The following is a 72,089-nucleotide window of genomic DNA, read 5'->3' as shown; positions in this document are numbered from 1 at the left end:
TCACAATATGATGGTAGTGTTGACAAGTTATCAGTGTAAACTTTGTGGGTCACAAGTGCTATGATTGGGCCACAACAACAATGTTACATGGAAAAAACGAGGTGAGATCACGGCTCAACGATACACCACACTGGGTTGAGCTTTATTTGTTGTATTAATTAATTGTGGTATGAACTATTTGTTGTCGGAACTAATTTTTGTTACGCAATATTGTGGTACATGAAAGGGTGCACAATATACATTGAAAACACTTCATCACTCCATATTTGAAACACAACATGATAGGAATCAACCACATTATTGCAATCGCTTGCAAAATTAAAAACATTACATCACTGCATAAAATAAAATTACATTGCTTATAGGCTACTGTTGCACATCAATTTATTGAGGCCTAGATGCAGTTTTTACTTCCATGAACCAAACTATTGCATATTGTAGTTTTTTCATTTGATGTTCATGTGTTCCAAGAGTTGTTTTTCAAACAAGGCAAAATACTTGCATTTTCACTGATTAAGGAAGAAGGTTTAGACAAACCCATCAAACGGGGAAACAAAACAAGTACTCTCGCAGCATTACAGTACTCAAGTGTGTAGGCCCTGCCAAGGCCCAAAACATGGCGTCCTCCTTGATCTTTGAGATAATCACCATCGTTGGGGCACTGAGGTTGCGAAGGACTCTGGCATTCTGCTCTTTCCAAACTTCGCACATAACAAGCATCATCTAGGAGGAGATGGCCTTCCTGTGTTGGCCCCTGATCGTAACCATATCGACCCACCGGTCCTTCACCGAGGCCAGCAGGCGCCAATCCAAACTAATGATGTGTTAGAGCCCAAGCCAAGTAGTGACCTCCGACCAAATCTGTCGCGTGTATCTTCAGTGACAAACGAGGTGCACCGCAGACTCCTATACTTGCTTACATAGGGATCACAACCCGTAGTTTGGCCATTCCACCGGGAAGCAACCTATCGATCGTCCATACCCTATCCTAGATGACAAGCCAGGCGAGGAACTTGCACTTGGGGGGAGCCTCCACACCGTGGGAACCATGGTCGTGGAGGTCAGCCCAAAAAGTTGTGCCTTGTCCGTCGAGTACTCCCCATTGGTAGTGAATATCCATGTAATGGTGTCCTGAATTCCTTGGGTGAGATTAATATGAGTAAGCTTTTCCCAAAGGGTGACAAAGTCCTGGATGTGATCCATTGACAAGCCATGATGAGTCTCGATCTGGTGGACCCATGAGTTATCCAACATAGCCATGCTAACCGAGCGGTTCTTCTTGCGAGATCTTGGAGGCGATGTCTCTCGGCTTAATGCCCTATAGACAAGGAAAATCCCGAAATTTAGCATTGTTCCCATCTCCCACAGTAACTTTGGTAGTCGCCGCGAAAATATCACGATCATTGTTATTACAAGGTGATCCAAGACCAAAGCTAAGTCTTAGGGGGGTCACCCATTCATACCAGAACCAACGGATAGGAAGCGCAATGGCAAACTTCTCTGGGTTAAGAATACCCAGTCCACCGCAAGATTTTTGGCTTACAAACTAGCTCCCAATTGACTTTGCACTTGCCTTCAGACACCTTTTCACAACCTGCCCAAAGATAGGTGTGTCGCAAAGAATTTGTCTTCAGTTTAACCTTGACAAGCACGAGCGGCTTAAAATGATAAATTGCAATGGCTGTCAACGCCGCCTTGACAAGGACAATCCGGTCGGGGTGGCCACATGCTTGCCACACCAAGGTGCAAGCTTACCCGCAGCCTTGTCCTCAAGGTGCTAGAAATGAATGTGCTTCTATCTTTTAATCGACAGAGACACTACTAGAAAAAGGCTTACTAGTGGCGCACCAGTTTTGCCTACTAATGGCGCACTACTGGTGCGCCACTAGCACCACGCCACTAGTATTTTTTACTAATGGTGCACCGCTGGTGCGTCATTAGTATCTGGTATACTAATGGCGCACCAGGCAGTGCGCCATTAGTATAGGCCACGGTGCGCCATTAGTATGCCTCCCAGGGGGCCATATATACCCATGTGCTTTGCCATACTAATGGCGCACTGCGGGGTGATGCGCCATTAGTATCCTTTGGCATACTAATGGCGCACTGCTGGGTGATGCGCCATTAGTATCCTCTGGCATACTAATGGCGCATTGCGGTGTGATGCGCCATTAGTATCCTTTGGCATACTAATGGCGCACGTTGGTGTGATGCGCCATTAGTATGTATATTAGGGATTATTATTATTATTTTTTCTGATTTTTGCACAGATTACAAAATATATTATTGGACAGAATATAAGCAGCACCACACAGCAACAGCAGATTCATCGAATACAATAGAAGATTAGTCTCCGGATACAATTCATCATATTAGTCTCCGAATTCAAAAGACCGAACAAAGATAGAACATTACAAGTCTCGAGACCGCGAGTAGCGAGTTTGTCTTCACATTACAAGTCGATATCGATCATCTAAACTACCATCACATAGAAGAGAGCTGCGGTCATCACGATGAGCATCATCGCGATGAAACTGGTCTTCATCCGGTTCCTCCAACGCTCCCTCCTCTCTCCCGCTAGATAGCGCGCGTATCTAGATTCCGCCTCCGCCCTAGTGGTGTACCCTTTGTAACTGTTACCGCTGAAACGGTGAACCTATCTCCGACACTCCTCCCAGTCGTCGTAGACTCCGGGAACCTTACCCTTGTACACGACATACGACGGCATCTCTATGCACTAGCCAAACAACAGACAATACATAAGCAATATATAAGTATGCAACAAAAGGATCGGAAGAGAAAAGCAAGACATTAATAGCACGATTCATGGTCCTACTAATAAATAGCATCGATTACATCTAAGTTGAACGACTGTCCAAACCAAAGAGGCATACAAGTTCATTAAAGTTTAATTACAACATGAGCTAATCAATGTTTCAGAACTACACATAGCATCACTACTTTCGACTCGACTCATGGGACCGGAGCGTGGATGAAGCCGCCGTCTGTCGTGATGGTCATGAAGTCGCGGGCGTTGTCAGCCTGCATTTGTAGCGTTGTGTCTATCTCACTGTTGGACGGTTGAAATTTGAGGTAGAACTGCCCCGAGGTACGAAGGACATCTTGATGGATGATTTCTGCAAACTCTGACTGGATGCGAAAGAATTATTGTCGGATGTCCGCGTCCTGGATTGCCGCCAAGCTTGAGGCCCAATCTTTGAGATTATTTGGTAGCAGAAGGTGATTATGGTCCCGTACGATCGCCCGCATGTGATGGAGGGCGTAGTAGGCATCCTTCTGACCGCCAGGCGGCTGCTTGACGCAGGGGAACGTCGTATTGTGGGTGAACACGTGCCTGCCGTACCTACGAGATGGCCTTTTAAAGGTGCCTCCAGATGCGGTGTAGCCGGGGAGAGCATCATCAAGAACTTTCTTGATATTTGTGTAGTCTATCTTGGAGTCACGGTCCGGGTCGAAATACGTGGCCATGGAATATTTCGGGCTTAAGAGGATGAGTGTGCAATGTGTGTCACTGCACAGAACACAGAATGTTAGAAAAAAAAGAACGATCAAAATCTAAGAAATCATATGTTACGGGGCGGTTAGAAGATGACTTACTCGGGAAAGTAAGGCACGAGGAAGTTATCCTTATCTGGGTTTGCTAGAATGACGCCTTCGAGGTGTGAACTCGCGACTTGCCGGTCCCCAGCGCTGCCCAAGATCTTGGCACGCATGTAGAAGGGGTCGACTATCACAATGTCCGGGGTCTTGTCTCTAATGATCCGCATCTCCATACTCAGCGAAAACAGCCGAACGAAGGTGTAGTGCAGCGGATGAAGGTTAAGCATAGCAAAGATGTCATCAAACCGCAGGACGATCGTACCCCCGACGGCGCTATCCACAAAGCCCTTGCCCTCTGGCACCTTGGCCACGAAAACCGGGTATGCCACATCATTCTCTCTGAGACGCCGCTTCTCCAAAGAAAGAACACTGTCATGGAGACTCCGCATAGCACTGGTTGCAGCATTGAGCATATTTGTCGGTAGTATCGGCCTACCCGCCACATGCACCCTCCTCGAGATATCCTTAGGTGAAGGTGGCCCGTCCTGAGCACGGATCGTACTCGGTGCCGGCTGGCTCGCACTGGCGCCCTTGTTAGTCTTTCGTTTCCGTCCCTTCTTCCTGATCTGCTGTAATGGGATTGAGTTCTGCTCACAGACCGCCTTCTTGAGGGTGTTGGGGCTGATAATATTTGACACCTCAGCTATCTGAGGCTCGATGAAGGCGGCAGCTGGAGGCGTCTCCTGAGAACTGAACGCCAGACGACGCCTGTTGCAATTGGGTTTCTCCGCCGTACCAGCTAGATCGCGGTCATCTTTTTCAGGGTTGGGTTCTTGAGAAGGAGGCCCGCAGAACTCGTCACCGTACCCATGTTCGGCAAAGTACTTATCGACGTTGGAAAATGTACCGCCGTCGTTGTCGTCGTCGTCCGGATCCTGTGCCATATGCATGTCCGGATCCTGTGCCATAGGGATGTCCGGCATGTCCGGTAGCATTGCGGCGTTCTTGCCATGGCTTGGCGCTGGCACGACTGGCGGTCTTGTCTGTGGGGTGGTGTCCCCCGCCCCCAAACGAATCTGGCTCTTCGGCCAAAGCAGGGGCCAGCTTACACAGGCGTTGAGGGTCATCACATCATCTTCGTCGGCCCCAGCGGGTCGAATCGGAGGTAACAACTCGTCGCATTCTGGCAGCACCCGAACCAGTTCAACCCTATACAAGGTGGGTGGCATCGGATTACCGTGGAACACGCGGTTGCCCGGTTGAACGATTCTGCCCTTGGCGACATCGACCAACTCGCCGCCCATGAAGTGCAGGAGAGTGCAAGGAACATCGGTGGCGCCCTGCGAAAACATGTAGGGCGTCAAGGATGCCCAGTCAAAGGCAAGGAGATGAAGTCATCGGCCGAGAGGCTTAGTTACCGTGATGCCGTCGAGCTCGGCTAATGTCGAGGCACCGCCAATGGCGGGCGTGCGCGTGCAACTAACGGAGGGGCCGCTTGCTGGCGAGGTGCCGGCCGGCGTACACCCAGGTGCATTAAGCTCCAATGCCCGTGCCGGCGCCGGAGACACGAATACCGCCTCCGCCGGAGACACCAATGGCGCCGCCTGCGCGTTGTGCGAGTTGCTGGCCGTGAAGCTGGGAACCAGGGGAGGCCCCTGTTGGCCGCCCGCAATCCACGTCGTCAGCCCCTGAATCAAGGTAGGCACAATGGCGGTGAGCGTCGTTCCCAGTTGTTGTTGCACTTGCTCTTGGACAATCTCCGGAATCCGCGCCACTTGTGCCTTGAGTTCTTGAACCTCGCGCGACTGGCTTTCGGAGCTGGTCTTTTTCTCCTTTCGCCCACCAGCGGTATAGTATGACGACCATTTTGTGGACAAGCCTTTGCCGGCCACACGACCAGCTGACGACGACTTACTGAGCTTATCCTTGTTTTTCATTACGTTCAACGCCCTATTTAAAGGGGTGTCAAAAGGGGAGCTCTGAGACGACCCCGCGCTACTGCTTTCAGCCTCCTGCGGAAGGAATGTGAACCATTTAGAAATTTGGCTTCATTAATTAGAATGCAACCATATGGAGCTAATTACGCGGGGGTGTATTCCTTACCAGAACAAGCTCAAGCGCCCTGGTCTTCGGATCCATGGTAAGCTCCTTTGTTACCGGGTCCTCCTTGTACCAGGCCCTGACAAAGTTCCTGGTCTGCTTGTCACGTAATTTCTCGAAGCGGGGCGGTAGGCCTTGCTCGGCACGCTCCGCGTCCTCCTTGTCCCATATAGGCTCTGCCACTCTGTAACCGCCGGGACCGAGTTGGTGGACCCCTAAGTTCAACTCCCGCATTTCTTTCCCCCACTGACTTGATTCGGAGGTTGCACTGCTCTCGCACTTGATCTTGAACTCCTTGTAGTCATCTTCGCTCATCAAAGGATATTTCGCCTTGATCTTCTCATAACTATCACCTTTTTCAATCATTGCCTTCACCGTGCTTCTCCATGTAGACAGGGCCGTGCTCATCCTCGTGAGGGCGGCACTGTTCACTTTATTCCCTGAGAGGCGTGTGTTTGCAAACTCAGCGGGGAACTTGTATCGTTCGTGGAGCTTTGTGAAGAGGAGGCTGCGCAAATTCCCTCGGTCCTTATGCCTTAGATTCTCGGTGTTGATCGAGTCGGTGCTCCGGAGAATGCACCCGAGCTGAACCGAGTACCCCTTGACTACATGTTTGGGCGCCGTTGGATGCCCGTCGGAGTTCACTTCAGTAAATTCCCCCTTAACGGTGCCGAGCACGTTCGGGCGCCGGTCCTTCCATTGCCTCTTCGGTTGGCTGCCATCTGTGCGTGTGCCGCCATCATCAGTGGTGGCATCCTCGGCGGCACCATCAGTGGTGTCATCCCCGACGCCACTAGGGGTTGTGTAGTCAGGATCGGTGTCTTCCGCGGCGGCGTCCTCATAGCAGTGAGGTTCTTCCTCCATCTCCTGGGACAGCTCCCAGAATTGCTTGCCGCCCGAACCGCCGACCTCATCGTTGTGGGCCATGTTTCGCTCTAAATAGGAAAAAAGTTTGGTCAAAAAGTTGGTTATTGTCAAGGAACAAGATCATGGTCTCATCATTTAGGGTTTGTCGACACCGAGGCATCCTAAAAGCTAAGCTTTTATCATTTAGGGTTTGTCGACGCCGAGGCACCCTAAAAGCCTAAGCGTACATCATTTAGGTTCTCATCGACACCGAGGGACCCTAAAAGCTAAGCTGGGAAGGAGAATTCTAAGTTGGGCTTAATCACTTGGCTCTATTGCCACCTATGGTTTAATGCAGCAAGAATAAAGGGGCAGTTGATCCTACTTAATTAAGTACTAAGATACCCCGGCCCATGCATTAGTCGCAAGTACCCCATATGTCCTATTTTTAGCAAAGTCATGCTAAAATTCACGAAAAATTTCAGCATGACCTTTGCTGAAAATAGGACATATGGAGTGCTCGAATTTGCCGGAACGGAAGTTAATCGACATTCCGGCAAACTCAAGGGCCTCTCGGGATACAGTTTTCACATACATGAAGTTCTCAGCATAAGCATAATTATTCTGGAGATTGCACATACAGTTTTTGACAGCAAAAATTCAGAAAATGCATTTTTGTCAGTAACACAGAAAACAAAAACCATCAAAAAAATTGGGCACATATTTGGGTACCTCTATACAAGGTGGTGTATACAAGGTGGTACATATTTGGGTACACAGAAAACAAATACAATTTGGGTACATAAGTGTTATACATTTCTCTGAATAGTATCCAAGGTGGTGTAGATCTCTAAGGAGCTGCATTAAAAGGGAAGGGCGTGCGGCAAGATGCCATCAAGCTCCCAGCAGCAATGGTCACAAGTGACAGGAGCTGTGCCTGCCACTAGAATGAGCACTTTTAATTTTTTGCTTCTTCTTTTTATGAGATAGAAGCACTTTCAGTCTCAGAAACAAAGATCACACATCTTTATAAAATCAACTTTACAGGAAGTATTCGTGTAAGGAAACATTAATAAGTATCTAAGTGTTTTCAGTTCATTTTATACAAAAGACAAACAACAGCCCTTTTCTTTTGCACCGGAAGAAAATGCTAGTACTATGTGATAAGCTTTAGAAAATGGAGTACTTACAGCAACTGTGCAGGCAATCAATCCAGGCTTCTCCTGGTGATCCAAAGCAACAAAGAATAGAAGAAAAGCACCAATATACCAGGGAATTGCAGCCAAGAAGAACCCTAGTAAGAACCTTCAAAACAAAACCAACCTAAAGTCTTTAATATGGATTGATTGTGCTTTCATTTTAAATTTGCAGGTAAGAACAATGAACTTATAGAAACTCCTTAATATGAATATTATACCGATGATAAAAGAAGTGAGACAAGAAGTGTCTGCAGCCTTGAGTAGATTCCCGGGACAAGGTTGTTCACCCTGCTCATATCAAATATTATGTTGTATTAGCAGCAAGTAGACAAGCCTCCATACATCAAGCCCTAGTTATCTTATGCCAGTAAATATAAAATAAACAAACTTAATAGGTGGTTTATTTTTACTCTGCTCTCACCCTTCCTATTGCGTAGTTACTATGTTCCCAATGTCAGTGAATTTGCAGTCTTCAAAGATCAGAAAGTTGATATCGTACGCAAATCACCAAGAGCTCTACTAGTTTCAGACTAGATTTACAGAAACTAACTGCCTTAAGATTGATAACAACAGAACCCACTAGCTGCCTTAAGCATCTCATCAAAAAAATAATAGGAGGGGATCCCGAACTACAAGTATGCTGATAACTAAAATCAAGCAGAAAACCTTGGATGGCTGCGGCGGCGGTTGCGGTCTGGCGGCAGGTGGGAGGAGACGGGGCGAAGGCGAGGGAGGGGGTGGGTGGGTGCGGCGAAGGCGAGGGAGGGGTGGGTGGGGGCGGCGGAGCCCGGGAGCTAGGTCGGCGTCGGTGCAGCGTCGTGCTCGCCGGAGGTAGCCATGGTGGGAGGAGGCAAGAAAACCTAGGGGGAAGGGGGGAGGGGAGGAGAGGGGAGGAATCACCTATGGGAGAACGGCAGGCTGCCGTAGGAGAACACCGACGTCGAGGAGGCTGCGGGTAGCGGCGCGTCGAGGAGGCGGCGCAGTGGGTCGAGGGATGGGGGGCGGCGGCGCGGGGGAGCTGCAGTGGTGGGGGGGCGGGGGTGGAGTCCGGCGGGGGTCGGGGCGGCGGGGTCGTGGGTCGGGGCAGCGCGCGGGTGGATCTTGGCGAGGGAGAGGGACAAAGGGGAACTGGCGAGGGAGAGGGAGGAATTAGCTATAGGGGGGAAACTTACTAATGGCGCACCACGAAGCGGTGCACCATTAGAATGTTTTTTTATATAGCAATGGCGCACCCACGATGGGTGCGCCATTAGTAAACTTTTTTTTATATAGCAATGGTGCACCAGCCAGAGGTGCGCCATTAGTAAACCTTTTTTATTATTATTTTTTATGAATATGAAACAGTAATAATTTTTTATAAAAACAGTAATAATATTTATGAATATGAAAAAATCATCAAATTTATTATTTGAAAATATAATCAAATATTTGGGGAGGGTGCGGGGGGTCGGCGGCGGCGGTGGAGCGGGGGGGAGGGTGCGGGGGGTCGGCGACGGCGGACGGTGGAGCGGGGTAGAGGGTGCGGGGGGTGCTCGGCGGCGAGGGGGACCGGATCTGGCGAGGTGGGATAGCGATCGAGATGGAGGGGGATCGAGATCGAGTGTCCATGAAATTTAAAAATATTCATGAGTTCAAAAAGTGCCCATGAAATACAATCGAGAAATGAAGGCTACAATTTAAATACAATCGATCTTAGCTAGCTATCTGTTCACAATCTTCTTGCCCTTATTTTTCGTAAATGGAGTTCTTCTCTTGAACGGACGTCCTTTAGGTAGGGTGGTCCTGCTTCTTCTTGTGGTGTATGCTGATACTTCATCGTCGTCGTCATGTTCCATCTTCGGGTCGCCGTACTTGTCGAAGTCTTGCTCATTGGCGACTCCATCCATTCCGATGATCTTTCTTTTGCCTCTCCTCACGACAACACGACTGGGCTTTGACGGGTCGGTAATGAAGAAGCATTGGTCCACTTGGGAAGCCAGTACCCATGGCTCATTTTTCGCGGTGACGTTCGCGCCTGCGGTCTTGGATTTGGCTTCGGGTATAACCATGGTGGTGAAATGCCGGTCTTCTTTTATGACGCTCTTGGCCCATCTGACACGGAACATCAGGACCTTCTCTCCAGCGTAGCTCAGCTCCCAGATCTCCTCGATCCTTCCGTAGTATCTGTCCTTGTCGATACCGGTGTAGGATTCCATCGTTACCCCGGAGTTCTGATAACCATCGCTCTTCATGTCCTTGTCCTCGGTGTAGAATGTGTAGCCGTTGATATCGTACGCCTCATACGTCATCAGGTTGTGCTCGGCGCCCTATGACAAGGCGAATATGAGTTGTTCTTCCGCAGAAGAATCCTCATGTAAAGGGTACGACAGAAGCTTCTGCTTGAACCAATGCGTGAAACATGAGTTGTGCTCTTTGATTATATCTCCGTCCGTCCTCTGTTGGCCTCGGTCATTGTACGTCTTCTCAATAAACGTTTTGTGCTCTACCACCCAAGGATCGACCACGTCTATGTGTTGTAGCGCGACTAGGTTTGCTCTTTCAAAGTCGGCGAGTCGACCATCGAAGTCGACATGCATTTCGCGGCGACCCTCACGGTGACCCCATCCAGCGAGCCTGCCGAGGTACCTGTTGATGGGCAGACCAACGGGGTTCTCGATGCCTAGATAATTCGTGCAGTAGGAGATGCACTCTTCGGTCAGAAAGCCCCTGGCTATGCTTTCCTCTGGACGTGACATGTTGCGAACGTATCCTTTGATGACACCATTCATCCTTTCGAACGGCATCATGCTGTGCAGGAACGTCGGCCCGAGTTGGATGATATCCTCCACGATATGGACCAGCAGATGCACCATAACGTCGAAGAATGCGGGCGGGAAGTACATCTCAAGCTCGCATAGTATCACCACGATCTCTTCCTGTAGCCTTCTGAGTTGCCTCACGCCAACCGACTTCCGAGAGATGACGTCGAAAAAGTTGCATAGGCCAAATAGCGTTTCACGGACGTGCGCGTCCATGATCCCACGGATTGCAACTGGAAGTATCTGCGTCATCAGCACGTGACAGTCGTGAGACTTCATCCCGCTGAACTTCTGCTTCGCTGAGTCTAGGTATCTGCTTAACTTCCCCGCGTAACCGTAAGGAAGTTTTACTCCTACGAGGCAGGTGAAAAACTGATCGATCTCCTCCTGACTTAGAGTGAATCACGCGGGAGGGAAGTCATTTCCGGTCTTCTTCGCCTTTTTGCCTTTGCGACGACTTTCCGTGTCCTGCTTCGCCTCATCATCATCATCATCATTAGCGTGAAGCTCCTCCCTGATGCCCATTTATTTCAAGTCTGCCCTTGCTTTCGGCCCATCTTTGGTCCTCTCTGGCATGTTGAGCAGGGTACCAAGCAGACTCTCGCACACGTTCTTCGTGATATGCATGACATCAAGGCTGTGAGGCACACGGTGGATCTTCCAGTACGGCAAGTCCCAGAAAACAGACCTTGTTTTCCATACCTTCAGCAGTGGCTCTGGCGCCTTAAGCTTTCGCTTCTTTCCCGGCTCTGGCGCCTTTTGCTTCTTTCCCGGCACTGGGCAATCTTTCCAATTTTTCAACAGCTCGTCTATTTCCTCGCCGCTCCTCGTACGCGGGCGTCTTCGGGGTTCGATTTCACCATCGAACAGATCCTTGTGTTTCCTCCACGGGTCATCGTCGCGAAGCCACCTTCGATGTCCCATGAACACGGTTTTCGAAGACCCGGGATCTCTATCTAGCTGGCGATACGTTGTGTCATCCATGCACCTGACGCATCCAGAAAATCTGTGGACCACCTGCCCCGCGAGATATCCGTAACCGAGATAGTCGTGCACCGTCGTGAGCAGTGCGGCTCTCATAGGGAAATATTCTTTCTCTGCGGCGTCCCACGTATTGGCTGGCGTTTTCCACAGCGTGTCTAGCTCCTCTTTCAGCAGCCCCAGATACAGATTGATGTCGTTCCCTGGTTGTTTCGGCCCTTCAATTAGCATACTCATGTGAATGTACTTCCTCTTCATGCACAACCAGGGGGGAAGGTTGTACATCCACACAAACACAGGCCAGGTGCTATGTGTGCTTCTCTGGCTGCCAAACGGATTGACTCCATCGGTGCTCGCGCCCAGCACGATGTTCCTTGGATCGTTCCCAAATTCTGGGTGTTCGAAGTTCAACGCTTGCCACTGGCTCCCATCCTTAGGGTGACTCAGCATCTTGTCCTTTTTAATTATCTCCGGATCATTTGCGTCATCTTCTCACTTCTTCTCCTCCCTATCCGCGTGCCAACGCAGGAGCTTTGCTACCTTAGGGTCCGCGAAATACCGCTGCAGACGAGGAGTGATCGGAAAGTACCACACCACTTTTCGAGGAGCTTTCTTCCTCTTCTTGTATCGAGTGACGCCGCACACCGGACATATGGTAGACTCCGCGTGCTCGTCCTGATAAATGATGCAATTGTTCATGCACACATGGTATTTCACGTGCGGTAAATCCAGAGGACACACGATTTTCTTCGCCTCCTCGAAACTGGTCGGGCACTTGTTCCCCTTGGGAAGACGTTCGTGCCAGAATGACATGTTCTCGTCGAAGCAGGCGTCGGTCATTTTGTGTTTTACCTTCATCTCCAGAGCCATGAGCGTTACTTTCAGGCGGGTATCCTCGGGCCTGCATCCTTCATACAATGGAGTAACCGCGTCTATCTCCAGTTGATCCAGCTTGGCTTTCTCTCGGGCGGCAGCTCTTGCGTTATCCGTCTGCTTGAGAAGCAGCTCTTGAATATGAGGGTCCTGCACCCAGCCCATCGATGGTCCATCGTCGTCTGCTTCGCCGGTGGATCATGCCCTTCGTCTGCTCCCGCATCTTCCTCATCATCATGTCCGGCATCTTCTACATGATGACTGTGTACAGCATCACCGTCGTGATCATGTCCTGGAGATTCTTCGTCTTCTCGCCCGCCCGAGCCGCGGTGGTTGTCTTGCTGCCCATCCTCATTTCTTGCCCGACCCCCATGGACGACTTCATAGTCATCTTCATCACCTTGCCACCGATAGCCATCCATGAAACCACGCAAGAGCAGGTGGTCCCGCACCTGCCCGGAATCCGGGTCCGTAATAAGGCTCTTCAGATTGCATCTTCGACACGGACATCTTATCTCCGTCTCGTTCTTTTCAAGCATCTCGGCCTTCGCGGAGCTCAAAAACCTATTCACGATGCCTTCGGTCATCGTGCGGACCATGGTCGCCTGCGGGGTAGAGCAAAACGATATTTTAGAACCAAGAAAAAATTTGGCATGACTTTCCCTAAAAATAGGACCAAAAAGAATGCATAGTGCCAAAATTCTCGCCGAAACGGAAATGAATCAACATTCCGGCAAAATATTGGCAACTATCGCATTTCAAATACCGGTACCTGCAAACACAAACATATATGCAACACCACTAACATACATAGATCTAGCTAGGCCATAAAAAGTGCATATGCACGTTGTTCGAGAGGGAGAACAACATAAAGATAGCTTCCCCCTTACTTATCTATCAAAAAAAGGTAATTTAACCACTTAATTTGGATGAATTTATGGTGCAAATGAGGTGAGGAGGAGGAGGCAGCCGAGACAAGCTTGGAGGAGGAGGAGGAGAGAATGAAGTGGGGAAAGTGAGTGGGTAGGTGTGGCTGTCCAAAATATCTAGCTCGTCCCAGGTTACTAATGGCGCACCACCACCTAATGCGCCATTAGTAACCAGGGTTACTAATGGCGCAAACAAAAAAAAGACAATAATGGCGCACTGTCCCAGGTGCGCCATTAGTAGTTTTGCAAAAAAGTAAAAAATAAAAAAAATATTGTAGTGGCGCACTATGTGGCTGGTGCGCCATTAGTATGTCTGGAAAAATAAAAAATAAAAATTTGTTACTAATGGCGCACCAGCACATGGTGCGCCACTGCTACATAGCAATGGCGCACCACATGTCTGGTGCGCCATTAGTGGCCATTCCATCTATAGCCCTTTTCCTAGTAGTGAGAGAAACCAAGGTAGCGCGTCAGGAAGGAGGAGCGGACTGCCACGAAGGCCCGAAGAATGTCCCCGAGGTCAATGTTTGCGCATCGAATAGGTGCAATAAGGCTTTTGGTGCAGTTTATGACCAGCCCAATGACATCACCGAAGTCAGCCAAAGTTGAAGTCTGAATATCCTCTTTAGTTGGTGCAACAAAAATGGTTGCATCGTCCGCATATAGTGACACCCTAGTAGGAGGGGGCTTCCCACTCTTAGAGGGTGGAGCAGACCCTGGGAAGTAGTCTTTTCTAGGATATGGTGTAATGGCGAGCACAAAGATTCAAAAGTCTTTTGGCCCTCGGTAATTCTAAATCGCATGACATTTTCATCCATCTATTCATTGTGCAGTCAACACACATGACAACGCATCCCGTCTCGTCATGGTAATGGCACCTAGCACGTGACCCAACTCATGGAAACGAGCGAACCAATTTGTGGTTGGATGGTTAGAAGGACAATGATATTTACAGCCCATCAGAGTTCAAGTCAGACTTGACACTGGTGCTCGCATTTGCCTAGATTTATCCCAAGCCTTTCAGCGATGTGCGTTCGGTGGGAGAAGACATTACCATCGACCATGAAAGCGTCTGTGATGACTTCATCAATCTTTAAAATGATGTGCCGGGTCACTCTCTTGGAGATGCTCATAAGATAAGGTGTGTGCACGTATATTTATAGGGGTGAGTGTATGTTTGTATATATTAGCGTCTGCGTATGTACCGTGTTAAAAAACTCGTGAAAACGGTTAGATCACTTGAAGGTGATCGGAGAGTAGGCGGCTACGGCGGCTCGAGTGGATGGAAACGGAGTATGTAGCCTCTGCCTGTCATGCTCACCCTCGCTTGGCTCAGTTGATGCGAACGGAAAAGCACAAACGGCCTACCATGCCCGGTGCCACTAGTCTTAACAGCCGGAGTTGCCGCCACTTTTTTTGTACAAATATTCTGGATTTTCTATTTCTCAGTCAACGAAGTTTGCACATCAAAGTAGAGTTTCATTTCCAAAATATACAACTACTTAGCCAAATACCGACGATCTAAAAGTAACAATTTCTCACTCCATGATAAGTCCGCCGGAAACAGAATCAACAGCAGGCGCGACTGACAAAGGGATGGTTATTTTCTATTGCATGCTATGAGACGGTCACGTCAAAAAAAAACTCAGCCGTGCGAACAAAACCGGAGCAGCGCTGTTACAGATAGATAGCGAGGTGAAGGATATCAATTATGGCATATGGAAAAGTAAACTTAAAAAAGGATATCAATTACGAAATGCACGCGTGTTCAGGACCAAGGCGGCGCCTGTGGCGGTCATAGTGCGAACTATTAAGGAGAAGGCGTCTATCTGGGCTATGGCGGGCGCCAAACATTTGTGTAATTTGATGCCGCGAGAGCAGGCCTTTGCCCTTTCCGCTTTGGCGGGGTTGTGATGTACTCTTCTCCTTATTCAATGAAAATGGCAAATCTTTTGCCTCGTTTCAAAAAAAACACTTAAAAAGGTGTTCATTTCTTCCAAAAGAGACGTGTACAAATCGTAGGAGGCCCAAAACCACCTCACAATCGATTTGTATATATAAGCATTACAAGAGACGTGTTGTTAGCTACACTCAAGTAAACCTATACAACAGCGAAATCCAGAAAGGCTCTGATGAGCATGGGAGCATGCTTGATTTTGAATATCTGGATTCCTGGGAGCTGAGTTCCACAAAAGCAGATCTGCTAGTCCGCGGAAGAATTAGACCTTCGCTAGATGCCCAAGGGAGACCTCCTGATCAAACCCAAGGTAGCAATCTGACACAACAATCAGCTTTGCCTCCTGAAAAGAGTATCCTCTCGTCAAAATATTTAAAAGTGCAAGAAAAAAGGACCATGTAATTATCTAAGCACAACGCCAGCACATGGAAATCATACGAGTCTTCATTGGAAGAAAAAACATGTCGTGCATTTGCCTAGATCCCAAGTTTATACAGCAATCTGACAGAATCCACCAAGAACTATGGATGGACATATTAGGTCTGCATATTGTTCAGATTCAACATTTATACAACAAACTGAAGCACTGAATAACACAGATGCATAGTGAATGGCCAAACATGGCAAGGGTAAAAAGGTATATGGCAGAGCTAATATATTGGCAATTTGGTGTCGGCTCTAGCATAGTAAGGCTCATCATTTAGATTGCTGCTCAATTATTATTGTTTATTAAGTAAAAAAAAATCGACGATTCTTGGGCACAAACGTCAAGTCACTCAAGCAGAACAATATATTCGCAGTGAGCTTTGCTTAGTCTAGCAATTCACATGTGGAGGAATTATTACCTGCATATTCAACATCGGTGGCAATTCCATGCGAGTGTTAAGCACACGATCTGCAAAACTAATTCTTTTCAGACCATATAGCTCCGAGCTTGTAATATTCCCCAGGACCAGCCACCAGGCTTCTTGTTTCGCCTACAGAAAACAGCATGGAAAGTTAAATGCAAAGGCATTTATTGAACTTCAGGAATGAACATTGATAAAAAGTCCAAAAGGCAATAATATTGAAGCTAAAGAGGATTTACGAGTACCACATTGGAGCTAATATAGTAACAGTCAGTTACAAGTATAACAGGCAATTATTAGCACAAGATATCATGAGTATACAAACAGTTTCTTAGAACACCGGAAAGCTCTGTAAAAACGTCAAACTCGCAACTACACAAATAGTTGTTTTCTGCTATTTGCTTTGCCGAATCTATCACCCGTTTTTTCATTGCACAGGGTAATAATTCTAGGGAGACTTCGTGATTGTTGACACATGGCAAGTTTGATATGCCAGTAGCAAATCAGAGTTGTGAGGTAATGTATGGTTATTTCATTATTTGCCACCTACCACATTTGTTTCTGGCTGAGAAATGGGGCTTTACCTGAGATAGCTTAAGTTACTTGTTGGTACACTGAAACTTTCAACAAACCTATCAAGTTCTTGTATAATATTTCAAATGTTTCAAAATTACTGAAAAAGTTCCATGTGGATTTGTTTATCCAATCTTTTAAATCAAACACCAACTTGGAGGCTATATTTATCATGTTGGATTACTCATTACTACTCCCTCCATCCCATAATATAAGAGCCTTTTACTAGTGTAAAAAACGCTCTTATATTATGGGACGAAGGGAGTAGTATAATACCGCTGAAGCATACATTACAGTTCTCGAAAGTACCACTATCATGTCAAAGGGTTTTGTAAAATTACTCCATCCACCTGTAAGTATATGTTCGGTAATCCACCGGCTCCACAAAATCCTACGCTCCGGCTCCTCCAAGCGAGCTCCGGCTCCTCCATCAATCGTGAGACCGAGGAAACTGCTCGGCTTGATCGCTCCGCTCTGGTTCATGAGATGGGCCGAAAGCCCAATCTGGCCTGGGGCCCATACGGAGGGGAGGTGGTCGGATAGAAAAGGCACGAGAGACATATCACGAACGAATCGGTATGCCACTTATCGGTGGCAGTCTGCCGTAAATTTGACAAACTCTTTCGTTTCCAGGATCTGCGGAGCGCCTCATTCCTCGCTCTATGATTTTTATCTGCAGATCGCTCCGCTCTCTCGACCCCAGGGAGTTGCAGCGTTCGGGTCGGCTCCTCCCGCTCCCAGAGCAGAGTTGTGGAGTGGAGTGGATCCGAACAGGCCCTATATTAAGTCCCTCTGTCCCACAATATAAGATGTTTTTTGACAGTGTAGTGCCAAAAAACGTCTTATATTATAGGACAGAGGGAGTAGATAATACCATAGATACGACTTGCAGGTCGTGAAACTTCCGTGAAACTTCCGCTAGTATATTATTAGAAAGCACTAGAATCTTGCATTTGAGGCCATAAATGGACAAAAGTTTAGCTTATGTAACAGCAGTCTGATCCAATGATACAATGCCATATGTTTGACAATGAGATGCAAGCAGTACTTATAAATCATAGCAATTTTACATAGTCACTAACCTTAGGGAATTTAGAGGAAAATACTCTTGGCGAACGACGCGTATTTTTAATTTGCATTCTAATGTTCAGCATTTGAGGTTTTGACTGCTCCTTATCTTCATTCTGTAGCTTAACTTTAACATCAAGGCGAGGGAAATGTTGCAGATCCTGCATAATACAAACATAATATTCACAATATGATTTTCATTTCCATCTGGCGGTACGAGGAATCGAGGATATTACCAAATGACCTTTATTGCATGGATGACATAACTATCCAGTGATACAAGTTGTAAAGGTACCTCTCAAAAAATACAAGCCGTAAAAGAGAACTGGATAAAAGAAAAGTGTGGACTTGCACCACACTACGTGAAAACCCAAGGTTTCAAAACATTTTTGTTCCAAACAGAATATGCTTATTGCTACTATGAGGCTAGAAACTCTTGGGCACAACACAAAAGCATAAGTGGCTGAGCCTAACACAAATTATACTATTTCTCAGTAATTTTCAATAGCAGATTTGGTAGCACTTCTGTTCCATGCTAAAGATGGGAATACAGATATGTAACTGCCAATCATATATGGGTTAATTTGATAAATGCCACTCCAAATTTGGCGATTCCGAGAAATGCACTGCAATTTCCAAACTTTGAAAAATGCCATTGCATGCCATTTCCAGTGGCATTTTTTCAAAGTTTGCAAAATTGCAGTGGCATTTTTTAAAGTTTGGAAATTGCAGTGGCATTTTTATGGATCGCCATAATTGGAGTGGCATTTATCTAATTAACCCATCATATATTTCAGCAGATATCTAAGATCGCTAGGGAAACAAATGTTCTTCCATAGGAGTGTTCTTCCAAAGGCAGTGCAATGGAAGTCCAAAGTAGTACCTGATACAACTCTGCAGCAGAAAACGGTTGAAGCAACTTGTGTAATTCTTCACGAGAACGATCTAGCAAGCTCAGAACTGTTGAAACTCCTCTGCCTTTAAGATGATCTAGAAGGTTATCATTCATGGATGGTAACATCAAGAGTGATGAATCTCTCTCAAACCAGAGACCCTGATAAAACAAAATTGAAGTTCAGTTGATAAAGAAAACCCTATTTGGAATTCTGACACTAGTACAATGTTATCTTTCCGTACAGAACCTAGCTGCCAGCCTACCACAGATCATCAAAATGAAAGAAAATCTGAATCAACAGCATTCACCTGTATGATCATTTGTAAGAGATGCATACATGTCAATGCACTTGAAAGCCATCCACTGTTGGCACATACATCAATCATAGCCTGTATAATACGTATGCTCTGATCAAGAATTGACTTCAAGTCAGTGATATAGTCACTAATTGGTAATTCTGCTCTGGAGAAGTGTGCCTGCAAGGCAAACATGGAAAGAAGAAGGTATTTAACACCTCACGGTACATTGTAAAGTATGTATTAGCCTTAACATCAGTTGAACTCCGCTTACCTGGAAGAGTAAATTAGCCTTGACATGTGGGTCATCAAGGTGGTGCTGGTCAACTGAATAAGGGACCTTTTTGCAGAGTGTTCGATTCAAGGTATCCTGAATAGGAGAAAAACATAAGTGCAATCACAGAGATAACATTGTCACAAAATCAAGTTCAGGGTATTATACTAAGATTATAATGTTTTGATGGACTGGATGTATGGTATTTTTCCACCTCCAAACAAATAGATAATTGCCTTGAATAAAAAGAAAACCAGAGCACTCTATTCTTCTAAGAGAAAAGTATGTTTTTGGTCCCTCAAGTTCACACAAAGTATAGAATTGGTCCCTCAAGATTTTTTCGTATACATTTGGTCCCTCAAGTCTCAAAACCAGATAAGTTTGGTCCTAAACCAGATTTTGAGCACGTTGACCGGTTTTGACCGCCACAAAACCGCCCGATGCACAATGGAAATCAGATTTTTTTGGGATCCAATATGCTTACATGCGCAAGGTGCGACCAACTTTTCATGCTCTTTCGACACTCTAGGAGCTGGTGAAAAATAAAACAAAATTTTGCTCACAAAAAAATAGCCAAAATTGTTTCTTTTTGCTAGAGCCCGTCCGATGCCATTTCATGACAAAATTTTGGTCGGACCTTGCGCATGTAAGCATATTGGACCCCAAACAATTTCAGATTTTTTTTATTTTGTTTTGATTTTTTTCAATTTACTATTCATCAGGCAGATATTTTTGTTTTTTTACCACGAGCTCCTTGAGTGCCGAAAGAGAACGAAATTTTGTTCACATCTTGCGTACGCAAGCATATTCGACCCCAAAAAATTTCAGATTTTCTTGAATTTTTTTTTTGTTGAATTTACTGTTCATCGGGCGGTTTTGTTGCGGTCAAAACCGGTCAACGTGCTCAAAATCTGGTTTAGGACCAAACTTATCCGGTTTTGAGACTTGAGGGACCAGATGTATACCAAAAAAATTTGAGGGACCAAGTCTATACTTTGTGGGAACTTGAGGGACCAAAAACATACTTTTCTCTTCTTCTAATGTGGCAAAAGTGGGACAAGACATTTCACGCCGTTGCTCACACTCTAAATTTGTGGCTTTCCTGAAATGCATTCGCAAGAACGAGCTGCACAAATTACTATGATATTGTTTGTCTTAGGAGGGATCACGTGAAAGTTCTGTTTTCCATTGTGCATGCGTACTTGTGAACCTATACCTATGGACTGACCGACGGATGCATGCTACAGTACACAGTTGTGCTTTTTATGCCTTGTCTATTCTACAAAAAGATCTGCTGTGAATTGCTAACAATTTAGGTATATCTAGTGCTACGATGCACAATTTGTGTTCTGTTTTCTGGCCTTTTTCCTAGGCTGTGGCAGAATATTTGCATCATAAGAATTTCCTTTTTTAGACAATTGGAAGCAATGGTAAAGATGATGCAACCGAATCAGTTGGGGCTACTGTAACATGGTGTGATTGCCTGGTACACACAAGGGCAAAAGAGACATTTCAGCCACCTCCTCCCTATTGCATATGCTACACCAACCCCATGCTCTTCAAAATGCAAAGCCAAAGTGTGCACATGGGTGTGATGCATCATTCCATTGAGAATCTACCTATATGGTACATATGTGCAGATACACGCCTCTAGTCTCCCAGTCTATCTCTCTTGTTTGTTCGCTTCCCAGGAGCAAAGCCAAAAATTAGGGTGACAAAGAGCAAATGCCATGGACTTGAGTGTCCTTAGCAATTTTTCCTTTAAAACTTTCATGTCAAGGACTGACAGGATTTGTCGAAGGAACTATAATCCTTTATCATTGTATAGAAAAAATGGAGGAATGCTTGGTTTTTGGAAAAGAAGGGTTGATAGGGAAACTCACCTCATTATGACGTACAGGAAGCTCGTCGAATTCTGCAGCAGCTGACAGTATGTGCACAAAGGCCTGCAGAAAATAGTCTGAGCTATTAATCCTCTAGCTATTCCAAATCAACTGGTGCTACAACAGCCAAATAAAGAACTACCGAATAAGTAAGGCATCAATTGTACTTACTTCCAATGATGTATTGGGACCAATATTTGACCCAAACATTGAGACGGTAAGGTAACTAAGGTAATATTGTGAAGCTATTTTCCCCAAAATTAAAGACTGCACAGAATGGTCATCCACTTTTATGCATCCACTGTCTTCAAGATCTTCAAGTGTAGTTTCCACTAACCTGTTTATACAAAGCAGGATAGACAGACTGTCATGTGATGTTAAAGCTAGTGGCAGGTCTAAGCTAAATGAGGTCCTTGTTTATCACCTCGAGAGATAAGCATTCAAGGTATATGTTTCAGTATCTTCCAATCCGTAGTAAGATGGATTAACAACCTGCCGAACAGACATTGCAATAGATGCATATAGCCACATCAGAATTTCATAACGATATAATGAAGGACTTCTATCAATAGCTTAAGGGTAACAGGTTTAAACCAACAGGAAAACACAACAGTTGTATATATTCAACGTATGTACATCAATTGTAAAGTATTTAGTATCCATGTTAATTATGGTTTTGACCAGAGAAAATTACAGCCTGAAACAGTGAACATGAAAAATTGTCCAATTAAGTATAAGTTAAAAGAACATAGTTAGGAAAGAGAACAAGATAAATACCAGTCTGCGATATAGGTAAGTCCAAGTAAGATAGATAATTGCCTCCTCTTTATTACCAATTGTGCTCGAAACAATCTCTGCATTTATGTGATCGTGCAAGTGCTCCCTCAGATTACTTTCAACAGGGAACGGTTCATACAAGAACTGAAACAATTACAATAACGAGTGTTAAACTCAAGATGAATAAGCATCGGACCGTTCGTTAGGTAAACAAAGTAACATGCTACCTTCTTATAAAAGCTCTTTTTTGGTTCATGAACAAGAATAACAGCTTTGCCATGTTGGTCATATTGTGGCCGGCCTGCACGACCCATCATTTGCAGAATATCTGTGATAACATAATCAACATATCTTTTTGTTTTCCCATCATAGTATTCAGTACCCTACAAAAGAATGGAGTGAGTGCTCAGATAAACGTCGTCAAAGATGAAGAAAATGTGAAGCATCATGTCACCTTGATTATGACCAGGTGAGCTGGAAGATTGACACCCCAAGCCAGTGTGCTAGTGCATACTAGTACCTGCCAAAACAATAAATTATGTTTACATTTTGCTCAACTATGTGACCAAGTTCATATAAAATAGACTGCAATAACCATACTGAAGTGTAACAAAGAACCTGTTAGCAAGAAATTCAGTTATCAAACAAGACACACCTGAATCTTGTTGTTTGAAAAGAGTTCCTCAACCAAGGATCTATCTCTATCATTTAGACCTGCATGATGCAGACCTATTCCAAACTGAAGTGTATGTCTCAAATTGCTATCAGTGACTTGTGAAAGAATCATGTCTAGAGAGTTATCTGCCATGCTGAGGAACTGCGTTGGTTTCTCATCAGATGCTGCAAGCTGCAATATAGAGTACAACACATATAAGATAGTAGCCAGCTATATACTTTCTTAGTGACAGAAAAACAGAGCAGCATTCTACCTGAATGAGATCAAGAGCTGTAAGTCTCGTCTGTCGACGTGATGACACAAAAATGAGAACTGGTTTATCAGGTGAATGAGTACATATGGCTGCATATGCTGGTTTGTTCATGCTATTCATTCTCGGGCAGTAGAACTTCCCAGGATATCCCTGTTTGTGGAAAAAAGGCAATACAAATTTATGATGTAAACTGTGAAGCCTCTTTTAAGCTGTGATATATCAAAACATGTAACGATCAAATAAATAATTGACTATCCACAGATGGGGAACCGGAAATATTTTTCTCTCCTCGAGGTAACACAAAACTAACGATTACCTTGCCTAAATATCTGCTTGCGGGTTAAAAAAAGGGTCATCCAAGAATGCAGAAGAATTAATAAATGAATATGTTTCTTAAAATACAACTTTAAAAAGCAATGGTTGTGTGTATCTTCATGCCTAAAGCCAGCATCATGAGGAAAGTGACTCTACTGGAGAATATGGGCAGTTGTTATTGAACCAAACAAGGATCTTACAGAACAACTGAAATCCTCCTTACCTGAATATGCACTTCAAGAGGTACAGGCCTCACGCTGGGCTTGAAATTAAACAGACCATCATCTCTGACGCCCAACCAATCGGCCAAGTCACTGAAGTATTATGGTAGATGCAAGTGGTCAGCCCACACAGAAAAGTGATCCGATGATCATATACACATTACGAAAATAAATACAGGTACATGACAAGCCTATCCTGGGCCCACATGCTCGAAGGTGAAGAAAAGAATATACATGCATAACATGCTCGAAGGTGGAAAAATAACATAGATGTACATACCATAGAAGTAGGTGTACTAGCAAAATCTATGCAACAATATGATTTTTTGTGTTTTCTAACTGTATTAGTCATTCATCGTGTAGAGCTCGTAAATGGACATGCTTTTGTACGATTTTTTTGCTAATACACTTGTTTTTGCATGATACATATCAGTAAAAAGATGAGAAACAACACTTTCAAGTTGTTGAGAGCACCAAATCCGTGCCCTACATGATAATAACACCTATGGTTCTCAAATACACTGAGAGTACTCCTAGCACTCATGTCATAGGATTTATTTTTAAAATATGTGTACCCTTAATTGAATCCATTGATCAGGACCCCCCCCCCCCACCCCAACCAGGGGAGCCACTGGTTAAATACGATTTAACACTGGTGCATGTATGATGACATGGCATTGTTTCTGCAGTTCATACGCGGGCAGAACTCATAAAGCACATAGATAGCTCTATAAAATTACAGAGTAGATAAGGATATTCTGATGTAATAGCGGATAGAGAGAAATGCAAGCCAAAGTATCCCTTTGAAACATACCGAGCATTGGCTAATGCTGTTGATAAACCAACAAACCGAATTGAACGTTCCGTTTGTGATGATATGTATCGCATTCTTGATACGATGACCTGAAATAAGAAGTTTCACCATTGTAAACAATTGTAAGTACACCTTCAAAGAAGGATAAACACAGCAGAACATATGGTATTGAGGTGAATCAATGTAAAAGACGATAAGTTGTACAATGTTGAGATATAGTAGTACAAAGTAAATGAAGTTACTTGAGAGGCCATATAATATGTTAACATCAACAAGAGTCTGAGTTCATAGGCAGGCTACAGTGTAATTTACTAAAAGCATTTATCAAGTTGTGCGTATGGAAGGGTTACCTCAAGAATAGGCCCACGGTCAGCTCCAAGAAGATGTATCTCGTCTAATATCATGAGTCCAACCTATCATCAGCAAGCTAACAAGTCAGTGCAACTTAAAATAAAATTATATACTCCGTATAATTTACAGAAACAGAGCAAAACATAAAATAGCCAACGCAGAAATAAAAAAAATTAGACCTTCATAACATAACTTCTACTGTGCCAACTGCGACTAATCCCATCCCACTTTTCGGGGGTCGAAATTATGATATCAGCTGATAATAGGGCCACCATGTCTGGTGTAAAATCACCAGTCATTTCAACCTGCCAAAAGCATCACTTCAATTACATTAAGCACGATGATGTATTGGTGGCAGAAAAGATGGAATGCTACAAACCATCTTCTTCCCAAGCTGAGTAACAAGCCGATGTCTCCAATCATTCATTCTTTCTCGCACTATAGCCTTTAGAGGAGCAATGTAAACTACCTGAAAAGGTGTCAAAACATATCAATGCCAAAAAATATCTCGGCTTTATACAGGAATTCAATCAACAAACCTTCATGTCCGGCTGGGTATTGAAAAGATGAAGCATTGCTAGTTCTGCAGAAATTGTCTTGCCACTCCCAGTTGGTGCTCCCAAGAGCACATTAGTTTCAGTGTGATAAAGAACATGGAAAGCCTGGAAAACAAAATCATCAGGTCAGAAAGTATATGCATTAAAGGAAAAGGTACATTAAGCTGGAATCAGCCGGCACAAACAGTGTATGCACCAGGCATCATACAGCAAAAGGAATACTCCCTCCGTTTCTAAATATGAGTCTTTAGAGATTTCAATAGAAACTACATACGGATGTATATAGACGTATTTTAGAGTGTAGATTCACTCATTTTGCTCCGTATGTAGTCTATATTGGAATCTCTAAAAAGACTTATATTCAGGAACGGAGGAAGAATTTGATAACTTCCACTAATAGGAACAGATTGGTAAATTGCTATAGGAATACTGAACTGAAGTATCGAAAATGTTTAACTAGAAAGTTATGTGGTGCAAATACACTAGCATTAGCATGCTGAAACATAGCATGAAACAACCAAGACAAAAGATAAATGGAATCCAAAGTGCACCTGTGTTTGTATGGGATTGAAATGGGTAAATCTATACAAATCTTCGTATGCTTTGTTGCCAAGAGCGCTCAGTGGAAGAGGCTTCAAGTCCAAAAGTTCAGTGTGTGTTATTTGTGTCTGCAGGAAACACATGCAGAATTCAAGATTTGACAGTGGAATGTAAACACTGTGGAACTGACATAAGATATTGCTAAATTCACCTGAGGCAAGGTAAGATTATGAAAAGAGACGGTAAAGATTGACTCCGCATGCAACCAGGAGTCTGATACAGCTCGGATATAGTACTGCGGCGGATGAGGCTCGAAGATCGGTATATTAAAAGACATTTTTGTAGGTGTACCTCTTGCCATCTTCTTTGTCAGTGTGAAGAGCTCCGAATGATAAATAGTATCATTTTCAGAATCCTGTAAACAAATATTATTGTTACTCCCTCCGTTTCAAAATATAAGGTGTATTAAAATTTTCAAAAGTCAAACATGTGCATGTTTGACCAAGTTCTTAGAAAAAGAATACCAATATCTACAGTACCAAATTTGTATCAATAGATCCATCATGAAAAGTATTTTCATAATTTATTTATTTTGTAAGTAGATGTTGATATTTTATTCTATAATCTTGGTCAAACATACACAAGTTTGACTTGCACAAAAATCGATACACCTTATATTCTGGAAAGAAGGGAGTATAAGCTAATTCTTTGGCCCTTATCAGTTGCTGGTACACACGCATCCAATAGTAACTAACTTAACACTGAATGAGACAAATTTAGGTTGGCACCCATAAATGGAAGTTACAGAATTTGATTCACTGTACAGTTCTTAATACAACTGCATACACAATGAGCTGATGTCTTAAGTCCCAGAATGATGACGATGTATATAGATGTATGTCCGTATCTGCAGTTACTAGTCTCTAAGCACACTCATATCAGTGGCATCTTCAAATAATCACACCAAACTGTAAGTACACTAACCATAGTCCAGTACTATACATTAGATAAGTTTTTTCAACTCTGCTACAATTCTAAAACGATTTAGTGTCAGGTGCAAAAACATAACATGTGTAGATTAACACACCTCCACAATAATCAACCATCGTTGTGACATGCCATGGTGACGATCCTTCCACACAAATTCAGGAGTTATAAGCAGGTCCACCTATAAATTATCATAGTAATCGCGTAAGTGGTAAATAATGAACTAATTTAAGAAAAAACATCAGAATAATTGAGTTGACACCAGCTCTTACTTTCAGAACAGTCCTGGTGATTGGACTAACGGAAGCAGATAAGTTGACATGTGGGAAGTATCCAACATACTGCTTAACCAACTTCAGTAGGAAAAAAAAGTGTTAACTTCATCAGGTATAGTCACTAGCTCAAACTAATAGAATCAACCATATATGCATGACTTGTAAGTCTACACATACCCTTCCCTGATGAGAAAAACGAATGAGGGCTCCAATGTCATTTTCCTCCATTTCATAAAGACGGTCCAGGTCCACATTTCTTTCCTCAAGTTTCCACAATATCTAGTTCAGAGAGCATTAATTATATTTGGGAGACGAGAGAAAGACGAGATGGTAAAAAAAAAGTGATGACCAATAGCAACCTCAGGAGAAATGTCCCTATCGAACTGCCTAAGTGGATGGAGATGTGGCCATATTTTGCGATCTACAGCCTTGCAATATTCCAATAATAAGGATGTCATCTCAGACCACCCCCTTCGCAGACAAATCTCAAACAACGCCCTCATAATGCGACCCAAGCTTTGACTAATGTATTGGGCATCAGAGTGTAAGGAGGAGCTGTCAACTGAGGCACGGGAAATAAAAACCTGAAAATAGATCAAATTCCTCAACTTAGGAATGTTCCTGGACTCAAACTAAATGAAAAAAGTGACAGTTCTTCAACAGTAACCTGTATGAGAATTGAAATTTTCCCATGCTTGTCAGTCGGCCCACCCTTAACTTCCAATGGGCATGCTTTCCTGGCAAGTGTTTCTAATTCATCTTGTTCTTCTTCTCTAACTACGATATTTTCGAATTCAGAGGAATGGGCCACCATGTTAATCACCTGAGGTAGGTATCAAGAAACGTCAATAAAACTTCACGAGCATCACGAGCTGTAACAAAGAAACCACAAAAGGAGATAAACCAACTGCCTACCTCACTTTCACTCATGTGACGACGAAGCATCTCGTTGTATGTCTCAACACTGGAGTACTGAAGGTAAAAGTGACTTGCAATTCGACCGAGCTCTGTGCAGTAGAAGTTGCCACTCTTTTCATCATAGCGCATCATCTTAGCCTTGTCTAGCGAACGTGCAGCATCAATAATAAATGACCGTTGCTTGGCACCCATGGAAGGATCTCCGATCACCTTAATGGTTAGACAAGTTAAAATGTTGTCACAATCAAAGAAGTGTTGGGTACCAATATGTTCAGTGAAACACCTCAAAGAGTAATAAATTATCTAGTTTCTGACATGATACAAAATGGTTGTTCTTAAGAATACAGGGACCATGACTTATTTCTGAAAGAATTAATGCGTTAAAAAGAACTATGACAGTGTAACAGATGTTAAAAGAATTTATGTACAAGGACTGCTTTTCAGTTATTTTACTCGGATGATATCAAAAACCACACTAGAAAATTTGCCATCCACTGAAAAGAGTGATATTGATTTTATACATAAAAAAAAGTGTGAACAGTGGGAGAAATATCACCTCTTCCCAAGTTATCCCATACACCAGAGGATTAGTCTTCATCCTTCTAAATAAGTATGTATAGCCAAGCCAGGCACAGGCCTCCCTGACATTTGTTACAGTTCCCAAGGCAACCTCAGCATTCAAGTTATCTTTCAATGATCCAAGGAACTGCAAAATAATTGTGGTCACGAAAAAACTTACAGCAATCAACCAACTTGCCAAGGCTACATTTCAAAAAGAAAAAACTTGCGACTTTGCAAATTAGCAATGTTTAAGGTATTAGTAACTATTAACTAGTCCTAAGAAACTACCCTGCTAAGGAAATTAATTAGTATTAGATCATCCACAGTGGTCCGTGTACTTATCTAATGCCATGACAAACCAAGATTTTGTTGAGGTGGGGATGAGGAGATGCAACTTGGAAGAGATGCAAGGTAGCACAAAAAACAAGGTATAAAACAAAATGTGCAGTGAAAAGCTCACCATAGACTTAGAGAGATAGAGAGGGAAGAAAAATTCTATGAAAAAGAATAGCAGATGTAGGGGAGGGTCCTCTGTGTATTTTCAAGGGCAAAATCGATCGAATATACAGGACAAATACTAGTCAACAAAGTGTGACACTATTCCAGCAAGTACTCCTCTTCATGTCCCACCTATTTGATTGAGTTTGACCATGATATTTGCAGAGCTCTAGAATATATCCCCCACTACACTGTCATTTTTCAAGAAAATTAGAACTTCTAAGGTTTATTTTTCAGAATTTCCACCAAACCGCACAGTTTCACCGGATACACCGCCTCTACAACTCAATCTTCTAACCTATAACTGGACACAGAAGAATATTTGATTGATATCGTTCACAGCTTGTTCTAATATCCTCCATTGTAAAAGATCACATGTTTGCTGACCTGGCTTTCTATTGGAAGCTGACTAGTCAATAATCTCAAATAATAAGCCAATTTGTCATGCGTCGTAATAATAATTCCTTCACCACTTTTATCAAACTGTGGCCTCCCAGCACGTCCAAAGATCTAATAAGGAAATGAAAGAGCATTAGAATATAATATTTGAGTAATAGAAATGAAGGAATGCAAAATCACGACAAGTTCAGGGAGGTACCTGCATCACATCGAGCATCCCCAGATCTCGCCATCCGCCAGCTTTAGCATCATATAATTGTGTGCCCTGTTTGTTGGTAATATATTACTTTATGCAGCAGGCCAGCAGTACAGTACATTGGGGGAAAAACGATTGTAGACAACTGGAAACATATGTTGGCATTCTTGGATTGGCCAAAAAATGTATTTAAGATAGCACAATCATAAGAAGGGTATTGATTTGCATCCATCTAAACCAACTAAACTAAGTTTTTTTACTATCACCTTTGCAGAGATAATTTGAGTATGACCTTTCCAAAGAACACTGTTATCTATTAATAGTATCTATATTTACTGAGTTTACTACCTCTAAACAAGTCACTAAACTGTTTGAGTTTTTTTTAGTATGACCTTTCCAAATAACACTTTTATCTATTAACAGTATCTATAATTAATTACTTTACTACCCCTAAAGAAGTTACTAGATGGAATTAAATAAAATAACATATGCTGACAGTAATTTATTTTACCAATATTTAGTTAAGAAATAAGTCATGTAGATTCCAAGGAAAATGTTTCTATGGCATGGAAAAAAAAACAAATAGACACTAACCTTTATAACAACTGTATGAGCTGGTAAGTTCACTCCCCAAGCCAATGTTGCTGTACAAACAAGGACCTAATCGAAATAAGTTAGCACATGACTGAAACTACTGAAGGTTGCACAGAAACTTACTTTCAAGAGACCATCAACTTACTTTCAAGAGACCATCAGCAAACAAGCGCTCCATCAAATTTCGGTCAGAACGCATCATTCCAGCATTATGTATGCCAAATCCAGAATCAAAAAATTCTATAACTTCACGACTTTTAGCTTTACTGACATCTTTCTGCAAACACAAGACTAGGTAAATAAAAATTACTAGATTTAAGGCTAATAATAAAACCAGAATGGTAAAGTATACCTTGATCAATCCGTATTGGGGATGGTCTGCATTTGAAAATAACTCCACTTCCCCTGCTTTTGCAGCTAGGTCAATCTGCAAGGCATGACATAAGAATGTGCAACTGAAATCGACTGAAAAATGAATACAGATATCAGAAAAAAAGAAACAAGAGGACCTGAAGAGTGTCTTATGAATAGAAAACATAAATAACACTGTGGAAGCATAATTTTATTACATTCAAAGAACTTATGGAGTAAGGCTTGCTGGAAGTTAGCATGGCACGGGACGATACATAGCTTGGCATATTGGTAAACCATGAGTACAACAGATAATTTAAGATAAATAAAAGCTTAAGGATGCGCAGACATTGAAGATATAGAAGTATGGCAATGCCAGGATACTTGATAAACAGTAACATTTACCCCACGCAAAAATCCTCTTATTAGAAACTATTACTTACTAGGGTTCTAGCGGTTTTCCCTGTATCCTTGCGGGTATGTACAAAAACCAATGCTTGATGACCTTGTTTAATGGACTCCACAACCTAACAAGTTGATATAGTGTTAAAAAGATCTGTATGAATGACAAAATCCAGATGGAACTACGATACAAAAGAAAAGAGACCTTGTCATAGCAAATACTATTGAATAGATCATTTCTCTTGGCGTAATCCCTTTCAGTGATTCCAATGTACTGTTGAGCAAGAGGAACTGGACGGTAACTCGAGTCAAAGTAGAAAAGGCCAGTATCTGCATTAACCCGCAAAAATTCTGCAACCTGAAAATGAGAAACCCCATGGTTTAATTAATTGCATGGACTCAGGTAGAGGACATGATATTGAAGGTAACAAACCTCTTTGTAAGTAGGCAGTGTAGCAGATAGGCCAACAATGCGAATCATTGATTGCATGGACTCAACCTGTCAAATTCAGATCACTCATAAATATGGATCAGACATAACAAGAAACAATATCTAGAGAAGAACAGGCATATGATATGGTCCTATGAGAATGTAGTCAATTTAAGTCTGTCCATTTATTATTTTTTATAGTTTTTACAAAGATTTATAGTTTACTTTTTGAAATCGTTAAATATAAGCACCCCTTTGATCATAACAAGCGAATAGATGGGCTCCTATTTTTCTCTCCAAAACTGACCTGGCGAAGAGTTCGAGCAACTAGTGTCTCAATTACTGACCCTCTATCATCATTTAGCAGGTGCACTTCATCAATGATTATCAGCTTGACCAGCATTGACAGTGCCATATCACTGCTTTTGCGTGTAATGACATCCCACTTCTCAGGAGTAGTCACTATCATCTGGGTAATGCACAAATAAGTACAGTTCACAAGGTTAAAAAAAGTACAGCTCAGAAACACAAGTTTAAATAATGAAACAAATAAAGATAATACCTGTGTTTCCTCAATCTCACTTCTGGTCAACTGCATGTCGCCTGTAAGTTCTTTAACAACCAGGTTCAATGGAGATAGTCGACGACCAAATGTTGCCGTTACCTCTGCAGCCAAGGCCTACATAACACAATTTTGATAAATATAGTGATCATAAGAACCATAGTTACCTGATCCGCAATTCAAATTTGTGGTTCGCAATTTTCTACCTAATACGAATCGGCTTCGCTTAGAGGGTGCACATCTCCGATTCGCGAACCAAATATGAGGTTCGCTAATCAGTAAAATTTGATAAGCAATGTGTAGGAATCAATGGATTTTGTACACACATAGCAACACAGAGGGAGGCCTGGGCAGTTGCCAGCCCAGCCCAACAAAAAATTTGTCTTCTGTACATTCTCAGTGGCTGTTAACCCAAAGCCACCCGCTGTCACTGCTCTGTTATGCCTCTCACCCTGCACTACAGAAGTCACAGCCCTCCTCCAAACTTGATTTTGCAACCAAGTGGTCAGCTTGGTAAGCTATCAACAAAAATTTGCAAACTTGATTTTGCAGCCACTGCTCTGCTGTACTTCTACTGATTAATTTCCTCCAGAACTGCAGTTGCAGCCACTACTCTACTTCTCCCGATTCATTCCTCAACCATCTTGTCCATGGCGACGCGAGGACGGCTGTAGTCAAAGGTGCATGGTAGAGCAAGCACATTGGAACGGTTGAGCAGCCACCGTAATAGCATGGTCGGCTAGTGGCGGAGACAGCATGGGTTGAGCAGACACAGTGTGGTTCCATCTTTTCAAAGAATTGGATGGCGAACCATCTTCTATCTGGAGCGGTTCGGACCCTGATCTAGATCAGGGTTCCATGCCTTGTCTAACGAATCCAGTGACTATGATAAGAGCATCCAACAAGAACAGAGTATGTAGGAAGAAGAATACCTTCATTGGTGCAACATACACTATCTTGAACTCATTTTTATGCAAAATGCCTTCCCTGAAGTGCTGTTTAACCTGTAGAATTTATCAATAAGCAGAACCCGTCAACAAGATTCGGGAAAAAAATCGCTGATAAGGTTCAGAAAGTCAAGACTTCATAACAACTATGCAAGTTTTACCAAGGTATATACCTCATGAAGAACTGCAATCATTGCAATATTTGTTTTGCCAGCACCCGTCGGAGCACAAACCTGAACATTTATGCAAGTTAGCTATGACAACAGTGGTACACATAAACTTAATGGCACAAGCTCTCTTCTTGAACATGGAAAGTGCAACTGCACATATAGTAGATTTAGTTACGCACTAGAATGTTCTCATTGGTGTTGTATGTGGCTTGAAAAATACGGCTCTGAACACGGTTGAGTGATTTGTATCCCTGGAAAGCAGCTTGGGCAATATCATCCAACTCTCTTATTTCAATCTGGAAAAAAAAAAGTAAGTTGTGTTGTAATCAACAAAAAAACAGTAACGGTGTGCAGTCAGCAATTTGTTCAAACCTGCTAATGCTCAAGGCTAATTAACTCGGTGCAGGCTAAGCCATTTCGCTACAGAAATAAAATATAGATAAAAAAAGAAGGAAGATTGCATGCGTTCAAATATGACTATTTCAATCAATTGGATTAATGCAGTAAATTAATACAAGGAAAATGTGAGCAAATTGATCCTTGTAGGTACTTGGCATTCACCATTTCATGAGATCATAAAATCACCTCAAACTAAATGTAATGTAGGACTTGTCCTCTTTCACTAAATCTTTTCGAAAAAATATGGCAGGATCCACGAAGCAATACAAAAGTATGTACCATGACATAAAGAGGCTATAGGAATACCAGTTTCTCATTGGGTCCCAACGGTGCTGTAGGAGTTGGTGGAATTTTCACTTCTTCATACCCCTTCATATGTTTCCGTGTTGTTCCTTGAGGAAGAGAGGTTACTTGGAAACTACTCTCCCCTTCTCCAGTCCCAATCATGTCATCAAATGGCTGCTTTCTTTCACTTGCTTGAAGAAGGGATGAGAAATCATCGGCACCAAAATCATTCATTCCATTTTCTGCACCACGTTTGGCACGTCTTCCCTCTTTCCTCTTAATCTTATCAAGCTGACGCTCATACTCTGTTTGTATTGTTACCTGCAGGCATAGTGGATGTGAGAAGTCATTTAACACTGGATTACCCACCTCATCAGAAAATTCATAGAAGAAAGTAGTCTTACTTGTGTGCCATATGTTGGCATCTTTGGTTGATTATTTGAAGACACCTTTTCTGATTTCAGTATCGTCAATCCATGCTGAATTGCATCCCCTAGCTCTTTTCTATGCTGCAGACCATGATGACATAACCAATCAGTTCCATTGCATTAGACAGGCAAAACAAGTGAAGTTGCTCGTTAACACAAACAAATGAAAGCCTCCTGTTATTGACCAACGCAACGATAAACTAGGAGCTTTGCTATCGTGGCCAGAAATCTTGAACTTCTAACTTGAAAAATGAAAGCAGGAAGGCCCACAGGAATATTTGCAGCAACATCTATCAGTCCACAATCACTACCAGTGTCACATTTTCAAATGGTAAATCTAACATCAGGTGCTGGTTACACAAAATCTGAGACGAATGTATAACTGACATCCAATACCTTAAGGTCCAAATTTTGAGCAGGACAAGTCTACATGTGCATAGCTACTCACTGGGGCTCTCATTCTCACTTTTCACCTCAAGCAACATATGGCAGATGGTCTCTCATAGCCTCATATGCTCATGTTCATATATATACTGCTACAACAGTTTATCATCATAACTGCATAGCGTATCAGGGCAACATAGCCTTCGGGGTCTTGCAAAGATCTGTTTAAGGTTCAGATTTTAACAAGTTAATGCAAGGACTGGCAGTAACAGCAGTCATTACGTTGTAAACTGTTACAGATTTTCTGGAAGGGGAATGTCATGACTCATCATGATTGACCTATCTCATGGTTAAGTTGGGAACCTCAAATTTAAGAACTCTTCTGGGTTAACTATAGCTGCTCGATTCTTGCCACAGTGAAAGCACAAATTATGTGTCAAACTGATTAAAGAGATAAACAAGGGATAGACTATAAATCTTTCTCTTATGAATGAGAATTATCAAGATGAACAGAACAAGGCCACATAATGCACTGGGTCATAAAAAAGAGTAGCCAACAATCATAGTAATAACTTAATTAATGTCTAATGAACTTCTGGTTCCTCCCCTGGCCAGTTTGCTGCCTGAATTTTAGCCGGATATTAGCCTTTGGACATGTAGCCCAGCCAGGGTTCTGAATGTTTATAAAGTGATTTGCTAGTAACTGAATCCTCGGGCATGTTTTGTTTATATCACATTAATAAGTTGCAAGGATGCAGGACTACGAGGTATAATGTCCTGTTGAATATCAGTAGAAGTCGTAGTAGTTGCAGAAATACAGCTAATTATTATTTTAATTACTTGATCCAGGTATCATGTATGAAGAACCATGCAAAATAAACTGCACACAGATAATGACAGGGTATTAGTCTCTTACTGAAAGAAGATCCTGAACTATTTCAAAGGCACCATCCCCAACCATGTCCAGCAGTTCACCAGCTATCTGCAATGTTGGAAGGTTGTAATGTTAAATGATTGTGAGTCAATAAACAAAGGGAATACCGGAAGCAAATTATAGCAGCACCTCATCGCCTGCTTTATTGGAACGTAGCACTCTGCACAGAGCCATTGCAAGTTCATCTCCCGAGAGCATCGAGCCACCACTTCTAGTTATCAGATCACACTGATCTTTTAGCCACCTCAAATTCACAGGACCCGCAAAAGCAGTTGAATTACAAGATGTAGTGCTGGCATCATGCTGCTCCTCTTGAAATGAACTCAGTACACCACTTCCCAATGGTAGGTCATCATCAAGCGTAACATCAATAATGAAACGAGAAGGTGCTTTGAAGTCAAAGCTTGCCCCAAATTCACTTGTATCATCTCCATCTACGGCCTTCGTGTCTTCCTGTACAAATTCCTGAATGCTCCCCCGTTGAAGGGAACAGAGCTTCTGAGCTAACTGAGCTAGCTTTTTCAAAACTGAGTCTTGCACGGTGTAGCCCACAAGTCGTTCCAGTTCATTCCTACGGAGATAGATAAAATCATGAGTAAAGGATCCACGGCATTTGCAACGTGCTATGTCATATGTTCTTTCTAAAATTAACCGTGTTTAAAATATGGAAACATGGTGGGCAGCATTCAGAGCAAAGCAGCTAATGTGAGGGCTCTCCACTTAAAAAACCAATAGCATATACCTTCTCTGGAGGGGCTTCTGGGTGGTGTCAGACTCCGTGCCGAACAACCTATAGACAGCCTGAGCAACCTGCTGGAGTTCCTCAGACACCACCTCCCCGTTCAACAACTCCACCACGGCTCCGATAAACTGCTTGTACGCCTGGCGCACATCGCTGGGAGCTGCAACAATGGGTGGCAATTTCAGAAAGTAAAACGCAGGGAGACACACACACACCCACGCAAATCCGTCGCGTCGGCTCTAGCAGCCGAGCGCAGGCGGGGAGGGTTTTGGGGGAGTTACCGTCGTCCCAGTTGGGCACGAACCTCCGGGCGAGCGCCCACTCGTCATGCGGCCTGCGAAGACAGCACGAGAGCGTCAGGGATACCATCGGATTCGGGCCGGGTGACTGAAATTGGGGTTGGGGAGGGGATAAGCGCGGTGATACCTTGGGAGGGCGCGGGCTTGGAGGGCGGCCTTGCGGAGGAGGTAGGCCTGGTCGGCGTCGAAGTGGGGGCGGAGGGAGCCCGTCAGGCGAGGGAGCGGCGCCAGCATCTCGGAGTCGGATCGCCTCGGCGAGTCGGCGGCGGAGAGGGGGGCGCGGGCGGACGGAGGGAGGCGGCGGGGGCAGTGGAGAGGCGACGGATGCGAGTTTGGGAGTGGTTGACTTGGGTTGGACTCTGGATCCCGTCCTGGTGGTGACGGAGGGAGACGCCCCGCGCCGAACTTGCGCCGCACGGAAGCGCCTGCGCCGGTGGACGGTGGTGGACTGGTGCTGCTTCGTTTCCGTGCGGCTCGCACTCCCCTCTCTTCTGCCTCGCTGCCTCCCTGCGGCTACGGGCTGGGTGGGCCCACTCTATTGGCTAGACACAAGCCCAGCTGACCAAACAGAACAGAGCAGGGCTGAGGCCGGGGATGGAAGCCCAAAAATCATGTGCCGGACGGATGAGATGCGCTCGCGTCGAGCGAGCCCCATACGGGCCGCCCAGCCGGGTGGGAGCCACAGCCTGTTCTTTCTTGTTTCTGTTCTATGTTCTCATCTTTTGTTATATTTGTACTTTTCTTTAAAATTTCAAATATTCTATATATATATATGTATCTATCACAAAAAACACTCTCCATAAACACATTTGAAAAAATGTTGAATAAATATTAAAAAAATTAACAAGAATTTGAAAAATGTTGAACAAGTATTTGAAAAAAAATTAATAATAACTAAAAATGTTGAAAAAGTATTTCAAAATGTTAAATAGGTATTAAAAATGTTGAATAAGTATTTCAAAAATGTTGAACAAGAATTTAGAAAATGTTGAACAAGAATTTAGAAAATGTTGAACAGGTAATTGAAATTGTTAAATAAGTATTAAAAATGTTGAACAAGTATTTAAGAATTTAAAAATGTTGAACGAGTATTTGAAAAATATTGAATAATTATTAAAATGTTAAACAAGTATTTGAAAAATGTTGACATCGCGTTCGCACGATATTGAATGTGTATACAAAAAATGTTGATCACTTGTTACAAAAAATGTTTTTGACATGTACAAACATGTAGAGTGAAAATGAAACAAACATAAGAAAACAAAAGAGAAAATGGAGAAGAAAAAAGAAAACCAAACAAAAAATGGAGAAAAAAAAACAAAGAATGAAACAAATCTGAGAAGAAAGAAAAAAGAATGAAAAAACAAAGAAGAAAAATAAAACAAAAGAAAACAAAAAAGGAAAAAGAGAAAATGGAGAAGACCGAATCGGTCGCCTCTAGAAGATCTCGATCCTTCTACTAACCAGTAACACGAAGTGGGCGGAGTAGTTAGCTGCACTAGTGAGAACCCTGGAGGCCAGGGTTTGATCCCAAAGGGCGCCCCGTTTATTCCTTTTTTTTAATCTGCGTGCGCTTAATGGGCCGGCCTGGCACTGTACACGTCGGCACAAGAGATCCTTGTGGACTCACTTATGCAACAAAACGTCGTTGCGCCAACATACAGGGAAATCCTAAATGGCACCCTTTACTTCAGTGTACAACAAACGGGCGCACACCGATATGTTTTAAACGGGCGCATACACGCAAACCCTAAACAGCCCATTTTCCCTTTTTTCTGTTTTAAACTCATGCAAAAAGAATGACGGACATGTTTTGAACCCTCGACCTCCTTGTGCAAGCTAGCTATGATAGCCAACTAGACCAATCACACCGATCTGATTATCTACAACCTTTTCATTCATTTCTTCTTCTTTCTATTCCCGTTTCTTTTTTCTTTTGTTTTTCTTTTTCATATTTCTTTTTTCTTCTCAGAATTTTATGAACGTTTTTTCAAATTTAGTGAACATTTCTTCAAAATCAATGAACTTTTCTTCTAATTCGATGAACATTTCTCAGAACCGATGAACTTACCTAAAAATCTCTAGACTTTTCTTCAAATTGTTGAACTATTTTAAAATTCTCTGAATATTTGTTCAAATTCGATGAAAATTTTAAAAATCATGAACTTTTCTTAAATTTTGTGATTTTTTTTCAAAATCAGTGAATTTTTTTTAATTTGATGAACTGTTTTAGAATTTAATGTATTTTTTTAAAATCCATTAAATTTTTCCAAATTTGATGAACTTTATTAAAATCGATAATTTTTCCGAAATTCATGAACAATTTTTAAAGTTTGTGAACTTTCTTTTGAAAATTCGTGAGGATTTCTAAATTCAATTTTTTTATATTTTTTTATTATTTTCGGATTTTTAAATTGTTTTCCTTATTATTTCGGAAGCCAATGGATGACCAGTCAATTGTCGGTCAGTCAACCGCGATCGAGCGGACAAGGTGACGTGCGGGACGAGGGAACGAGGCGGCATGGGCCAGCCCATTTTGCGGACGCGTATGCTGAAGGGGCTCCCCCAAATACCGCAGCGCTATGTCGCAGCCCAGTACTGTAGCTACCTCTCCGTGAGTTTTTTTCTCTGCGTTTTTGTTTTTGGTTTTTACTGTTTGCACGGGTTTTCTTTGATTTTTTTATTTAATATTTCTGTCTACGAGTTTATTTGGTTTTTTTGTTTCTTTCTTATTTTATCAACACATGTCTAGTTTTTCATACGTGTCGTAAATTTTTACTATCATTAGAAATATATTTTTATATACTTGCTTAACATTTTCTGAATACATGATTAATATTCTATAAAATATATGTATTTATATAATTTTATCATACACATTGTATATTTTTTATACATGTTGAGCATTTTTCAAATACATGATTAATATTTATCAAATGCATGTTAAAATATTTTGAATATGTGTTAAACAAATTTTATGTACACATTGAAAAATATTCAAACTATATGAAACATTTTTTTAAACTATGCAGGCATTCTTTTACATTGTATAAACATTTCTAAAAATGCCACAAACATCTTTTTGTAATGCATGCACAATTTTTATGTAATTATTTTTTGAAACACGTGTACATTCCTAAATGTCACAAACTTTTTTATGTACTTTACCTTTTTAAAATTACACTAAGAAAGAAATTATATTGCTCTAATATTTTTCAAATATGTGGTGAACATTTTAAAAAATTTGAGTATTTTAGAATATATGTATTTATAATATTTTTCAAAAATACAAACAAAATGAAGGAGCGAACAACAATGGATATATGTGTGCATATGTGATTGTGTTGGCCCATTTAAGATAGCACATAGGCGAGCGGGACGCTTTGGCTCGCTATAAGCGAGAGAAAGCAGCACCCATCAAATACCTCTGACTTCACCAAGTCTCTATTAAATTCATACTCCAGCCAACTTATCCAAAAGTCCAAACTGATGGAGGGAGGTGGACAATATATTTCAACAGCCTCCCTTTCTTTGGTCGAAGGCTTTAGGTCAAGATCATTTTTCCTATCTACTCCCTCCATTCCTTTATAGAAGGTGTATTTATTTTTTGATAAAATTCCACAATGTAAGGTGCATTTCTTCTAATTCCTCATAATTCCCTTATTAGCCCTCTAGAAAATAGGAAAGTATCTCTCTCCTGATTGTCCGTGTATCTATTTATAGCAAAAGATGGAAAGTATATCTCTCTTGATTGCATGCAGCTCTTACTTTTCTGGACTAATTGATTTACTTGCCACTAATCACCAGACTTTTCAAGGGTAATTTTGTCCTAACTCCTCTATAATTGTGTGCCTTGGTCACTGTGCCAAAAATAATACACCTTACATAAGGAACGGAGGGAGTATTGAATATGCAAATGGAGATGCTTCTTCCTCATCAAGTTGGAAGTTGATAGAGTCCCTCAACTAGAGTCGTCAGATTCGTTGGACGAAAATCGGTAACCTAACCTACAAGAGTTAAAAATTAAGTGAGAATTTCCATGTCTTTCAATTCTCGCACACATCGTCGTAATTCGAAAAGTTACGGAAGGAGACCCATCAAGAGTTGTAGGAAGCTATGTTGCTGGTTGACGCGGGGGTGCACCGATAATACCGCTTCGATCTTGCGAGCAGGAATTCTTTATTAGAACTTCAGCAGGCAAAGCCCGAAGGAAGACTCTATCCCCTTGACCTTCTTCCTTTTCGATGAAGAACAAATCGACATCTCAATATCTGAAAGTGTTTTCCTTGCCCATCTAATATGGCCACTCTACAAGATGTAGCATTGTCTCGCCTCTGCACCCATCTTAGTGGATCGGCCCAATAAAACTGGGTTGGGAAGGTTCTATAAATCGATACAGGCCGGTTTCAGAGCCTTTAGTGTGTTTTTCTGTTTTTCTATGTTTTGTTTATCGTTTTTTTCTTTGGTATGTGTGTTTTCTCTATTGATTTCATCGTTTTTCTTTCAGTTTTCTCTGGTTTTTATTTATTAATTAATTTCGAAATGCAAGCCGGTTTTCTTTAAATGCACGTTGAGCATTTTCCAGACATGTTAAGCATTTTTTAGTTATAGTTTAATATACATTTAAATACAAGTTGAAGATTTTTAAAATACAAAATAAAAAAATTTTAATTAGACGGCGAACATTTTTAAACACAGATTTTGAACATTTTTATTAAATGTCATATATATTTTTAAATGTCGATTTGTGAATCTATTTTAAAAAATGTTATGAAATTTTATTTAATAGTTGGAATTTTTTCCCAAAACTACAGGAGCAAAATTTTAGATTGTAGGAATATATTTTTTAAATATCCCAAACATATTAAGACATGAATATTTTTTCCATTTGAAGAATAATTTATTTAATGGTACAAATATTTCTAAAAATCTCTCGAGAATTTTTTACATTACATGAACTTTTTTTAATGTGCGGTGAACCTTTAAAAATTGAGTAAAGTAATTTAAAATATATACATGATTCAAAAAAGGAACAGAAACTTGTTTCAAAAAAAGGAACAGAAACAAATGAGCAAAACAAAGCAACTAGCTCCTACTGGGCCAGCCCACCATAGTGTCCTTGAGGCTAGGCGAGCTACCATCTCAAAGCAAGCGAGACATAGATACTCTCATCCTATTGGAGGCTCATTAGCGTCAAATAGGCGAGGCCACACCGGCGGTTCGTGCATTGCGTCTCGTTCATTGTTTACTGGACATTCTTTTTTTCTATTTTTCTGTTGTGCTATTTTCTTTCTTTTTTCTTCTTTTTTTTTCTTTGGTTTGGTTTTTCCTTTGTTTTTAGTTAGGCTTTTCCTTTTGCACTCTTTCCTTTGTTTTATAGTTTTCTGTACTATGTAATTTTTTAATATACTATGATATATTTTAGATACACATTGATTTTTTAATATACAATGAAAATTGTTAGAACGCAATGATTTTCTTTAATACTAGAGGATACTCATGTGTTGCTGTGGAAAATGGTGGATGAAAATTTTAGATTGATAACATGAACCAAAATTCAACATATGTATGACTTATTATACTATTTGACTAGCAAAGATGCAGTGTGTTGCAAATGGGAGAAATAATCCCCACACGCCCCTAGCAACCCATCCATGTTGCAACTTCTCTTCGCCACCATCGTTGATGGTGTAGGGGGGCATAGTCCTGTGCCCGACAATGCCGACACGATGCCTTCTTGTGCACACTTGTTGACCGGGAAGGAGCGGGTGGATCGGGAAGGAGGGAGAGGGGGGCGGGTGGAATGATGTTAACACATAAAGAATTAACAAAATATGAAAATGAAACAGATATATATATATATATATATATATATATATATATATAGTATCATTTTTCTGCTATACCAAAACTAATGTTGAAACAACTTATTTGTATCAGAGTTACTAATGTTGTTGGAAATTAGACGTTTCAAACATGTCTATCAAAGTTTCAACACTCACCTCGTTTACTAGGGAACAATTGCTAACACGTTTTTTTTCTACTAGCAAGTTGAATACTGGAGAGTACCTAAAATCCAAAGAAGAGAAGGATACACTGCTACTGGAAAGTACCTACAAAACTGAAAGAAGAAAAGGAGCAAGGATGTACACACATGTTCCCTAAGCAGCATCTCCACCTTACACTAGAAAAAAACACTTTCATGATGATACGCGTTGTCATAGTAGGTCACGTTTCCTGTCACGCATGTACGTCCGTGACGATTTTATGAAAGAATCAATATAGTCATATTTGTAATGTCGCGGAAGTGTACCATGGCAATACTCCATTTATTATCACAAAAGTGTCCACTTTCGTAATGATAAATCGCGCGTCATGGAAGTGATTTCGTCAAGGGTAACCTACACGTGGCACCCACCGTAATGGGTCGCTGTTAAGCTATCGGGTGCCAATTTTGGATCCGATGCCCATTAACAACCCCGACCAATGATGATTTTTCACGTGTCAATTTCTCATTCGCCACTGGAATCACATGTCAGCCCTGCATTGCGGCAGATGTCATCTATCCAATGGACGAGAGGCGCTTATGATGTTCGGCACGTAGCACGGTCCAACAGTGATCCATTTAGTATAAATAGGCTGACCCCATAATGTCCTGCTTGCACATGGCCCATTTACAGCCACACCCCATAAGGAGGGTGATGACCCACAAGTATAGGGGATCAATCATAGTTCTTTCGATAAGTAAGAGTGTCGAACCCAACGAGGAGCACAAGGAAATGACAAGTGATTTTCAGCAATGTATTTTCTGCAAGCATCGAAATAGTTGGTAACGAGTAGTTTGATAGCAAGATAATTTGTAACGAGCAAGTAACGGTAACAGTAAATAAAGTGCAGCAAGGTAGCCCAATCCTTTTGTGGCAAATGACGGGCCAAAACGGTCTCTTTATGATAAGCAAAGCGTTCTTGAGGGTACACGAGAATTTCACCATATCACTTTCATCATGTTGGTTTGATTTGTGTTCGCTACTTTGATAATTTGATATGTGGGTGGACCGGTGCTTAGGTGTTGTTCTTACTTGAACAAACCTCCTACTTATGATTAACCCCCTCGCAAGCATCCGCAACTACGAGAAAAATATTAAGATAAAATATAACCATAGCATTAAACTTTTGGATCCAAACCGCTCCCTTACGAAGTAGCAATAAAGCAGGGTTTAAGCTTCCTTAGAAAGTGTTGGTATGGAGGGCAACCGTGGATACGGCTAGCCATGGAAAGTGAAAGTATGGTGAAAAAAGGAATAAACTTTATTTTCTGTTTGGGAACCGCCTATGATATATCTAGCATGGAAAGTGTTGGGAACTCTAAGTCGTTTTCGTTGGTGGGATGGATACACCTCCCAAAATGTTTTTATCTCTATTTTTTCGCTTTGAGCTCTAGCACCTCTACAAATCCCTACTTCCCTCTGCGAAGGGCCTTTCTTTTACTTTATGCATTTTTTATTTTTGAATTTGAGTCTCCATCTTCTCTTACAAAAGCACCAACTAGAAGGCAATATGATCGTACTTATGTATTGGGTGTAGCTAATATTCGAGTGTGTTTCATGAATGGATCAATGGTTGAGCATGATGGGCTAGGGATAACTTATTTTAGCATTGATATTTTGAAAGACATGGTTGCTTGTTGATATGCTTGAGTATCTAAATTATTATGTTAAAACTAGACTATTGCTTTGAATCACATAAAAGTCCAATTCTCCATGCTATAAAGAAAAGAATATGATATGACATGTTAGGCAGCATTCCACATCAAAAATTATGTTTTTATCACTTACCTACTCGAGGACGAGTAGGAGTTAAGCTTGGGGATGCTGATACGTCTTCAACGTATCTATAATTTTTTATTGTTCCATGTTGTTACATTATCAATATTGGATGTTTTGTAATCATTTTATAGTCATTTTATATCATTTTTTGGTACTAACCTATTGACATAGTGCCAAGTGCCAGTTGTTGTTTTCTGCATGCTTTTCATCACAAGAAATCAATATCAAACGGAGTCCAAATGCCCCGAAACTTTACAGAGAATTTTTTATGGGCCAGAAGGAACACAACGGGCCCTGGCCGCGCCTGGGGGTGCCCTGAGGGAGGCACAACCCACCAGGGCGCGCCAGGAGGCCCAGGCGCGCCCTGGTGGGTTGTGCCCACCTCGGGTGCCCCCCGGACCGCCTCTTTGCTCTATAAATACCCCAATATTCCGGAAACCCTAGGGGAGTCGACGAAATATTTATCCAGCCGCTGCAGAGTCCAGAACCACCAGATCCAATCTAGACACCATCTCGGATGGGGTTCACCACCTCCATTGGTGCCTCTCCGATGATGCGTGAGTAGTTCTTTGTAGACCTTCGGGTCCGTAGTTAGTAGCTAGATGGCTTCCTCTCTCTCTCTCTCTCTCTCTCTCTCTCTCTCTAGATTATCAATACAATGGTCTCTTGGAGATCCATATGATGTAACTCTTTTGCGGTGTGTTTGTTGGGATCTGATGAACTTTGAGTTTATGATCAGTTATATCTTTTTATATCCATGAAAGTTATTTGAGTTTCTTTGATCTCTTATATGCATGATTGCTTATAGCCTCGTATTTCTTCTCTGATATTTGGGTTTTGTTTCGCCAACTTGATCTATTTATCTTGCAATGGGAAGAGGTGCTTTGTAGTGGATTCGATCTTACGGTGCGTGATCCCAGTGGCAGAAAGGGAACCGACACGTATGTATCGTTGCTACTAAGGATAAAACGATGGGGGTCTATCTCTACATAGATAGATCTTGTCTACATCATGTCATCGTTCTTATTGCATTACTCTGTTTCTCCATGACCTTAATACACTAGATGCATGCTGGATAGCGGTCGATGTGTGGAGTAATAGTAGTAGATGCAGGCAGGAGTCGGTCTAATAATCTTGGACGTGATGCCTATATAATGATCATTGCCTGAATATCATCATGATTATTTGAAGTTCTATCAGTTGTCCAACAATAATTTGTTTACCCACCATTTGCTATTTTTCTCGAGAGAAGCCACTAGTGAAACCTACAGCCCCCGGGTCTTCTTTCTCACATATTTGCCTTTGCGATCTACTTTTCTCTTGCATTTATTTTCAGATCTATTAAACTAAAAATACAAAAATACCTTGATGTGTTTTATTTCTTTTTATTTTATTTGGCGTTCGATCTATCATTCTACTACAATTTATCTCACGCTCGTTTGCCTATCTTGAGGCGTCGTACCCCGGAAGGGATTGACAAGCCCTTTAACACGTCGGGTTGCGAGGATTTGTTATCTGTGTGCAGGGGTTGTTTACGTTGTGTTGCTTGGTTCTCCTACTGGTTCGATAACCTTGGTTTCATATCTGAGGGAAATACCTACCGCCGCTGTGCTGCATCATCCCTTCCTCTTTGGGGAAATACCGACGTAGCTTCAAGCGACATCAAAAGGAATTCCTGGCGCTGTTGCCAGGGTGGATCTTCAACATATACCAGGTTCCTAATCACAAATCTCATCTCCTGCAATTTACATTATTTGCCATTTGCCTCTCGTTTTCCTCTCCCCCACTTCACAAAAATTTGCTGTTTTAATCGCCCTCTTTTTCGTTCACCGTTTTCTTGTCGGATCTCTTGTTTGCTTGTGTGACCATGTGTCTTCTATTTGCTTGCATCTTCGCTTGCTAAAAATCTATTGTTATGGATCCTCGTCCACTAGCTAATCTTTTTAAGAGGTCTAATTATGTTGAACTAGTTGCTAGTGATTTGAGTGCACTTGATTATCTCTATGAAGTTTTGCTTGAAATTCGTGAATTTGAAAATTGTGATGAAGTGTTAGATGAAGAAAGTTATGAAGTGATTCATGATATCACCTTGAATGAAAAGCATGATTGCAATGATGTTATTATAAATTCTATTAATGTCAATTGTGCTAATAATATGCAAAGCCCAAAGCTTGGGGATGCTAGTTTTGCTATGACCTCTACTTATTGTAATGATCATGATTGGGGTGGTGCTTCTTATGATCTTGAAAATTTATTTGAGCCTCATGATGAATATGCTATTAATGTTTGCAATAATATTGAAAGTGGGTTTGGAAGAGTGTCAACTCTAGGTAAAAATAATCCTACATATTTGGAGAGTGTTCAATCTTGTGAAATTTTTGATAAAAGTGGGCTTGGAGAGGTCATGACTTTATTTGATGATAATCCCACTATTTTGATAGAGTGTCAATTTTGCATGCATGTGGACCATGAAAAGAATAATTTATATGAAAGTTATATTTTTGAATTTGATTATGATCCTACATGTAATTATTATGAGAGAGGAAAATATGGTTGTAGAAATTTTCATGTTATTAAATTTCCTCTTGTTATGTTGAGATTGCTATTGTTTCTTTCCTCTTCTTTGCATATGCTAGAAATTGCTTGTCTTGATAATTTGTTTTCCTATAAAATGGCTATGCATAGGAAGTATGTTAGACTTAGAGAGTTTGTCACATGTTTTATGATGCTCTCTTTGTGTTTCAATTATTATCTTTCTTATGAGCATAAAATTATGCCTAGCTAAGGGCGTAAAACTATAGCGCTTGTCGGGAGGCAACCTAATGAATAAAATTTACTTTTGCTTTTTGCTTTCTGTTCTTGTGTGTTTGCACAATTATGCTACTGTTATGATTGTGTTTTTTGTGTTTCAATTAGTGTTTGTGCCAAGTAAAGCCTTTAGAATCTTCTTGTGTGATAGTTGTTTGATCTTGCTGAAAAACAAAAACTTATGCACTCACTAAAATAATTTTCATAAATCACTGAAAAGTGCTTTTGCCCTGATTCTTTTTGCAGAAGATTAATATACAAATTACCCTGGTCGTCCTAATTTTTCAGAATTTTTGGATTTACAGAAGTATTTGAAATAGTCAGATTGCTACAGACTGTTCTGTTTTGACAGATTCTGTTTTCTTTGTGTTGTGTGCTTATTTTGATGGCTCTATGGTTTTCTTTGATGAGTTTTTTCCATAGAAAAGTTGGAATACAGTAGATATAATGCAAAAATAAAATATGAATTGGTTTGATACAGTACTTATAGTAGCGGTTTGCTTTCTTATACTAACGGATCTCACGAAGGTTTTGTTGAGTTTTGTGTGATTGAAGTTTTCAAGTTTTGGGTTATCTTACGATGGATGCAGGAAGGATAGAATAGCCTAAGCTTGGGGATGCCCTGGCATCCCAAGCTATTATCCAAGAATGAACAATCAACTAAGCTTGGGGATGCCCCCGAGTGGCATCCCCTCTTTCTTCTAACGACCATCGCTATTTTACTCGAAGTTATATTTTTATTCGTCACATGATATGTGTTTTGGTTGGAGCATCTTGTATGATATGAGTCTTTGCTTGTTTTATTTTGTGTTTTAAGTCTTGATCCCTTGCTGGACACACCTATTTGAGGGAGCCAAAATTATGTCATGACTTGTTAGAATTGCTCTCTATGCTTCACTTAAATTTTTATGAGCTATGGACTTGCTCTAGTGCCTCACTTATATCTTTTTGAGCACAGTGTGCTTTAGTATTTTTGAAGAAAATGCTCTCTTGCTTCACTTAGATTTATTTGAGAGTTAGTAAAAAATTTCAAGAAATTCTCTCTTGCTTCACTTAAATTATTTTGAGAGAAAGAAGAAAAATTATGCTCTTGATCTTCACTTATATTTGTTGGAGCTTATGAAAAGCAACACATAAAAATTAGTCCCAAAGTGATAGATATCCAAGAAGGATATAATAAAAACTTTCATGAAGATCATTGGACAAAATAAACTTGATTCTTAGTAATAGTTTTGAGATATGATGATGTGATATGTGAGTTATGTTGATGAGTAATTATGCTTTAGTTAGAATATTGGTGTTAAGGTTTGTGATTCCCTATGCAAGTACGAAAGTCAATAGTCATGCAATGAAGTTATATCCTACTTATGGTGCATTATTCGGTGTTAATTATGCTTAATGCTTGCTTATGAGATTATTCGTTTCTTGGTTGGTCGCTTCTCAATCTTTTGCTAGCCTTCATTTTGCACCAAGTATGATTTCTACTTGTGCATCCAAAATCCTTTAAACCAGTTTTGCCACATGAGTCCACTATATCTACCAATATGCGGTATTCTTTTGCCGTTCTAAGCAAATTTGCAAGTGCCATCTCTAATTTTCAAAATAAACTTCTCTTTTGTGTGTTTGTTTCGCTCGCGGAGCGGTGAGGGGTGGCTAATATTTTCCATGCTGGATGTGTTATTCTCATGATGAGTATTTATTCACTTGTCATTGCACGAGAGTAAAGCAAAGGTTTTAGGGATACCCAGTCCCGAAATGCAAAAATGAATTTACTTTATGTTGTCAAATAATAAATTCCTTGTAAAGTGTTGGTATGGAGGGCAACCGTGGATACAGCTAGCCATGGAAAGTGAAAGTATGGTGGAAAAAGGGATAAACTTTATTTTCTGTTTGGGAACCGCCTATGATATATCTAGCATGGAAAGTGTTGGGAACTCTAAGTCATTTTCATCGGTGGGATGGATACACCTCCCAAAATGTTTTTATCTCTAATTTTTCGCTTTGAGCTCTGGCACCTCTACAAATCCCTACTTCCCTCTGCGAAGGGCCTTTCTTTTACTTTATGCATTTTTTATTTTTGAATTTGAGTCTCCATCTTCTCTTACAAAAGCACCAACTAGGAGGCAATATGATCGTACTTAAGTATTGGGTTTAGCTAATATTCGAGTGTGTTTCATGAATGGATCAATGGTTGAGCATGATGGGCTAGGGATAACTTATTTTAGCGTTGATATTTTGAAAGACATGGTTGCTTGTTGATATGCTTGAGTATCTAAATTATTATGTCAAAACTAGACTATTGCTTTGAATCACATAAAAGTCCAATTGTCCATGCTATAAAGAAAAGAATATGATATGACATGTTAGGCAACATTCCACATCAAAAATTATGTTATTACCACTTACCTACTCGAGGACGAGTAGGAGTTAAGCTTGGGGATGCTGATACGTCTCCAACGTATCTATAATTTTTGATTGTTCCATGTTGTTATATTATCAATCTTGGATGTTTTATAATCATTTTATAGTCATTTTATATCATTTTTTGGTACTAACCTATTGACATAGTGCCAAGTGCCAGTTGTTGTTTTCTGCATCTTTTTTACATAGCAGGAAATCAATATCAGACGGAGTTCAATTGCCCCGAAACTTTACGGAGAATTTTTATGGGCCAGAAGGAACACAACGGGCCCTGGCTGCGCCTGGGGGTGCCCCGAGGGAGGCACAACCCACCACGGCGCGCCAGGAGGCCCAGGCGCGCCCTGGTGGGTTGTGCCCACCTCGGGTGCCCCCCGGACCGCCTCTTTGCTCTATAAATACCCCAATATTCCAGAAACCCTAGGGGAGTTGATGAAATATTCATCCAGCCGCTGCAGAGTCCAGAACCACCAGATCCAATCTAGACACCATCTCGGGTGGGGTTCACCACCTCCATTGGTGCCTCTCCGATGATGCGTCAGTAGTTCTTTGTAGACCTTCGGGTCCGTAGTTCGTAGCTAGATGGCTTCCTCTCTCTCTCTGAATTCTCAATACAATGGTCTCTTGGAGATCCATATGATGTAACTCTTTTGTGGTGTGTTTGTTGGGATCTGATGAACTTTGAGTTTATGATCAGTTATATCTTTTTATATCCATGAAAGTTATTTGAGTTTATTTGATCTCATATATGCATGATTGCTTATAGCCTCATATTTCTTCTCTGATATTTGGCTTTTGTTTGGCCAACTTGATCTCTTTATCTTGCAATGGGAAAAGGTGCTTTGTAGTGGGTTCGATCTTATGGTGCTTGATCCCAGTGGCAGAAAGGGAACCGACACGTATGTATCGTTGCTACTAAGGATAAAACGATGGGGTCTATCTCTACATAGATAGATCTTGTCTACATCATGTCATCATTCTTATTGCATTACTCCGTTTCTCCATGAACTTAATACACTAGATGCATGCTGGATAGTGGTCGATGTGTGGAGTAATAGTAGTAGATGCAGGCAGGAGTCCGTCTACTAATCTTGGACGTGATGCCTATATAATGATCATTGCCTGGATATCGTCATGATTATTTGAAGTTCTATCAATTGCCCAACAGTAATTTGTTTACCCACCGTTTTCTATTTTTCTCGAGAGAAGCCACTAGTGAAACCTACGGCCCCCGGGTCTTCTTTCTCATATATTTGTCTTTGCGATCTACTTTTCTCTTGCATTTATTTTCAGATCTATTAAACTAAAAAATACAAAAATACCTTGCTGTGTTTTATTTCTATTTATTTTAATAGGCGTTCGATCTATCAATCTACTACAATTTATCTCACGTCTGTTTGCCTATCTTGAGGCGTCGTACCCCGAAAGGGATTGACAACCCCTTTAACACGTCGGGTTGCGAGGATTTGTTATCTATGTGCAGGGGCTGTTTACGTTGTGTTGCTTGGTTCTCGTACTAGTTCAATAACCTTGGTTTCATATCTGAGGGAAATACTTACCGCCGATGTGCAGCATCATCCCTTCCTCTTTGGGGAAATACCGACGTAGCTTCAAGCGACATCACCCGCTGCCACGGGAGGGTAGGACAAAAGATGTCATGCAAGTTCTTTCCATAAGCATGTATGACTATTTATGAAATACATGCCTACATTATATTTATGAACTGGAGCTAGTGCCGTATCGCCCTAGGTTATGGCTGTTATATGATGAATATCATCCAACGAATTCACCGGTCCAATGCCTACGAATTTCTCTCATATTGTTCCTGCTAAGTTACTACTGTTATTGTTACTGTTACACCTGCTAGAAAATCATTGCTATCATTGTTACTGTTACTATTGATGTTGCTACTACTATCAAAACTATCATACTACTTTGCTACTGATCTATTTGCTGCAGATAATTAATCTCTAGGTGTGGTTGAATTGACAACTCAACTGCTAATACTTACAAATATTCTTTGGCTCCCCTTGCGTCGAATCAATAAATTTGGGTTGAATACTCTACCCTCAAAAACTGTTGCAATCCCCTATACTTGTGGGTTATCACACTGATGTTCGCATTTTTCTAGATTTATTTCAGTCTTTCTGACGATGTTCATTCAGTTGGAGGAGATGTCCTTGTCGACTACGAGGCATCTATGGTGACTTCGTCAATCTCAAGATGTGATACCGGGGATGTGTGTATATCAAATTATTAGTATGAAGAATCTAAAGGATGCTAAGACTAAGATTTTTCCCTCCAAGACGAGGGGAGGTAAGGAACTGCCATCTAGCTCTGCACTTGATTCACCTTCTGTTATAAGTAGACTTGCAACACCACCACATGTTATTAACCTAATATATCGCAAGTTATTGATGATGCTACTTCTGCTATGAATGATACTCATGATGATGCTAGTACCTTGTGTTGGGTTCTTCAGTAGGGTGCGTCGACTGCAAATAAAATTTTCCTATGCACAGAACAACCAAGAACATGCTACGGGAGATGGATCACAGATCATTACCACTAGATGCGCAGTACCGTGCAGCGGAAGAAGAGTTGGGGCAGCGTGTCCACGTGGATCGTCTCCTCCTCATTCGATCTGCCTCGAACAGCCGGTCGTCGGATCCCACATACAAGTTCGCCGGAGCGGCGCAGGTGCACCGCCTCTAACAGTATCCATGCGTGCAGGAGGAACACCGTGCAGCGGACTGCTAGGTCCGATCACACAGTCGGTAGCGAGTGGTGGTGGCTATTCGCAACACATGCAAACCCTAGTGACAGCGCCGAAGCGATCCCCCGAATGAGTATGTCGTACCCCACTTTATATAGGCATCCGTCGTGGCCTCAACACTTGGGCCTCACACGGATCCTAAAGCCCAAAGTCTATTCGGCCTGGATCCGAGTCCGAGTAGGATCACATCCAACTCGTGGAGTTGTGTCCAGCCTCATAGGTTCCTCCCCTTAAGCGCGCGACCCCTTAGGTTCTCGTTCACTTGGTAGCGACTCAGATCACATCCGCCTCGTCTAGTCGGTAGCGGCTAATACGTCTCCAACGTATCTATAATTTTTTATTGTTCCATGCTGTTATATTATCATTCTTGGATGTTTTACAATCATTTTATAATCATTTTATATCATTTTTTGGTACTAACCTATTGACATAGTGACCAGTGCCAATTGTTGTTTTCTGCATGTTTTTTACATCGCAGGAAATCAATACCAAACAGAGTCCAAACGCAGCAAAACTTTTTGTGGATTTTTTTGGACCAGAAGACATCCAGTGGGCCAAAGAAGTACCGAAGAGGGAGCCCTGGTGGGTTGTGCCCACCTCGGTGGCCTCCCGCACCGCCTCTTTGCTCTACAAATACCCCAATATTCGATAAACCCTAGGGGAGGCGATGTAAATCAATTCCAGCCGTCGCAACTTCCAGAACCACCAGATCCAATCTAGACACCATCACGGAGGGGTTCATCATCCTCATTGATGCCTCTTCGATGATGTGTGAGTAGTTCTTTGTAGACCTACGGGTCCGTAGTTAGTAGCTAGATGGCTTCCTCTCTCTCTTTTGATTCTCAATACAATGGTCTCTTGGAGATCCATATGATGTAACTCTTTTTGCGGTGTGTTTGTTGGGATCCGATGAACTTTAGTTTATGATCAGATCTATGTTTTTATCCATGAAAGTTATTTGAGTCTTCTTTGATCTCTTATATGCATGATTGCTCATAGCCTCGTATTTCTTCTCTGATATTTGGGTTTTGTCTGGCCAACTTGATCTATTTATCTTGCAATGTGAAGAGGTGCTTTGTGATGGGTTCGATCTTACGGTGCTTGATCCCAGTGACAGAAGGGGAACCGATACGTATGTATCGTTGCTATTAAGGATAACAAGATGGGGTCTATTTCTACATAGATAGATCTTGTCTACGTCATGTCATCGTTCTTATTGCATTACTCCGTTTCTCCATGAACTTAATACACTAGATGCATGCTGGATAGCGGTCGATGTGTGGAGTAATAGTAGTAGATGCAGGCAGGAGTCGGTCTACTAATCTAGGACGTGATGCCTATATAATGATCATTGCCTAGATATCGTCATGATTATTTGAAGTTTTATCAATTGCCCAACAGTAATTTGTTCACCCACCGTTTGCTATTTTTCTTGAGAGAAGCCACTAGTGAAATCTACGGCCCCCGGGTCTCTCCTTTATTATATTTGCCTTTGCGATCTATTTTTATTTGATTTTATTTTCAGATCTATTAAACCAATATACAAAAATACCTTGTTGCACTTTATTTGATTTGGCGATCTATCTATCAATTATTACAACTTTCTCCCATCCACTTGCCAATTTCCGGCGCCGTTACCCGAAAGGGATTGACAACCCCTTTAACACGTCAGGTTGCGAGTATTTGTTATTTGTGTGTAGGTGCTGTTTACATAGTGTTTCTTGGTTCTCCAACTCGTTCGGTAACCTTGGTCTCATCGCTGAGGGAAATACCTACCGTTGTTGTGTTGCATCATCCCTTCCTCTTTGGGGAAATACCGACGTAGTTCTGGCAGACATCAACGGCCTCTAGCAAAGCGTGCCAACTCCAAGTGTCCGATGAAGCTGGTTAGGCGAACCTGTACAACGTGTCACACTTCTATTCCCTTTGCCACACGATATATGTTTTCGGGCTCAAGGCGGGTCTGTCATCCTTGTGCTAGCCCGACCTCTTTCTCCTCCTAGCGATGCCGACCACAAATCAGATTATCTCATAATCCATGTCGCATGGCCATGCTTATCTTGGTCAGATCACACGAGGGGCCCAGAGTATATCTCTCCTGATCAGAGGGGCAAATCCATCTTGCTCGACCATGTCTCGCAGCATGGGTCTGGACAAGCCTGAAACCTACCTTTGTAACTACCCGGTCACGGAGTAGCGTTTGGTTGGCCCAAAGCAAGTCTGTCACCATCCCGAGTACACGCGCCAGCTCAGGTCTTAGGACATAGAACGTATGTTGTACTAGAGACTCACAGATGACATATCGTTGCAGCTCATAGTTGGGTCTATCCGACCCGGACCCGACTACGTCGAATCTGACCAGATCCTTTCGAGTCCATATTATCCGGTTAGCATCCAATGCTCCATGGCTAGTGAGACCAAGCCATCGACTGTGTTATATGCAAGTCTAGTCGGCTGCGGGTCCACACAGCCCTTTCGACTAGGGACCTTTTAGGACAGTCATCATACAATGCATAGTCCCACAAAAAAGTCACGTACTTGTTGATACACATCATTGATAATGTCCAAGGACTATCTTTATTCATAAACACATAGGAAATATCATCATACATGATTGCCTCTAGGGCATATCTCCAACACCTTGCTTGATGATAATGTGACACTAGGTGAAGTTCTTGATGAACAACTTGCTAGAACTAAAGCTTTTGAGGATGCGAAAATTGATGAAATTGTTGAAACTGATGAAGAGCTTGAAACTGAAAATCTTGAAACACCTATTAGATCTAGTTCTCCTAGATATGAATTGCCTAAGATACCGGAAGGTTATGTTATGGATGAGGAGACAACTAGAGACTTTCTTGCTTGCAATGATAGGGATGATCTTAAGAAATTATTATGCAAACTGAAAGAAAAATCTTTGAATGCTAGAATGAAATGTGATCCTAAGTTTGCTACTTCACCTATCTTTGTTGATCATAAGGATTATGAATTCTCTGTCGACACAGAGTTGATTACTTTGGTTGAATCTGATCCTTTCCATGGTTATGAAACTGAAACTGTTGTGGCACACCTTACTAAGTTGAATGACATAGCCACCCTTTTTGCTCATGATGAGAAAATTTGCTATTATTATATTCTCAAATTAGCGGTGATGCTAAGACTTGGTATAATACTCTTGCTCCTGGTTGTGTGCGTAGTCCCCATGATATGATTTACTACTTCTCTGAAAAATATTTTCCTGCTTATAAGAAACAAGCTGCCTTATAGGAAATATTTAACTTCATGCAAATTGAAGAAGAGAGTCTCCCACAAGCTTGGGGGAGGCTTCTCCAATTGCTTAATGCTTTGCCTGATCATCCTCTTAAGAAAAATTAAATACTTGATATCTTCTATAATGGACTAACCGATGCTTCTAGGGATTTCCTAGATAGTTGTGTTGGTTGTGTTTTCAGGGAACGAACTATTGAACAAGCTGAAGAACTATTGAATAACATATTGAAAAATTATGATGATTGGACTCTTCCCGAACCACCGCTTAAACTTACTCCGAAGAAGAGGGGTATCTTATATCTCAATCCTGAAGATATGCAAGAGGTAAAGAAATCTATGAAGGAAAAAGGTATTAAAGCTGAGGATGTCAAAAATTTACCTCCTATTGAAGAAATACATGGGCTTGAAACACCACCACCACCTAAGGTGGTAGAGGTAAATTCTTTATTGAAATTCAATGACAATGACAATCCTTATAATATGCATCCTAGTCAATGCCTTTATGAGTTTAATAATTACATTAGAAAGCAAGATCGCTTCAATGCAAATGTTATGAAACAATTGAAAAAAAAATCTGATATGATTGCTCGCTTGAGTGACTTGTTATTTAGAATTACTAATGATGTTAGAGGAGTAGGAAAATATGCCTCTATGGTTCAAACTCAACTAGAACAAGTTGCTAGATCTCAAAGAGAATGCTTGATGAAATGAACAATAATATTAATGATCATGTTGTTAGAGTAATGACTAGAGGGGGTAGAATGACTCAGGAACCTCTTTACCCTGAGGGACACCCTAAAAGAATTGAACAAGACTCTCAAAGAGTTAACACTGATGCACCTAGTCCTTATAAAAAGAGAAAGAAGAAGAAAAATGATAGGACTTTGCATACCTCTAGTGAACCTGAAATAGAAAAACCTTCTAAAGCTAATAACGATGTTTCTATTTCTGATGCTGAAACTCAATCTGGTAATGAACACTCACCTTCTGATAATGAAAAAGATAATGATTAGGTTCATGAAGACACTCAAACAAATAATAAAGAAACATACAATGATGTTGAAATAGAACTAGCTATTGATCTTGATAACCCACAACCCAAGAATAAAAGATATGATAAAAGAGACTTTGTTGCTAGAAAACATGGTAAGGAAAGAGAACCATGGGTTCAAAAACCTATGCCCTTTCCACCTAGATCAACTAAGAGGAAGGAGGATGAAGAATTTGAACGCTTTGCTGAAATGATTAGGCCAGTCTTTTTGTGTACCCGCTTGACTGATATCTTGAAAATGGCCCCTTATGCAAAGTACATGAAAGACATCATCATCAACAAGAGAAAAATACCGGAAGCTGAAATCTCCACCATGATTGCTAATTATTCTTTTAAGGATGGAGTACCTAAAAAACTAGATCCGGGAATACCAACTATACCTTGCTCCATCAAAAGAAACTATGTGAAAACTGCTTTATGTGATTTAGGAGTTGGTGTTAGTGTTATGCCTTTCTCTTTATATAAAAGACATGATTTGAATGAACTCACACCTACCGAAATATCTTTGCAAATGGCTGACAAATCAACTATCGTACCTATCGGTATTTGTGAGGATGTGCCCGTTGTTGTTGCAAACGTTACTATCTTAACTGACTTTGTTATACTTGAGATGCCCGAGGACGACAACATGTTGATTATCCTTGGTAGACCCTTTTTGAATACTACAAGGGCCGTTATTGATTGCAATAAAAGCAAGGTCACTCTTCATATCAATGGTAATGAGCATACGGTGCACTTTCCGAAGAAACAATTCCAAGTGAATGGTATTAATGTTATTGAAAAATCTCTGACAATCACTATTGGAAGTTTTCAACTACCTCTACCTACTGCCAAAAAGAAATATGAAATGCTTATTGTTGGGGACATTCATATCCCCGTTGAGGTAACTTAGTGTTTTACGAAAGTTCTTCGGTTTCATGCTAATCGAAAGTGGTTGTTAATAAGACTTGATCAACCTTATTAATGGATCATTTTTTAGAGGTATGAAGTTGATGAATTTAATGAGCACTACCATCTATCCTTACATTTTGTTTTCTGTTTTTTTGGTTAAATAAAATAAAATGCCATGTGTTTGTCTGTTTTTTGAATTTCCCGTGCAATAAAAAAATGACCAAAAAATAAAAGTTCTCAGAATGCTCTGAAAATTTAATACGTTTTTCTGAATATATCTAATTTTTTTATGCAAATAACATCAGAGGGGGTGCACCAGGTGGGCACAACCCACCTGGGCGCGTCAGCACCCCCAGGCGCGCCCTGGTGGGTTTTGGTCCCCACATGGGCCCCCTCACTTATCTCTTTAGCCCATGTCACCACCTGCCTCTAGAAAAAAATCACCATTGCTCTCTCTCTCTCTCTCGTGTTCTTGCTCTCAAACCCGCGGATTTCGATCTCTTTGCTCGAAGCTCCCTTTCCGAAACTGTTTCGGGGGATTGTTGCTTGGTATGTGACTCCTCCATTAGTCCAATTAGTTTTTGCTTTAGTGGTTTACATTTTGAAAAATTAGCGTGACGCCCGAATAATTAAGCTACAGTAAACCTCCGCTAATGATGCCACGTCACCTCGGTTACTGTTGATAAACTCGCGTTAGTTCAAAATGATTCAGATTCAAATTTTAGTTAAAGGCAAACAACAAAAGTTTTCGAAAGTCAAAACTATAATGTTCTTAATGCGACAAATGAATCATGGATAATATTGGTGAAGAAACAACATCTTTATAAAATAATTAAATGCCCTAAAGTGATTAAAACAACAGCAAAACAATTAATTATACTCCTATTATATTTCATAAAATACTAAACTATTTTAGCTAGGTGCCAAAGTTATTATGGCAGTGGTATAATTAATGTTACTATTTTAGGTGCTAGTTGAATGTTTTACAAAACTAAAGCAATATGAAAAATAAAATTTAAACAGAAAAGAAAAATAAGAAAAGGGAAGAGACTAAACAAAAAATAATAATAATAAAGTAAAAGGGGGGAAGCCCCAGGCCAACTGGGCCACCCGGCCCAACTCCCACCCTAGCCCGACCGGCCCACCCCGCTCTCCATATCCCCTATCGGTCGAAACCCTAGCTACCCACGGTTCCACTCCCCCCCACTCGCTCGCTTCCCCCCACTTCCCCCCGGTTTCAGGATCGGGGCAAACCGCCCGACCCCATCGTCCCTGACTCCGTCGCCCCTTTGCCGTCGCCGGCGTCGCTTGATGCCCTGACGCCCCGTCCTCGGCCTCCTCCCCGTTCCGGATCTGGGCGCCCACGGCGCCCAAACGCCGTCGTCGGAGCCACCGCACCGGACGCCATCGCCTACGTCCACCCCTCCGCCGGATCTCGTTGCCCAGCCGCACGTCGTCGCCGTCCTCCTCCTCACGGGTCACCCCCGAGCCCACTGCCATGCCCCTCCCGCTCCCCTATGAGCCGCCACCTCCCTCCTCCCTCTCCTCCTCTGTGCGTGCGTGTCGCCGTCACCGCGCGATCGGCGCCCCGCTCCGTCGTTGCGGAGCACGGCCGCGCGCGAGCCCCTGCCGCGCCGCCCGCACCCGCGCCCGGAGCTCACTCCGCCGTGGCCTCCCCTGCCGCTGCACCCGCCTCCACCTGGCCGCGCTGGCTCCGCCCGGCCGCGCCCGCGCTCTGCCGGAGCGCGCTGGCACTCGCGTCGGTCAACCTCCCTGTGCGTGCTCGCTCCCCTCGCCCTGCCGCCGCCGTCCCGGTGCGCCCGTCGCCGCCTGCACGTGCGGCCACAACACCTCGCCCGTCCGCCCACCCGCCTGCGCTGCGATGTCGCTCGCCGGCGCACGCGTGCCCACGGCTCCGGTCCCCTCCGCCTCGTCGCCCTGTTCCAGCCGGCGCTCGTGCGGCCCCTGGCCGCCGACGCCCGCGCCCGGCTCTGCCGGGTCACCTTGGCGGGATACGCCCGCACCCTGGGGCTCCGCCCCGTTTTGCCAACACCCCTACGCCCCCATGCCCGTAACCCGTTCGCCCGTTAGGCCCCTAGGGCCAATGACATGTGGGGCCCGGCCCCGGAACGTTTTTATAAAATAAAAATAAAAATGAATTAATAAAATTTATAATTAATTAATTAATTAGTGAATTAATTAAGTTAATTAATTGATTGACTTGTTAGTTTAATTAAACAGTAATTAGTTTAACTAAACCCTAGTTACCTAAACAGAGTATGACAGGTGGGTCACACTGGACCCACACGTCAGTATGACCAGTCAACATCTTTGTTGACTGCTGACGTCATGCCGACGTGAGCATGCACTATTCTGGATAATGTTGAATTAAATTAATTAAATAAATTCTAAAAATGATTTTAAACTTTAGAAAATCATATAAAATAAACCATAGCTCAGATGAAAATACTTTCTACATGAAAGTTGCTCAGAACAGCGAGACGAATCCGGATACGCAGCCCGTTCGTCCACCACATATCCCTAGAATACTTTCCCGGATGTTTTCCCCCTTCGTCAGTAGCACCTACTACTACGTTAGGTCACCTCTAGCATCGCGTAATGCCATGTTGCACTTTGTGATGCTTTGATTGCTCTGTTATTTATTGTGTTCCCCCTTCGTTACTTCTTTCCGGTAGACCCCGAGACTGCCGGTGACCCCCAGTTCGACTACGGTGTTAACGACCCTTCCTTCTTGCCAGAGCAACCAGGCAAGCCCCCCCTTGATCACCAGATATCGCCTATTATTCTCTATACTGCTTGCATTAGAGTAGTGTAGCATGTTACTGCTTTCCGTTAATCCTATCCGGATGCATAGCCTATCCTTGCTACTACTGTTGTTACCTTTACCTGCAATCCTACATGCTTAGTATAGGATGCTAGTATTCCATCTGTGGCCCTACATTCTTGTCCGTCTGCTGTGCTATACTATCGGGCTGTGATCACTCGGGAGGTGATCACGGGTATATACTATTACTTTATACATGATACATGTGGTGACTAAAGTCGGGTCGGCTCGTGGAGCACCCGCGAGTGATTCACGGATTGGGGGCTGAAAGGACATTTGTCCCGACGGCCCTCTGGGTGAATCTTTGTGGCGGAGCGACATGGCAGGTTGAGACCACCTAGGAGAGAGGTGGGCCTGGCCCTGGTCGGCGTCCGCGGTTACTTCATAATAACACGCTTAACGAGATCTTGGTATTTGATCTGAGTTCGGTCGTTGACCTTATACGCACTAACCGCCACGTGGGACAAGATATGGGCAACCGGCGTCGTGGTATCAGCCGAAGCTCTTTTTGACATCAGTGACTGAGCGGCGCGCGCCGGATTGGACTGGAACGTCTACTCTTGTATAAGGGAGGCTAGGTCTGCTTCCGGCCGCGTACGCAACGTGCAGGTGTGCAATGGGCGATGGGCCCAGACCCCTGCGCGCATAGGATTTAGACCGGCGTGCTGACCTCTCTGTTGAGCCTAGGTGGGGCTGCGATGTGTTGATCTCCCGAGGTCGGACATGACCCAGGGAAGTGTGCCCGGCCAGAGGGATCGAGCGTGTAGGGTAATGTGGTGCACCCCTGCAGGGAAGTTTATCTATTTGAATAGCCGTGATCTTCGGTAACAGGACGACTTGGAGTTGTACCTTGACCTTATGACAACTAGAACCGGATACTTAATAAAACACACCCTTCCAAGTGCCAGATATCACCCGGTGATCACTCTCACACAGCGCGACGACGAGAGGATCGCCGGGTAGGTTTATGCTATGCGATGCTATTTGGTGAACTTACCATCTACTCTCTTCTACATGTTGCAAGATGGAGGTGGCCTGAAGCGTAGTCTTCGACAGGATTAGCTATCCCCCTCTTATTCTGGCATTCTGCAGTTCAGTCCACCGATATAGCCCCTTTACACAGATACCCATGCATATGTAGTGTAGATCCTTGCTTGCGAGTACTTTGGATGAGTAGTCACGGTTGCTTTTCTCCCTCTTCCCCCCTTTCGATTCTACCTGGTTGTCGCAACCAGATGCTGGAGTCCAGGAGCCTGACGCCACCGTCGACGACGACTCTTACTACACTGGAGGTGCCTACTACTACGTGCAGGCCGCTGACGACGACCAGGAGTAGTTTAGGAGGATCCTAGGCAGGAGGCATGCGCCTCTTTCGATCTGTATCCCAGTTTGTGCTAGCCTTCTTAAGGCAAACTTGTTTAAATTATGTCTGTACTCAGATATTATTGCGTCCGCTGACTCGTCTATGATCGAGCACTTGTATTCGAGCTCTCGAGGCCCCTGGCTTGTATTATGATGCTTGTATGACTTATTTTATTTTAGAGTTGTGTTGTGATATCTTCCCGTGAGTCCCTGATCTTGATCGTACACGTTTGCGTGTATGATTAGTGTACAATTGAATCGGGGGCGTCACAAGTTGGTATCAGAGCCGACTGCCTGTAGGAATCCTCCTTCCACACTCGTTGGCCGAAGTTGAGTCTAGTCGATGAAAACTGTTTTACTAACATGGCTGTGCGGCCCATGGGCCCACGTCGCCATTGGGTGGTATTAGGATCTTTTATTCCTCGTCTATACTCTAGGACTCTTATCTCTCTTCTACTCGGGTTAAATGGTTTTACTAACTCTACTCTAGGTTCTCGTAACTACTTCCTCCCAGAGAGCCAGTCGATACAGGTGATCGCCTGATGCACTAGAAGATTCTGAAGTTACTCTTCGATGTTCCCTTGATACTTTGTGCCATCGCTTTTGCAATTCCATTCCATCGATAAACCCCAATGGATAACCAAGTACACTTGCCATTCATACAATCATTCCCCGTTGATCTTTTTATTACAAGATACCCCGAAATTCTCTCTAATGTTCTGAGAATACTTGGTGCCTACTGCCTTGTAGTTCTTTGCCACATGAATACCCCCACGGATAATTTCTCGCACTTACTGAGTATCCACTCATCCCCAGTTGGTTCATGTATGTCACCCATCTTCGAAATACCATTCGATCTTTTGAAAATCCTCAGCAGCCTATTGCTCTTAAAATTCTCGCTTGCTTGCACTATGGTTAATCCCATATGTCTCGTAATCTTAATGGCATCCCTTGTCATTATCATTTTGAGTCCGTTGATTCAATATGTTTGCGAATGGCCGCAATCATCGTTGATCCTTATAAATTACCTTTCCGACTGAGCTGCCATTCTTTTAACTGGAATTGGTTCTCGACCAATCAAATTGCCATTGATTGTACCCCTAAGGCTATTCAACTTATGCATCCCTAATCAGAGCATTGCTTCGGATCCCTCGATTTGGAAATCATAATTCCTTTGCATTTGAGCTTTGAGTTAGTCAGTTGTTTCTATAATCTGATCTCCTTGCATTCTTCTTCCTCTAGTGGAGTACCGATGCTCACGTCAGATCCCTTGTGGACCACCAGATCCTTTGTTGGATTTTATCCGACAGCGTCCTTCATATTCAATAAGCCTGTGAGCCTTTCCTCGAATACATAATGCCTTTGGTAAATTGTATCCTCTGCTTTGTCAACTATGCTCTACTTTCGAGCCTGTGTTATTTACTCCTGAAGTTTGTGGTATATGTTCCTAAGAGGCCCCGATGGGTTGGACATATGCCTTCTCTAATCTGTGTGAACCCGGAAACTACTACGGGTCATACTCTACTGGTGTTATGTCAGAAAAAATTTCAACACACAACTTCGTTGAAGGCGAGAAGTGAATGAAAGGTTATGCATTAAAGAAGTGGGAGTCGACCTTGAACTTTGTGTTCATGCCCATGGACGCGATGAATATCCTATCATGGAAGCTTCTTGTAATAATAACTATTTCTTTGATAACTATCATATGGTATCTGTGACTTGATCCTTTGCAACCGTGGTTCCGACCATGATTGTTCTTCTTTGATCCCATTTCTCGGACAAGTTAAAACATTTGTCTTCTACAGATCAATGCGTCTGCCCGACCTCTATTATGATCTACCTTCGAGTATTACCCCTGGTATCTCGAGGATATCATGCTATTGCTCTACATCTTATGAATTTTTGAAGAAGTACTACCTTTCCCTGTCGCTGTCACTTCATGGGTGCTGGGTTGTTTGTCAACCCAAAACACCGATAAGTGAATCGGTTCCGCACTCCGAATCAATAACTCGAAGTAATTTTTGTTGCTTATGAGTTTATTAATCCTTCAAATCATTCCTAACCTGATCATCTATATCATTATCGTGCAAACTTTTATCTACGCTACCTGGTCCTTCTTCCCGGAGCACAACTTTTGACGATGAGCCAAGCTTACGTCGATCTTCCTCATCTTGTCATTTCGCCTTGAACATCAAGCTTGATTCCGAGTGTGTGTCGTATCTGTGGTTCCAATGACCCTTTGCTTCACCATTGCTTTTTCTTGATGCCGTCGCTGTTCGATTGCTTCTTCGTGAAATCTCTCGACAATTGTGTCGTGATCATCATCAACATTTTGAGCTCTTCCAGGATATCAATTGAATTCATGAAGAGAAATACCATCCTTGCCCTCGATGATTTGTATTATCATCGACCACTTTATTGCCTCCCATTCAACACAAACTTGTTCGTGTTTCGTGTTATACCTTGAGATCCATGCTATCTAGCAATTGTTCTTCTTTACCTTGGAGTATTACCATCTTTTATGTCAATAATGTCGTGAGAATTTCACCACCTATTATGCATTCTTGGTACAAGTGATACTTCCTGCCATCTCCGATCATTCCTTGGTTCCCGTGTTGTTTCTAACCGGAAAACCGACAATTGAACTATGCTGTGCGACTTCAAAATTCTAGCAACCCTAATGCTTTGAAGTTAATGGTCGATATTTCATTCTTAGACCATTGGTTATCGAATCACCATTCTAACATTGATCGTGCTACCTAGGCCCATATTTTGGGTGCACCTTTCAACCAATGTTTAACTGTGTATGTTTTCCTCGAGCATACCTCATTATACCATTTTATCTGACAAATGTTATCTCCTTGTTCACATAAGTGTGGAAATCCATCTTTTGAAAATCTCAATGAATTGTCGCTGAGTCAATCAGCCACCTCCTCACCTCTTCTTGATTTAGTGATGTACTCTTGTTTCGGAACTCGCTCTCATAGTTCATTTCCCGAGAATCTTACATTGTCATCTTGTCAATTTGTGTTGTACCTTTTCTTCTCAGGCATCCTAAGTCGGAGGTATCCTGACACCAATCGGATCTGAACCTCGGTCAGATATGATGGTTGGAACATATTTCCAGGAGTTATAACATTGGTCTTTATATGACTTGGTAAGGTGATGTCATGCCTAGCACACCTGACCGGAGGACCTATTGTTATAGTTTCCTTGTTAACAAGCTTAGCGGTTCATCCATGAGGAAATCGTAAGACTTATTTTATAAGTTGTTCCTGATGAATCCTTTGTGTATGCAAAGTCTGACCTTTGCTTGAAGACCACGACAATGCTACCTCGAAGCATGTATGTGGTACTCCTATCATCAATAAGAACATTTGAAGCATAGTGCTAAATTTTCCTTATCAGTTATCCAAACACCGTTGTATGGGTACATATCGTGATTCTTCTTATCCCTTTTATCTGAATGGTCATGCCTTTGGTCTCGTGTCATGGGTATCATTCTCTACTTGTCCTTGGTAAGGATATACCCTTGAAATATGTGTTTAAACACATTTTCCCTTCCATTGTTCTGTTTAAACCTGATAATCACTTTTCCTTTCCATTGGTTTGTTTAAACCTTCTTGTGATCTATATAATATAAGCAGTAATATATCCCTGCTTATGTAAACACCTCGTTGTACCACTATGTCAGAAAGACCCTGTTACTTTTGTTGATGACATTCCGGTAACCACCGATGGACGAGAACTTTGCCTACTGGTCCGCCTCGTTCAATGAGCAGGAAAATGGTTCTCTTTGTCCCTCGCCCTTGGTACCTATATTGTTACCGACATGACCGACAGACTATCCTCTGACATGCCTTGCTTACATGATCATGCAAGATGTCACCGACCTTACTACTTTTAACCACATGGTGGGCCCATAACCCACAGTTCCACATGATCGAAACCTGACTCTTCTGTACACCCCCTATTCGCAAGGTTGTTCCTCGCGCGTGGCCTCATATGTAGTTCATGGACCACCTTCCTAGTGATCTATTCTGGTATCAAACACAAAACTTACCCCATTGCTCTGGACCCCCCTTTTACACTTTGTTTCAGGCTTCGAATGATTGCCTACCCGCTTGAAACTTCTCATGGTACTTTCTTACTTTGCTCTCGATATTTCGTTAAGTTTCAGTTCGAGAGTTACTTTCTGCCACCTTCCCCGATGTTAGCTACCAGATAGTCAACCTTGCAGAGGTTCGTTGTCTCGGAATACCCCCTTTATTCTTTCGTAAGTACGATGGAGTTCCCAAACAAAGGATGCCGACTTCATCATGATGGCTGGAAGCAGAGTAATGAAGACATCAATGTAATGGATCGATCTCTTTGAGAAGAGCAGCCAAGATCGAGAAGATCCGTTAGGATTTGTAACCAGACCTTTCACCCTTACTCCCCTCTTAAATCTCGGGACGAGATTTCTTGTAGTGGAGGAGAATTGTGACGCCCGGATAATTAAGCTACAGTAAACCTCTGCTAATGATGCCACATCACCTCAGTTACTGTTGATAAACTCGCGTTAGTTCAAAATGATTCAGATTCAAATTTTAATTAAAGGCAAACAACAAAAGTTTTCGAAAGTCAAAACTATAATGTTCTTAATGCGACAAATGAATCATGGATAATATTGGTGAAGAAACAACATCTTTATAAAATAATTAAATACCCGAAAGTGATTAAAACAACAGCAAAACAATTAATTATACTCCTATTATATTTTATAAAATACTAAACTATTTTAGCTAGGTGCCAAAGTTATTATGGCAGTGGTATAATTAATGTTACTATTTTAGGTGCTAGTTGAATGTTTTACAAAACTAAAGCAATATGAAAAATAAAATTTAAACATAAAAGAAAAATAAGAAAAGGGAAGAGACTAAACAAAAATAATAATAATAAAGTAAAAGGGGGGAAGCCACAGGCCAACTGGGCCACCCGGCCCAACTCCTACCCTGGCCTGACTGGCCCACCCCGCTCTCCATATCCCCTATCGGTCGAAACCCTAGCTACCCACGGTTCCACTCCCCCCACTCGCTCGCTCCCCCCACTTCCCCCCGGTTTCTGGATCGGGGAAAACCGCTCCGACCCCATCGTCCCTGACTCCGTCGCCCCTGCCGTCGCCGGCGTCGCTCGATGCCCTGATGCCCCGTCCTCGGCCTCCTCCCCGCTCTGGATCTGGGCGCCCACGGCGCCCGAACGCCGTCGTCAGAGCCACCACACCGGACGCCATCGCCTACGTCCACCCCGCCGCCGGATCTCGTCGCCCCGCCGCACGTCGTCGCCATCCTCCTCCCCATGGGTCGCCCCCGAGCCCACTGCCATGCCCCTCCCGCTCCCCTGTGAGCCGCCACCTCCCTCCTCCCTCTCCTCCTCTGTGTGTGCGTGTCGCCGTCACCGTGCGCTCGGCGTCCCGCTCCGTCGTTGCGGCGCACGGCCGCGCGCGAACCCCTGCCGCGCCGCCCGCACCCGCGCCCGGAGCTCACTCCGCCGTGGCCTCCCCCGCCTCCACCTGGCCGCGCCCGTAAGTGCGGCCACATTGTGCGCGCTCGCTCCCCTCGCCCTGCCCCCACCGTCCCGCTGCGACCGTCGTCGCCTGCACGTGCGGCCACAGCACCTCGCCCGTCCGCCCCGCCCACCTGCGCGGCGATGTCGCTCGCCGGCGCACGCGCGCCCACGGCTCGGGTCTCCTCCGCCCCGTTGGCCTATTCCGGCCGGCGCTCGTGCGGCCCCTGGCCGCCGGCGCCTGCGCCCGGCTCTGCCGCGTCACCTCGGCGGGTTACGCCCGCACCCTGGGGCTCCGCCCCGTTTCGCCAGCGCCCCAGCGCCCCCATGCCCATAACCTGTTCGCCCGTTAGGCCCCTAGGGCCAATGACATGTGGGGCCCGGCCCCAGAACGTTTTTATAATAAATAAATAAATATGAATTAATAAAATTTATAATTAATTAATTAGTGAATTAATTAAGTTAATTAATCGGATTGACTTGTTAGTTTAATTAAACAGTAATTAGTTTAACTAAACCCTAGTTACCTAAACAGAGTATGACAGGTGGGTCCCACTGGACCCACACGTCAGTATGACCAGTCAACACCTCTGTTGACTGTTGACGTCATGATGACGTCAGCATGCACTATTCTGGATAATGTTGAATTAAACTAATTAAATAAATTCTAAAAATGATTTAAAACTTTAGAAAATCATATAAAATAAACCGTAGCTCAGATGAAAATACTTTCTACATGAAAGTTGCTCAGAACGGCGAGACGAATCCGGATACGCAGCCCGTTCGTCCACCACATATCCCTAGCATAGCAAACGTGCAACAATCCCCTTCCAATTCGTCTGTCCGAAAACGTCAAACACCGGGAATACTTTCCCGGATGTTTTCCCCCTTTGTCAGTAGCACCTACTACTACGTTAGGTCACCTCTAGCACCACGTAATGCCATGTTACACTTTGTGATGCTTTGATTGCTCTGTTATTTATTGTGTTCCCCCTCCGTTACTTCTTTCCGGTAGACCCCGAGACTGCCGGCGACCCCCAGTTCGACTACGGTGTTGACGACACTTCCTTCTTGCCAGAGCAACCAGGCAAGCCCCCCTTGATCACCAGATATCGCCTATTCTTCTCTATACTGCTTGCATTAGAGTAGTGTAGCATGTTACTGCTTTCCGTTAATCCTATCCTGATGCATAGCCTGTCCTTGCTACTACTGTTGTTACCTTTACCTGCAATCCTACATGCTTAGTATAGGATGCTAGTATTCCATCTGTGGCCCTACATTCTTGTCCGTCTGCTGTGCTATACTATCGGGTTGTGATCACTCGGGAGGTGATCACGGGTATATACTATTACTTTATACATGATACATGTGGTGACTAAAGTCGGGTCGGCTCATGGAGCACCCACGAGTGATTCACGGATTGGGGGCTGAAAGGACCTTTGTCCCGACGGCCCTCTGGGTGAATCTTTGTGGCGGAGCAACAGGGCACGTTGAGACCACCTAGGAGAGAGGTGGGCCTGGCCCTGGTCGGCGTCCGCGGTTACTTCATCATAACACGCTTAACGAGATCTTGGTATTTGATCTGAGTTGGGTCGTTGACCTTATACGCACTAACCGCCACGTGGGACAAGATATGGGCAACCGGCGTCGTGGTATCAGCCGAAGCTCTTTTTGACGTCAGCGACTGAGCGGCGCGCGCCGGATTGGACTGGAACGCCTACTCTTGTATAAGGGAGGCTAGGTCTGCTTCTGGCCGCGTACGCAACGTGCAGGTGTGCAATGGGCGATGGGCCCAGACCCCTGCGCGCATAGGATTTAGACCGACATGCTGACCTCTCTGTTGAGCCTAGGTGGGGCTGCGACGTGTTGATCTCCCGAGGCCAGACATGACCCAGGGAAGTGTTCCCGGCCAGAGGGATTGAGTGTGTCGGGTAATGTGGTGCACCCCTGTAGGGAAGTTTATCTATTCGAATAGCCATGATCTTCGGTAACAGGACGACTTGGAGTTGTACCTTGACCTTATGACAACTAGAACCAGATACTTAATAAAACACACCCTTCCAAGTGCCAGATATAACCCGGTGATCGCTCTCACACAGGGCGATGACGAGAGGATCACCGGGTAGGTTTATGCCATGCAATGCTACTTGGTGAACTTACCATCTACTCTCTTCTACATGCTGAAAGATGGAGGTGGCCTAAAGCGTAGTCTTCGACAGGATTAGCTATCCCCCTCTTATTCTGGCATTCTGCAGTTCAGTCCACCGATATAGCCCCTTTACACAGATACCCATGCATATGTAGTGTAGATCCTTGCTTGCGAGTACTTTGGATGAGTACTCATGGTTGCTTTTCTCCCTCTTCCCCCCCTTTCCATTCTACCTGGTTGTCGCAACCAGATGCTGGAGTCCAGGAGCCAGACGCCACCGTCGACGACGACTCTTACTACACTGGAGGTGCCTACTACTACGTGCAGGCCGCTGACGATGACCAGGAGTAGTTTAGGAGGATCACAGGCAGGAGGCCTGCGCCTCTTTCGATCTGTATCCCAGTTTGTGCTAGCCTTCTTAAGGCAAACCTGTTTAACTTATGTCTGTACTCAGATATTATTGCTTCCGCTGACTCATCTATGATCAAGCACTTGTATTCGAGCCCTCGAGGCCCCTGGCTTGTATTATGATGCTTGTATGACTTATTTTATTTTAGAGTTGTGTTGTGATATCTTCCCATGAGTCCCTGATCTTGATCGTACACGTTTGCGTGTATGATTAGTGTACGATTGAATCGGGGGCGTCACAATTAGCTACTCTTGGTGCTGCTGTAGATGAGCTTGCATGTGGAATTCTTAGAGTTATAAGTAGTTGAATGCTTGATATGGCCTCTATGCATCCCTATGAGTAGTTGCTATCAATCTTGTGAAGTTTTGTTGACAAAAAAATTTGTGACCCCAAAATTTTCAGAAAATTGTACGCAAATATGATGAACCTCTTTGGAAGGAGTTCTTCGGGGAGGAGGTCCTCGGAGGCATCTTCTAGTAGCAGCTCCATTTGTTGGTCTTATGTTGAACCAAGTGAAAATTCCATACGAGATGGCGCCACCAAATCATGTGTATGGCCATGGATTTTATGGTGCGTGTAGGTATTAAAGAATAATTTGAACAATACGTTCACAATGCCGAGCTCGGTCCCTATGTTGCAGATAAGTGCAACCAACACCTCAGCCTCATTGAATCATTTACTAAAGAATTTAAATTCCATCCTCGTGAGTCTAGAGTGTCGTTTAAACTGTACGACTATCCTTTCACTCTACCCTTAGAGACATTTTCTAACTACTGCAAAATTCCATTTTGGGGTTCGTTGGATGAACCACCAAGATCTGAGTATGAGATATTCTTGACCAGCCTTTGCTATGGTGAGACTAGAGGAGTGACGTAAGGTAGAATAAAGAGCATTCATTTTCTCTTAATACAATACTTTGCACTATTTAATGGAAAGTGCATTGTAGGCAAACAAGATAGTAGTACACTTTGTGCTCCCGACTTGAGCCTCATACGCACCGCTCTCACCGTTATAAAAGTTATAACCTTGGAGCGATTGTTGCACGCAGGTTGCAACACAACGCTGGCAGTGGATATTTTTATGGTGGAATTTATGCCACACGTTTAGCAAGGGAGCTAGGTGTTTCACCTTGGCCTTATGACCCCATCCTACCCACACAGTACTTGGACTTTGATGCTATGAAACGTCATAAGATCCTTAGTGGTGAAGCCCATAATTTTACATATAACCTGTTGTTTAATAAAAAGTCCGTTGTGGACACCTTTTTGCCTGTACCTGCTCTCTTTGATGTTCACAGCAAGGGAAGATATTATGTTCTTGAGAGCGAGGTACGAGCGCATAACGCGGAGATTATGGTTGCTTGGCGGGCTGAGGCATCTACACCTAGAGCCTCCATGAGCTATCACTCCGACCACTATGCAGGCTACTGACGGTGATTACCAAGTTAGGCCAAAAGCCTAAGCTTGGGGGAGTACGTATTTCCACCGACATTACATTCATGTTTACACATTTCATTCCAATTGTCGGTGTTCACACTTTTTCATTGTATTATCCATGTTAGATTTATTTTCTCGCTGTTTTCTTGTGTGTTTGAAAAACTTTGAGAAAACCCAAAAAGATTTGTTTCTTCTTCTTTTGCTTTTTGGGAGCTTTCCCATGTAAATAGTTTTTCTCGTTTTTGCTTTTCTTTTCTTTTTATTTGCTTTCTTCCATTAATACCAAAAACTCCAAAAATATTTCAGTGTGTTTCTCTAAATTTCTTTTCTGTTTATTAAGTTGTACCGAGGAGAAGACCACGGTGAAAATGTTGAGTGGCTCTCACATGCATTATTGTTGATCTTACAAAGAGCCCATACCTTGCTTTCTCCTTTTGAATAAAATGTTTGCAAATTCCAGCTTAGTCCACGACACTCTTGCACTATTATTATTTTCTCATCATTCGGTCGTGCAAGTGAAAGGCAATAATGACGATATCTGATGAACTGGCTGTGGCAGGGAGAAACGGGTATGAACTCAACTTGTTCTGTTTTTGTAAATATGTTTAACCAAGTATCCATGATTCAGCCTATTATGATCAAACATGTTTACAATGACAATTAGAGATCATAGTTTCTCATGCCATGCTTAAGTAGCTAGGAGTGGATAATGATTTATCTTGGGTGTCAGCATTGCGTTAAAATGATTGTGATGTAGTATGATGATATGGTATCCTCCTCTGAATGTTCGAGTGGCTTGACTTGGCACATGTTCATGCATGTAGTTGAATCAAAACCTACATAGCCTCTATGATATTTATGTTCGTGGTGTTCATATCCTACTCATGCTAGTATCCAATGTTACTTATGCATAAAGCATGTTCATGACCGTTTTCGCTCTCTAGCTGGCTACTTCTCA

General features: G+C 42.7%; 1 protein-coding gene across 2 annotated transcripts; it reads right to left on the bottom strand.

Annotated features, from left to right (window-relative positions):
* Window positions 1-15,247: 15,247 nt before the first annotated feature.
* LOC109741115 (DExH-box ATP-dependent RNA helicase DExH14) lies at window positions 15,248-36,825 on the bottom strand. Of its 2 annotated transcripts, XM_020300193.4 has the most exons (49): window positions 36,474-36,825; window positions 36,329-36,381; window positions 36,048-36,207; window positions 35,435-35,876; window positions 35,288-35,353; window positions 33,964-34,068; window positions 33,581-33,880; window positions 33,055-33,171; window positions 32,879-32,938; window positions 32,691-32,762; window positions 31,759-31,875; window positions 31,504-31,665; window positions 31,200-31,265; window positions 30,972-31,124; window positions 30,808-30,891; window positions 30,366-30,440; window positions 30,159-30,290; window positions 30,014-30,079; window positions 29,423-29,488; window positions 29,212-29,334; window positions 28,322-28,471; window positions 27,763-27,975; window positions 27,515-27,670; window positions 27,207-27,431; window positions 27,025-27,126; window positions 26,845-26,925; window positions 26,673-26,753; window positions 25,797-26,000; window positions 25,597-25,713; window positions 25,028-25,150; window positions 24,868-24,957; window positions 24,668-24,793; window positions 24,488-24,550; window positions 24,138-24,226; window positions 23,326-23,416; window positions 22,788-22,937; window positions 22,514-22,705; window positions 22,313-22,378; window positions 22,086-22,241; window positions 21,859-22,002; window positions 21,506-21,573; window positions 21,253-21,418; window positions 21,082-21,144; window positions 19,199-19,294; window positions 18,937-19,104; window positions 18,617-18,787; window positions 17,748-17,894; window positions 16,090-16,221; window positions 15,248-15,587 (listed from the first exon to the last, which is right to left on the bottom strand). In XM_020300193.4, exons 1-49 carry the CDS (start codon window positions 36,578-36,580, stop codon window positions 15,507-15,509), a joined length of 6,237 nt encoding a protein of 2,078 aa, XP_020155782.1. In that variant the 5' UTR covers window positions 36,581-36,825; the 3' UTR covers window positions 15,248-15,506. The 2 variants fall into 2 exon arrangements, with proteins under 2 accessions (XP_020155782.1, XP_045083852.1); XM_045227917.2 differs by lacking the exons at window positions 35,288-35,353; window positions 35,435-35,876; window positions 36,048-36,207; window positions 36,329-36,381; window positions 36,474-36,825 and adding an exon at window positions 34,384-34,592.
* Window positions 36,826-72,089: the final 35,264 nt, after the last annotated feature.

This window comes from Aegilops tauschii, chromosome 4 (genome assembly GCF_002575655.3).
Source record: "Aegilops tauschii subsp. strangulata cultivar AL8/78 chromosome 4, Aet v6.0, whole genome shotgun sequence".
Classification (NCBI taxonomy): Eukaryota; Viridiplantae; Streptophyta; class Magnoliopsida; order Poales; family Poaceae; genus Aegilops; species Aegilops tauschii.
Note: the sequence above shows the minus strand (reverse complement) of the source record. Positions and strands in the feature narration are given on the sequence as shown.

Bases quoted from the DNA above. Each gene is read 5' to 3' on its own strand.
- LOC109741115 (XM_020300193.4), bottom strand. From the start codon at position 36,580: ATGCTGGCGCCGCTCCCTCGCCTGACGGGCTCCCTCCGCCCCCACTTC. The intron at 26,926-27,024 runs GTATGTGTAGAC...TTCCTACTGAAG, and splicing joins GTTTTTCTCATCAGGGAAGG to TTGGTTAAGCAGTATGTTGG. The intron at 21,574-21,858 runs GTATTTATCTTG...TCTGTTCGGCAG, and splicing joins CTTACCTATATCGCAGACTG to GTTGTTAATCCATCTTACTA.